This window comes from Emys orbicularis, chromosome 1 (genome assembly GCF_028017835.1).
Source record: "Emys orbicularis isolate rEmyOrb1 chromosome 1, rEmyOrb1.hap1, whole genome shotgun sequence".
Taxonomy (NCBI): domain Eukaryota; kingdom Metazoa; phylum Chordata; order Testudines; family Emydidae; genus Emys; species Emys orbicularis.
The window spans coordinates 181,536,832-181,608,920 of NC_088683.1; the positions used below are offsets into that span (position 1 = coordinate 181,536,832).

The 72,089-nt window shown below is 42.6% G+C and overlaps 1 protein-coding gene across 1 annotated transcript; it reads left to right on the top strand.

Annotated features, from left to right (window-relative positions):
* Nucleotides 1-15,320: 15,320 nt before the first annotated feature.
* Nucleotides 15,321-45,948, top strand: VGLL3 (vestigial like family member 3). The gene is made up of 4 exons (XM_065397431.1): nucleotides 15,321-15,485; nucleotides 29,315-29,570; nucleotides 37,055-37,555; nucleotides 45,905-45,948. Exons 1-4 carry the CDS (start codon nucleotides 15,321-15,323, stop codon nucleotides 45,946-45,948), a joined length of 966 nt encoding a protein of 321 aa, XP_065253503.1.
* Nucleotides 45,949-72,089: the final 26,141 nt, after the last annotated feature.

The window sequence follows — 72,089 nt, forward strand, 5'->3', positions numbered from 1 at the left end:
TCCCGACCACCACCACCCGTCTCCTCCTTTTGGGAGTGCTGGTCGTGGAATCCCCATCCCTAGGACAATGCATCTCATGCCTTCCAGTCGATGGAGTCTCCTTCTGATCCCTTCCCTTAGATGACTCTTCCAAACCATTCTCTGCTGTAGTACCTGTGCAGAGAGCCTGAAAACAGTTTATTACCTCTATCTGCATTAGGGATACATGGGTACTCCTCTTTCTTCTTCTGGAGGTCACATGCTGCCAATTTTCTTCTCCGTTCTGCACTGCCCTCTCTGATTCTTCAGCATGCTGTGCCTGCAGTACCAAATGCTGACTTCTATCCAGAAAGTCTTCATTTTCTCTGATGCAATGCAGGGTTGATACTTGAGTCTCTAGTCCTTTAACCTTCTCCTACAATATGGAGACCAGCTTGCATTTCGTACAGACGAAGTCACTTCTATCCTTTGGGAGAAAGACAAACATGGCACATCCTGTGCAGGTCACAACAGCTGATGCTCACTATCCATAATATCTTCCTTCTATCCCAAATGTAGTAAGTGTAGTTGCTCCAAATGTTAGTTCTGACTCTTTGGTGCCATCAGCATCCACTACAATGGTAGTTGCCCAGGTACAGAAATCAGATCCACAGTTAGAATTGGATGTGAAGGTACTTAGATCCCTGCATCTCTGGGGCAGAGTGATAAAAGGAATAAAATAAAAGCATCACTTCCTGTTCTCACTTCCCCATTGTGGAAGAGACAAAAGATCACAGAGCAGATTCAATTTTTCCGACCTTACACTCCCATCCCCTGGAGTACCTACAGCTTTGCCAGGGAGGTTTCTCACCCAAATTTCAGCTTTAAGGATGCCAAGGCCACTAGTTTTTCACTTTTACTTATCTCGGACAATGAATCAGACAATCTGACCATGAATCAAATCATGAGAGATAGTTTAACATTTCACTCCAGTTCCCATCACCTGAAAAGAAAAGGGTAGCAAAGCAAGTGCTATATAAATGTGCCACACAGGTGCTATATAGATGTGCCACACCATACCATTACTCCAGTTGGTATTGTGATAGGGCACCTGACACTGAATAATGACAGGATTGGCAATTCCTTTGTAGGTGAGGGCCAGTAAGGCCATCTGGCCCAAGAAAGGGGACAGTGAGCACACTTGTCCTTCCATGGATCCATCCCCTGCTCGAAGTCAGAGGAAACCTTGTACGTCAGATTCAGTGCTTCCAGATCCAACTATGTCACCTGACTATAGCGAGTGCTCCCAATGGTAATCCTAGATACACTCTCAAAGGAAGAGCTGAATTGAATACCAGGACACCGCTCTGGAGTCTGATGATCTGACGTCTCCTGATGACAATTTAGGGGTTGCTTCAGCATTCTCCCCATCAAAAGATGCCATTCAGTTCCATGAACTGGTGCTCAGAATGGCTTTATCTTTAAAGATATCATCTGTGTAAGTAGAAGCGACCTCTCATATGATGTTTAGGGTCCCCTTCTAACAGCAAGATCACACTCCCAGTTTTAGAAAGATTGTTACAACCAGACAAATCTATTTGGGCAAACCCTGCCTCTAATCAGGCCATGTCAAAGAAGGCTGTGACAAGTTCTATCAGTTATGGTACAAAGGATTTTCTTTTTTCCACACACGCTCAGTTCCCAGTTCACTGCTGGTCACTGCAGAAGATCAGAGAACAAAAGGAGACCAAGTGCATTCTACATCATGTGACAGAGAGGTCAAAAACTTGGAGACTCTGGGCAGGAAAGTTTTCTCCTCAGCCTCAGTAGGCATTAGGGTTGCTAATGACCAAACCATAATGTCTAAGTATCAGTACAATCTCTGAGGAAAAATGGCCTTATTTGCTAAGGATCTGTCTGAAGAGCAAGGAAATTGGCTAAAAGTCTTTATAGCAGAAGGACAACTATTAACTAATCACAGATTGAGATCCTCTCGTGATTCATCAGATGCTACAGCAAGGGCTTTGACTTGAATCATCACACTGAGAAGACATACATGGCTTAGATCTTCTGGTCTTCCACCTGAAACCAGAGTACGTGTGGAAAATCTTCCATTTGAAGGTGATGATTTGTTCAGTGCAAGGATGGATGAAGTACTAGAGAAGATGATCAACAGCTATGTTGCTAGGAGTTTATCAACCCTCAAGGAGAAGGTTTGAAGCTCCTGTCTTTGGATGTCATAGACAGCAATACCCTTCTTCACCCTCATCTTTGTATTTCACACAGATGCCACTATTAGCACCAACAGCTTCCTGCTCACAGCAGCAGGGGAGAAAGACATTCAAGCTCCACCCATATAGCAAGCAAAACACACCCTTTGTCTTCTGTGCCAGGCCTTAGACTCCAGGCTTGATGTGAGGCTAGAGAGCTGCAGACCAGTCTTAATTGGTCATTCTCCCATGACTGTTAATCCTTTAATTACTGAAGTACATCACCACAGACAAGTGAAATAGTACAAAGGGATTATTTCACACAATTCAACACCATCCTTTCCACTTACCCAGCACTTCCCTCCATATTCCGGGGCCCCACTCACAACAACCTATCAAGAAGAGAGACTTGCTCTTGGAAGAAGGACACATACAGGAAGTTCCAACGGAATTCCCAGGAAAGGGAATTTATTTCAATTTTTTTCTGATTCTGAAGAAGGATAGAGGTCTCCGACCCATCTTAAATCTGAGGAAGGCCAACTCCTCCATCAGGAAGTTCAAATTCTGCACGTTGAGCCTAGCATCTTTAAGACCCCCTGTATCCACCAAAGAGTAGTTCAGAGCTCTTCATTTATGGGAGGCATATTTCCACATCACTGTCAGGCCTTCACATCGCAAATACCATTGCTTCCTTGAGGGGGGAAGATCATTATCAGTAAAGAGCCTTCCCTTTGGCCTTTCTGCCACCCATTGCATATTTAGAAAGTGCCTATTTGTGGTGACACACAGCTAAGATGAATGTATATACATTTAGATGATTGGCTCCTAAAGACATCATAAGAAAGCCTGTCCAAGGACATGCACATGCTCCCTTTTTGAGAAACTGGGACTCAGAATAAATTGGAAAAAGTCACACTTACATCCTATGTAAAGAATCCCATTCATTGGGGCACTTTTGGATTCTCAAGCAGGAAGAGCCTTCATTCCAGAGGAAAGACTCCTGAGAATTTAGTCAGCTATACTCTAACTTCCAGAGAATGCCAACCAGACAATAATGATCTTCCTCAGACTAATGGGCCTCATGGCCTCAGCTAATACAGAATCCCTTATGCTTAACTCAAGATGAGAGTTCTGCAGCACTAGCCAGCAAAACATTATCTGCCAAGCTCAGACAACATCTTCTTGAAATTTGACTCTCCCTGGGGAAGTGCTTGTATCCGTCTCATGCTGGACACACATCACACTGTTCTGAAAAGGGTAGCATTCAATCCTCCAACTCCATCAGTAACTGTGATCTCCAACGCTTCCAGCATGGTATGAAGAGCCCACTTCAACAAGCCCGCAGTTCACAGACATTGGAAGCTCTTGGTGAAGACGATACATATCAACATACTAGAATTGAGGACAATTTTCTGGTTGCTCAAATCTTTTCTTCCTCATTTGCAAGGCAAGGTAGTCAAACTTATTACAGACAACATGACAAAAATGTACTATGGGAACAAGCAAAGAGGAGTTCATTCAATTCAGCTGTGCAAAGAAGCTGTGGCCCTAAGGGACTGGTGTATCTATTACAACGTTTACAGATACACCCTAACAGATCAACTCAACAGGATAGGAGAGAACTACATGAATGGTCTCTAAATACTTCTGGGATGCATGAGATCTTTGCTTGTGGTGTAATCCAGAAATAGATCTGTTTGCAACAAGGCACGATGCCAGATGGCCAAAGTTCTGCTTGACAGAAGGAGCAGACAGTCAGTCCATTTTGGATGCTTTCCTACTTAACTGATGAATAGGTCTCCTCTTCACCTTACCCCATTTCCTCTCATACAAAGAGTAATACGTAAGATAAAGCAAGATGAAGCCAAAATAACTGTGATTGCCCCAGCACGAGTGAGACAGAATGGTTTCTAGACTGCCTTCATCTTTCCAGGGCAGTATATCAATCTCTTCCTGTGACCACAGCCCTGTTGTTTCAGCAAAACAGCCAGATTTATCACCCAGACCCTCATCACTGTACCTGGCAACATAGGCCATAGGACTGAAAGATTTAGAGAGGTTCTATTCATTGACTAGATCCCCTTGGCCTGCAGTCTGGGACTGTGGTGGGCTGGCTGTGCACCCCGACTCTCTCCCCGCCTTGCCCCTGCTTGATGGGAGTGGATAAAAAAAAAAAGTAACGAGCTACAACAAGCAACAAGCTACAAGCCCTACAAGCTACAAGCCAAAAACTAACCAACAAGCAACTCACAAGCCAATTAAGCCAAAAACAAGCCCAATTTCTGCATTTTTTTACGGGTTTGGCATGTCTGCTCCTGTCACAGGTGAGCAACCTTTATTTTCTACTTCTACCAGCTGGGTTGTGACTTGAGCACTAAGTAGGGTGCTAATCAAGATTGGTGTTTAAAAAAGAAAAGAAAAAGAAGATAGTGAATCTAATGCTCATGAAAATTGTGGCATTGACAATCCTGGAGAATTAAGTGCTTTCTTTATACAGGTAAGAGTTGGAGCATGAGTTGTGGCTATGCAAGCTTCTTTACTCCACCCTATCAATCTGCTTCAGATCTCCAGGGCAGAGATGAGATGTTAATTCAGGCTCCATGCTCAGGTTGATGAGAGCAAATCTTTGCCTGTTAGGCCTTAGTTTTCATACAGATGCATGTTAAAACAAAAGCCCAAATGATCACTTGGTTCCACCATACTCTATTTATTGTAATCTGTAAAGAGCTATCAATGTCCTTTTGGGATATGAGATGATAAATGAGCAAGTTATTATCAACATAAATTGTCAGAACTCTTGACTAATTTTCTCATGACTCTTTCATGTGTACATTTTAAAATGAACATTACAACTGCCTTACAAAAACATTTATTTTAAAAGGAATTTTTGTCTTTCTTCATGTATTTTACAGTGTAAAAGGAAAAACAAGGGAAAGGATTTTTACACACACTGCTCCTAGTTTTTGGGCTTGTCAACAGATGTATTTTATTTTGACTTCTAAATAAGAGCTAATTTTAGGAGACTAACATTTGGTTGGAATGTGAATGTGTACACTTCTTTGGAGAGCATGTATGTGTAGTACAGATTTTTCATACTGGGCAATAAAATGAAAATTATTATCCACATTTACGGCCAGATTCTGGTCACACAGTAGCACCTCATGTCACAAGTAGTTCCACTGATTTCAGAGGTAGAATAAAGTATTATTTAACATGATTAAAGGGATCAAAATATGGTCCTTAATTAAGAACACCTGGCACATTCAGAGACTGCAAAAGTCACTTGAGGATCTCATGTTTGTAATTTGCAGTGCTTCATATATATACCCTCGTTTGTTTCCCCTCATTTAATTTCATGTCTGTGTATACTTTAGGTGGCAGAAGATCCTCTTGGTTTGGCCCAGATTCTGCCTCACTTTACTCAGTCTCACGAGAGAGAAAATTGAGAGGAAGGATGGTCCAGTGCTTAGGGTGATAGAGTGCCTAGTCCTAGGCTATGTTCAATTCACTGCTCTGACACTGGCTTCCCGTGTGACCCATCTGAGTCTCTCTCTATGCCTCACTGGAAAACTGTGTGAAAATTGGGAACCTCCCCGGCCCCCTGCTTTGCCTCGTCCCCTGAGGCCCCGCCCCTTGCTCCACCTCTTTCCCTCAAGGCCCTGCCCCCCATTCCTCTCCCCCCCACTGTTGCTCACTGTTCTCTCCACCACCCTCCCCCTGCCAGCAGAGCAGGGCTCTAGGGTTGGAGGTGTGACTGGGGTAGGGGAGGGAGAGCCATGCTTCAAGGGAAGAGGGGGTGACTGGGGCAGGACGGGGCAGGACGGGACAGGGAGAGCTGCACTCTGGGGGTGGAGTGACTGGGGCAGGATGGCAGAGGGAGAGACACTCTCAGGCAGGATGGGGAGCCGCCAGTACCTCTCTCCACCAGCGCCGTCCCTGAGTGTTCACTGCTCCTCCAGGCTCCAGCAGCAACTGCTGCTCTTCCCACCTTCTGGTGGCGGAGGCTGGTTACTGCAGGTAACCAGACTTTTAGTGTCCAGTCAGCAGTGCGGACCAGACACTGCCAAGTTCCCTTTTCGACCAAAAACCGAACACCTGGCAATTCTAGTTTGGATTCATATCCTCAAACAATCAGACTGCTACAAGAGGCTTTTGGTAGAGGTATAATTTGTTTAAGGAAGAAGAGGAGGGCTATATTTCCTTAAGAAGCAAAGTAAATAGAGTGTGTGTGTGTGCATAAGGAGTAGGTGTGAGTAATATGCATTCACTGGAGAATCCATTCCATAGCTGGAGATACAGGCCTGATTTTCAGTTACTCTGTTCCTGTACTTGGGACAGGGACAGAAGCATATGCTTCCCCATCCTGGAGCCTGTTCAGCCCTGGTGCTAAGTTAGAGACGCTTTAGAGCTGCTCTCATTCAAGGCCTGCTTCTTTTGACCCCTTGGTTAGCAGATAGTAGCAGATAGTAGCCATAGTGCAGTGCACTCCAATCTCATCCACTGGGGTCTGGAAGCAGTGCTGGAGCCTGGGTGCCAGTTCTACACCAGCTGGGAGGCCCTCTGTGCAGGGGTTATTTTCAGGGATCTGTTTCTGGCCTCCTGCCAGAGAGGCGTACACAGGCTTAGCATAATTGAGAGTCAAGGTGTTTGGGGTGGGATAAATTCTTATTGAAGGATCTCACTCCCTATGAGAGGCTAAACAACCTTCATGATTTAAGCCCAGGCCTGGAACCAAGACACCTCCGATTTAGTTGGGGATTGGTCCTGCTTTGAGCAGGGGGTTGGACTAGATGACTTCCAACCCTGATATTCTATGGAAGTCTCTTAACCCCTTCAGCCTGCCTTTCTCCATCTCTAAAATGGGCATAAAAGTATGTATTTCATAGTGTTGTTGGTTATTTACATAATAGTATTTTGAAGATATACATTACTCTAAGTTCTAAGTATTGTTCATCTCTTTTTACACAACTCCTATTCTGTGTGGGCTAACAGTGGAAGGGTATTGTAGATAATGTGCAGCTCCTCTTACTTATTAATAACTTACTTAATAATAGTAGGAGATAGATGCTGGTAAATACTTAAGAAGGATTGTTAGAATAATTCTTCTCCTGAAGACGATTAAACAAGTAATAATTAAACAGAAAACCGAACTCATGAGATTACAACAAACAGTATTCACAGAAACTGAAAGAAAGGTAACAATCATGACTATTGTGATGAAATCTAGAGTGGCAGTAAATGATGCTATTTATTATCCAACTACTCTACTGTATATTTTTGCTGAAAGCACAAATAACAGGACATTTGTTATGGGTAGTTAAGTGCATTTATGAAACTGCACTTTCCAGAAGCAAAACAACTTTCTTTTACCTGCAGCATGTATACCCAGAAATGGAGAGTGGTACTTGATATTCAAAATACTGCAGTGCTACCAACAGTAAATATTTTCCTTAGGCCACTAGAAACTTTCCCATCTTCCCATCTATATAAGCTGATCCATTCAGCAAAAGTTCTGTCATGTTCATTATTGACACCCCTAAAATACAATAAGCACTTCTAGCTAAATTTATACAGAAACAACTTGCAACAAGTGGAGAAAGAGAACAAAGAAAATGAATGTTTGTTTAAATGTTAACCAGGCAATTGCTTTTTTGCACAAATAATTATCTAAAGCAACCTAATGGGGAAAGGCCACATCTGCCACATTTGGCTATGATATTGTATGATTGTGGTACTGATTTAGAGATGAAGTAGGAACACAAAAATGTTGCTATTTTTCTGCACACTGGGAGATGCAAATGCTAGATGGCAGCAAGCGTCAGTGAAGCCACTAGTCATCAATTAAGGAAACGCAGGAACCACTTATATTCAAAAACAGAAAGGGCCAGAATCTGATACCTTATTTACATTGAGTAGTATCTTACTCTCTGAGCAGCTTCATAGTAATCAATGGGACTAATTGCAGGGTAAAGTGTTACTCAATATTATAAGGGCATCAGCATGTAGTCCACAGAACATTTAAGACCATATCTTCCCAGGCTTTTCAATCATGTTTTCAACACAACTGAACTATCAAATAATGTTAGCAACCAATGTAGCAGCAGTTGGATCCATGCCTCAGATGCTCCGAGTTCATAGCCATAGACAACTTTTTTATTTTTGGGGGGTGGGAAGAGGGGTGGAAAAGGGGACTAGAGTTTTGTCTATGTCCATGCACTCACTGTAGCCATGGAGTTGGAAGAGAGGTGGCATAAGTCACCTTTTTGCACCCCTGATCCCAGGCCAGTCAGGGATAGGGTGACCAGATAGCAACTGTGAAAAAACGGGACAGGGGGCGGGGGGTATATAAGAAAAAGTCCCAAAAAACAGGACTGTCCCTATAAAAATGGGACATCTGGTCACCCTAGTCAGGGACCAAAACAGCCCTTAGTGTTCCTTGGAAGAGCCTGAAGATGTTCTGAGTTAGGATAGCTGCAGATCTAATGGAACACCATACACTACTCCAACAGGCTCCCATGTGGCGGGGGAGAGCAGAAGATATAGAACCAGCTACACCAGGTTTGCGCCACTTGAGGATTCCCCTGTCAGAAGAAATTCTCAGCCTCCCCTTTAGTGCAGTTCTTCAGTTCCTTTGCATGTCACCACCATCCAAAGCAGATGCAAGAGGGCCCAAAGATTCAGCCCATTGAGATTAAAGTATGTTTAATAAACTAATATGAAAAAAACCTGCTGAAAAAATCCAGTATAGATGGGTGGGCTTTGGAGTCAGATTCCATCTAGAAATTCATGTGCACAGCTCCCATTAAAGTCACTGAAAATTATTCACATCTCAGGGAGGAATTTGGACCTTTGACACAATTCCTTCTTTTTTTCTTTGGGAGCCAAACATTTTCAGTGGTAATAGAGAATATTATAGCCAGGGTAAATATAATGCAGTTGGGCACTAAAATGAATAACAGTCCCTGCTCAGTCTGCTGAAGGTTGGCAGATGTGACAGTTTCTTGTGGCTTGAAGAAAGAGAGCTATTTACTGCAAGTAGCACTGCAGCCTTGCTTGTATCACAAAAAGCAATCACCCTATAAAGGGGATTCATATGTGGGCAAGATCATCAGATGGTATGTATCAACATAGTAGCCACAATACATCGAGCCCACAGTCTGTCTGTAGTTTGGATGTTTTGTTGTCTTTGGAATTAAGTGTAAATAATATTTCATTAGCTTCTCTGTATGTCATATGCTTCACTATTAAAGGTGCTAAATTCCTGCCAGCCTCTGTCTGCAGGTTTTTGTCATTTCTAATTTAAAAAAGAATAAATAAAATTACTTGCCTTTACATGAAGGACCTTTTAACTGAACTAAATTGTATAATACCAGAATACACAATGCACATGAAAGTAATTTCAGTTAGCACTAATCATAAATTGTTACCATCTGATGGCTGTTTGGCCTATGCAGAATTAGCTGTTTGGTCTCCGGCCGTTTTGCAATGGACTCCTGTTTACATCACAACAGGAACTAACTGGCCTCCTTATTGGTAATCTCAGCAGAGAGACAAATGATTGAATGGAGACAGAAATGAGCTACCCTCTTACACCTACTTACAGGGTTTGATCCAGTGCCCATGGAATTCAATGGAAAGGCTCCTGTTGATTTCACTGTATTGGATCATTTCCATAGTCCCTTGAGGTGAGGGTTGACAGACTGTAGTGAGCAGCATAGGGAAGCTTCCATCACCAATGCCTATGATGTATCTGTTTTGTGGATTAACAGAAGACTTTGATCATTCATCAATCCCAAGCATTAAACTCCCAAGCATTAAATTCAATGAATGTTTGCATAGGTACTTATATCCCTTCTTCCTCCTTTGTAATAGTAGCGGAGTGCCTCACAAATTTTAATGAATTCATTTTTTTTCATCAATCCTGTGAGGTAGAGAAACATTCCTAAAATGGAGAACTGAGAAATTAACCTACGGCTTGCATATTGACACAGGAAACGTTTATAGTGGAGATCGGATTTGAACCTGGATCTATCTGGGTCCCAGTGCAGTGCCTTGATCACAAAATCATCCTTCCTCACTCTATAATGGAATTCAATTGGTGTTAGGTTAGGCACCCTTGAAAATCCCACTAGGTGCTTAGTTGCATCTTTAGGCAAAGAAAAAATGGCAAAAAAAAGGGCATTTTTCAATGAAAAAATGTTTTGTTAAAAAAACTTCAACCAGCTCCAACTGTGGCTAGTTAAATATTTTCCTTTGGGCATCAACCAGAGATGTTAAACTTCACATCCCCTCCTGAAAGCTCTTATGAGAGGCAGTTGCCACAGAATGACTGCTACATTCTATTCCAGAGGTGACAGTACTTCAGTGATCGGTACATGAACTCGATGTATGTACCTGGCTGGCAAAGTGCTTTGAGTTCCTTTGGGATAAAAGGCACTATGTAAATGAAAAGTGGAGGCTTTGTGAATTAATTTGACCCTCTATTTCCCTCCTCCTCTTTTATGTAAGGACAGTTATCCTTTCCTTGTTTTCATTTTCTTCTGACACTGCATTTCTTCTGATCTGCTCTCCTCATTTAGTGAAAATGAAGAATGCTTTAAAATAACTGTTTGTTTACATTTTTGACTCAGAGTATAACACTGTTGGTGTAATCTCCAATGATTAAGTATTTATAGAATGCCAGAGGAAAGCTGAACCCAAGGAAGGGGGCGGGGGAGATGCTTGGTTGTTGTTTTTGTGGTGATGGTGATTGTTGTTATTTTTAATTTCTGTGGAATTGTTGTGGTACTGTGCTATATCTCCCCAGGAACATAGTTGCAATGAGACAAACACTATTTATTTAATTATACGCCTATGAAATATTAGTAACTGCCTTCAAACAGTTATTTAGACACCTAAATAAGTGGTCTTGTCCTTAGAAATGCTAAGCACCCACACCTCCCAATGGGAGAGACTCTTTTCAAAGCTTCTTGTGAGGGACTTTGTCAAAGACTTTTGGAAAGTCCAAACAAACTATGCCAACTGGTTCTCATTTTTCTGCTATTTTCTTGTAGCAGTCAAAGAATTCCAGTAGATGAAAGACCTGATTTTCCTTTATGGAAGCTGTGCTGATTTGTCTTATCACATAATGTCTTATAATGTTTAAATGTTGTTTCAACCAGTTTATCTGGTACTGCAGCAGGGCTTTCAGGTTTGTGTTTCCTAGGGTTGCCCTTAGTTGACTTTAATGAAGTTACACTGGGAATGAATCTGGCCTGTTGAATTTAGAAAACTAGAAGGTAAGACAAAGATCAATCAACATCACAGATGGGCTGTCATTTAAATCCTTTTCTACATTAAAGAAGTTAATACTGGTCTAAAACCAGTGCATATCCCCATGCCACAGATTTGATACACTGTATCATGGCAAAATTATTTTCATTAATGTTTTAATGCTACTGATTGACATGATTCATCATGTCAAACATCTGACTGCTAATGGTTCCATTCTGCTATTTGACATGAGGCATCATGTCACTGTTTTGCACTTCAAAGCAAATGCTAAGAACCATTTAATGGAATGGAAATGATTCTGTCAAAAACCAATGTTGAATATGCAATAACTGAATATTTGAGCATTTTGGCATCTTGCAAAATAGTACATGTGTTTTACTTTCTTCTGTAAGCCTCCTGCATGCTCGACATAGAAATCACTAAATTACTATGCTAAAATATATCTTCCTTTGGTATAGTAAATTATATAATATTTTTTATTTTGGTCCAGTTCTGCTTCGAGAACCAGAATATGTTCTTCACAAACCTAGCAATCTATAGACACTGTATAAAGACTGTGATCCTACTTAAGATTGAATGTAGATAAGTACTATTTTTATAAGCTTTTATATAAGGTCCCCATTACCAGGGCATCTGAGTGCACTTTACATAGGATAGAATGGTACTAAACAACATCTTGCCTAAAGCAGGGAATATTTCATAACCCTTTGCAGTAACCAACACAGCCTCCCTGTGAGGATCTGCAAGGGTAGATAACAGCTAGTAGCCCAAGTGATAGGAGACTTAGTGCCAGTAGATTAAGCAGTTAGTGGAATGCCTGAACAAAGATATCTTACACTTCACTGTAAAAATGTCCAGGCTGGGGTCAGGCATATATCCAGCAGCACTGAACTTCGGAAGCTGGTACTCCTTAATGAGAATCCATTGCATTTAGATCCTATGAACTTCATTGTTGGGACAGATAGCCAAGACATTCATTCTTAGTACAGTTGTCACAGAGGGGCCATGAGATTTTTTTTCCAGATAAATGGGGCCTAGATTATTTAGGGATTTGTAAATAGTAATCAGCACCTTAAATTTCACCCAGTCATGAACTGGTAGCCTAAGCAGAGTACAGAGGGTAGATATTATTCTCTCTCATCTTATCTGAAAGGTGAGGAGCTGCATTCTGCCCTAGCTGAAACTTCTGATTGGTCTTCAAGGTTAGCACCCAGTAGAACCCCTTTCATGGAATGTAGAAAGTGTGAAAACTACTGTGGGGGGGAGGGGAGCAGAGGGGAATTAAGTGTTCTATGACAAACAAATGAACTATTCTTAAGTATTTTAAACATATATATAACTCCCTCAAGCCTGTAGGTCACTGATGTCCAAAATAAAAGTCAAATCTCATTTGAGAAAATGTCTATGATACCTATGAACCAGGATCTGACCATGGTGACCCCAGTCCTGAAAACACTTTTATGCACATGCTAACTTTTGTCCATGTGAATAGTCCCATTGCAGACAAGTGATAAGAACTGAATGGGACTACTCATGCATAAAGGTAAGCACATATGTAAGTGTTTCCAGCATCTGGGACATTATCATTTGTGGGCACAGCAGAGAACAATAACTCAGTGCATCTCAGTTACTCCTTACCTTGTTCTCTGTCTGGCAGATACATCTCTGGCCTGACAACTGCTGTTCAGTTGGAGGGAGTCTCACTCATTCTGGATTCATTTTCAGGCAGTTTTAAAAGTTTCTCCTCTAGTCCCAAAGGATTTTAGAGTGTGTTATACTGAGACATTTAATAAAATCCCACCCCTGCTCCCCAACATCACTCACTACAAATTATTCCAACACTTCTGGAGGAGCCTTGGTACACATGACTATGAAACTAAAAGAAACCCTTCAAAGTTGCCCCTCTTCTGCTCCCCCCCAAAGAATAACAAGTGCAATTAGAACAAAGGTTAATGTAAAAAGAAAATGCAGTAAAGCAAATAATCTACAATGAAACCTAGACTAAGGGACACATTCATCTGGCTACCTTATGCCTCACACTACTTTGAAGTATTCTAAAGGCTTCCAGTGCAATTTAGCTTCACTTATTTAAAGATCGCTTGTCCCACTTCTACTAGGCAACCAATTTTTGATGGACCACCAAGGTAGTGAATTATGAGGTTTCTCTTCACTTTTGCAGAGAGAGAGAGAGAGAAGCAATGCTCTCGTCTGAACTGGTTGCCAGTGGGCACAGAGGGAAATGAGCTCATTGCAGGATGGGGCCCAAACTTTTCAGGGGAGTCACGGTAAAAGTACTTTGCTAAGATATTACATCCTTGGACCGCCCTTTAAGAAAACACCTTCATGCAAAAGGCAGACAGCACCCAGCACCTGACTACCAAGGTGCAGCCCCACTGCTGGCTTCCCTCTGCAGATAGTGGGCAGGACTCCTTTCAGCTAGCTCCAATCTTCCTCCAGATGCCACTGCCATCCTCTGGTGGTGTCTCTTAGGCTTCCCCGGCTGCAAAAGTACCCAGCATCTAACAGGACCACAAACTGAAGAGGGGGCCGGTCACACTCTCCGGCGACACGCCCCCTTTCTGGTCCACTCAGCTTCCAGCCCAGCTGTCCAGAAGCAAACTTGGATCCAATCCGGAGGCAGCCGGGCGGAGTTTCGGGACTTTGGTTCCTTCTCCCCCTCCTGCTCTGGGCGCTGGCCATTGGCAGAGCCTGGGGCTGCTCATTGTGTGTATGGTAATAAGCGGCTGCGGCGCTGTGCCCCACTCCGCCTCCCCGGGGCTGCGCCGCTGCTGCCATCGACGCTATGCGCCCAGCTCCGCCGCTGCCCCAGCTGCCCCGCCGCCGGGCTCCTATATAAGTGTCGGAGCGGGACCCAGGGGGCTCCTGAAGATGAGGGCTCCGCCGCCTCCGTCCTCTCTGCAGAGCTCAGCGCTTCTGGCCGGCCGCCTGCCAGGGGAGAGCACAGCCCAGCGCCCCGCAGCAGCGGCAGGGGGCCGCGCAGGGAGTAGCTGCATAGCGCTGGCGGCTCCCCTGCCCCCGCGGCCGCTGCCATGAGTTGCTCCGACGTGGTGATGCACCATTCCCAGGCGGCGTGTGGGGCGCCCCAGTATCTGCCAAGCCCGGTGGCGGTAGCCGCGTATTGCCCCCTTCCTGCGCCCAGCCAGCAGGTGAGCCGCCGGTCTCCACGGGGGCTCGGGCCGAGCGAAGGGAGGGGAGCGTTCACCCGGGCGTGGGGCGGGAAGCGCAGGCGAGGTGCGGGTGGGACTCCCTCGGGCCAGAGGAGCAGGAGCTGGGGTGCTGCGGATCTCTCTGTCGGAGCAACAGCGCTGGGGGAATGCAACCAAAGTAGGGTGGCCAGATGTCCTGATTTTACAGGGACAGTCCTGAATTTGGGGCTTTGTCTTATATAGACGCATATTACCCCCACCCCCTTCCCGATTTTTCACACTTGCTGTCCGGTCACCCTAAACCAAAGGCAGGTTGAGAGGGGCACTCTCTGCTCGGGCACTGTCAGTGCACCTCACTCCGGACGTCCTTGCATAGCCCCACCTGCCTGAAGGGGCCGAGGCAAAGCAGCGCGCCTACAGCTGTGTGTATAGATCATGCAGGGGGCTGTGTCCCTGCACGAGGTATTGGTGTATGGAGGGGTTCTCCCTGCCCCGCGTGTGCCTGTGTCCTGGCCCTGGCTGGTCAGATCGTGAGTGGCACCGCGTAGCTGCCAGGCTGGTCTCTGCAGTCCCGTGCGCCCCCACTCCCTGTGTTATTCCTCTGGAGTTAGTTTCCTTAGCGCGGGGCACCTAGCAAAGGACCAGCCCCTCAGCTGGCCAGGGAGCGCGGCTGTGTGCGCGGCTGGGCTGACTCTGGGATGGGCGCTGAGAGATGAGCGAGCCGGGTCTGCCATCCCCGCAGCGGGCAGCTCTCCAAGCCCCGGGGGGTGGGAGTGGGGGGCGCTTCCCCACATCCTGCTGTCAGTTCACTGAGGGGAAGTTGCCAACCTGCGATGACAACCAGGAGAGAGGAAGCGGCAGGGACCAGGCTCCTGGGGTGAGTTTCCCTCTGATCCCGGGGCTGGGGCTTGGGCTGAGTCCGGGGGGACGGAGGCCAGGTTGCGGACGGAGACCTTTCGAACTGAGACCTTGTGCTGATAGTGGACACATCTGGGAAATCTGGAAAGGAAAGGGAATCGCTCCGGGTTGGTGAGAGAATCTCAGCAGGCGGCCCGGGCTTTGAGGGCAGGAGTGAGTTAGCTGGCAGTTTTTCACCAGTCCCGGGGAATGCACTTGGCACTCATAGATATCAACGTGTGAAATATACTTAACAAGCAAGCAATATCTCGGGTGTAACATTTGGGGGGGGGGGGCGAAGTAGGTGCAGCGCTTAATTTGTAATGAAAGAGGTGCCTGGGCTCAAGCAAAACAATTTTTCTTTTTACTTTCATAACTGAGGGGGCAAGCCCAGAGGTGTCTGGGCTCAGCCCTGGCAAATCCTGACACAAATTAAGCACTGGGCAGGTGTGTTTCAAAGAGACCTCTCTTAGGAGCTAGTGAGGCGGTTTTTTAAGCCTGAAAAATTATGTTTCATTTTAAAGAGGGGAGGAAGCCAATCTTTACCCCCTGTTCTCGTTTCCAGGCACACCCTCGTAACCCCCATCCCACATAAAGTCTGCTGCTTTAAATAAAGTATTTTGTGTATTAATGTTAATGGCTACTTGCATTTGATAGTTGTCAAATCTACACTGTTATCACAACAACCACATATACTATATATACTCAGCCACCTTATGCAGGTACATAGCTGAAGATGTCTTAGGGATAGGACAGACTATGTCATATGAAGCATCCTGTTTTCTAAATATGTATTTTGCTTACAAAAAGGCATGTAATTGTATGCCCACCTAGTTTTACTTTGCAGAGCAACTTTCAACTGGTGTAGATGTTAAAGTCTATAAAATGTTAGTGGGGAGGGGAAGGGGAATTTTTGAACAAAACCTTGCTCTTTTGGAATATCAGCTAAAACAATTTTACACTTGAACTTGGTGATCTGAATCAGGAAATTCTTATCGGGCTGACAGCATTTTTAGACTATGCAGTGCGTGGGTGAAGTGGGACTAATATTGACTTGGCCCTAATGTAGTCATCTGAGAATACATTTTTTGGTTGTTGCTGCATTCCATAAGGTTTTATCATTATTATCCATGAAGATTGTTTTCTCCGTACATGGGAAGTGACCCCTAATATCAACTTGCCTGGGAGACACAAATATGGACAAAAACATTAAAATTCCTACTGAATGTTATTGTTTCCTTTTTATTCATTGTTGTGTGCGTGAGAGAGAGTTTTTGCATAAATGATACGAAAGCTGACTTTTCCAGGTTGCTCGTGTTGTTCACAGGCAATAGGAAAGTTTGGTGTTTTTATCCATTGCAACATGCTTTCAAATTGATTTTTCAAATCTAGGTCAGAGCTTGCAGAATGGAAGGCTCTAATTTGTCTGGGAATTTTAGTTTTTAAATTTTTTCTTGGTGTCCATAAGCATACTTGTTAACTTTAAAAATATATAGTGAAAATAAAAATGCTCCATTTGACTGGAAAACCTAAAAGCATAAAATTAGGGTTGAAAATGAAGTTTTAGGTTTTGTCTGATTTGGTTACATTGTTCTTAGGCTTTTGGTATAATGTACACAGTACTTTTTGTAAGGAAATACATTAAACAGTCATTAGCTTTAACTAAACTACAGTTTGATGTGGCTATTCCTGCTGCTTCACACTTTAGATTGTGATTGTCTTCACATGATAGAGAGAAAAATGAGCTTGCATTCTGCATTTACGGATATCAGAGGTTTTAAACATGAGTATGATGTTTGCTCATCCACTATAAGTTCCACCAAGTATAAAATGTCCCAGAAGCACCACAGTGAAAGCTTAGTTGCTAGTAAACTTATTTTATTAATAAAGAGAATTGTTGTTGGGTCAAATTATTTTACTGCTTTAACAATAAAAGGGATTGTGTTAAATATACAAGATGAGAGAACATAGAGTTGAACCAATACAATGTATGGGTTACTGCAAATAAAAAAAATGCTGTTATTACAAAAGTCACATCAATGATTTGTTTTTAATCAGTTCATCCCATTTGCACCAGCTATCCTTAAATAGTTCACACTGCTTCTGTTGGAATAAGCGGGTTCCTTATGAACTGTTGAAATTCAGGCTGTAAGACTAGAAAGTAGAGCAGTTCTATAGCTCACTGAACCGGGAATTTTGGACATTCTAACAGCTGTGAAGTTTGGAGCAGTTTATAAATTTATGTTGTAGTGCCCTGAAATCCAACACTTAAAAATAAAACACAAAAACTAAATAATAGGTTCCTTTTCCATCTGTACAATCACAATGGAATAAATTGTTGTTCAGACAGTATTCCACACTGCACAAAACAGACGGGTTTCTTCAAAATTAGATTGCCAGGGATATTCATCCAATCAAGCAATTTGATTGCCTGACACTCCTTAATGCTTTATAAATGTAACTATCAGTGGGTTTTTATTCCTCTTTTTGTGTTCACCATGTAATGCTCTTCTAAGTGCTTGGTAAAGATATGAACTATTTTAAAGAATTTCTTCTTTACCAGAATTAAGATTCTTTTTTTCAAAAAGTGCATTAATGGAACATCTTAAAAACAAATCTCTGTATCAGAGCTAATGAGCTGGAGCTCATTCTTGACATTTCCAAGAACTCGACCTTACCTTTTCCAATGTCATTACACAACTGTTGTTGTGTTTTGGTACTCAATTGGAAAAAAATAAATTTAATGATAAAGAAGACTAATCTGTAGTGGATTCCTTTTGGCCTTGGAGTTTCAGATTCTTTACAGGGATTTGGTGGTGTGTTCCTTTCGCTGAAGTTTAGGCATCTTGAAGGATTTTTTGTGTTGGATACAAACGTTTCTATGCTTGCTTTTGCTATCTGGGATGCATCTTTTAATAGACCTAGCTAGTTCCTCAGCTAGAGGACCTAATCTGTTTTACACAAGCTGAAGATTTAGCCCATAATAACTATTTGGAAAGATAACCCTCACTTATTTTTATTGGTTCTATATAGGTGTGTTGGCAAGTGTGCTTTTGGCATGCAACTAACTGTTGTCACATCAGCCCTATGAAAGGATTTTGAAGATAATTGTTTAAAAATGGGATAAGAATGCAATGACATCTTCTTTTAAAGTAATCACATGATTTAAAATTATGGAATATCAAATACTTGTTGCATGCAGAAGTGAAGTCTTGGGTAGATTTTTTTTTTTTAAATAAATGATTCATCACTCCTTTAAGAGTAACCCCTCTGCCCCTTTATTTCTATATCTGTAATTCTGCGCACCCTAAAATCAATGCAGAATTTCTGGAGCCTTGGCTTTTCACAATTCTGTAGCCAAAAAAAATCCCTTAATGGCAAACTAATTTAGCATGGGATTTTAAAAAGAGTTTAAGGGGATTAGGACCCAACACCCGTAAACATTCAGTGGGAGTTGGGTCTTAACACTCTTGGGTTTTATATTTTTATATCACCTAGATCTATAGGAATGCTGAAGTCCAGGGCATCTGTCCAAGAAAATAGATGGGATATGCATGTGTGCACGCAAGCACACACAAAGTGCCAGGTTGGACAAGTGAAAATGAGGCGCAACCCTGGATTAAGCATCCGCCTGCGTATTGAGTTTTCCTTTTTTCCTCCTGCCAAAGTACTAAAGAGTTGAAAAGTACACTGTACCTGTATATGTGTGATAGTGTTATACTAGGGATATACTGCTCCTATTGATGTGCAGTCAGGACCCATGCTTATAGAATTCCACAATATTCAAGATATTAAAATCTGTCTTCTAATTTTTATCAAAATGCTTCCTCAGGATCTGATTCAAGTCCAATGGGAGCCTTTCCATTAACTTCATTGAGCTTTTGATCAACCCATAAGGCTCATCTTTAAAAGCATCCTTCAAGTTCATATTATAGATATAGTTGGCCAAATCCTGCCATAATTTACACCCCATGCAATCCCATTAACATCAGTATATATGGGCTGGCATGCTGTATTCCTGCTATTCTTGCTAGTATGAATTTCTTGCCAAGTCTACTCAGTATAAATAATTATACTTAACAAATATATGCCCCCTCTTATTCTTATCCTCTGACTTGGTGGTTTGTTTCTCTTCCACTCGCTTTCCTGAGATTGCCAACCAGGGGGACAATAGTTGAGTGGGCCGTGACTGGTTTATATTGGAACAGGAGTGAGATCTAAATTTGTAGCCTCTCCATTTCACATGGGCCACCAACATACGGTCAGATGATACCTACTTCAGTTCATTCCATCTCAAACCAGATTTAAGATAGTGACCTAAAGAAGAGAGGCTCAGTATCCCATTACCAATCTGCTGACCCACCCAGTGTCCCTGTGGAAACTTTATTAACCCCAAGTATATATTGTTTAATTCAGGTAGCTACATCTTTCCATGGAAATAGTTTATTAAACTATATGGCCACCAGCCCAACACACTGTTTAACAAAGGGTCATTTTAACTGTGCCATCCTCAGTTCCCTTTCCTCTGCACTGTAACTGATAATCCAAAGGTTCAGGTGAAAAAATTAAACTAACTTTGCTGTGCAGAACTATTTTGCATATGCTCATCTCCTTACTTATTCATTTGTAATTATAACAATTAGCACTTTATATTTTCAAAGTACCCTGCAAATACTAACTTGTAGCCTGGAGCTGCATTAAGGAATTTAGCTAGCTAGCTAGCATCTGATTATTTAAGAATGTCCTCTTTTTCCTTTTTTGTTAAATGCTTTCTAAATTATGTAGAGGAGCCTCTTTTACACAGAGTCGTGCCACAGTTTGCTACTAAAATTCCTTTTTGGTGGCTTTTACTAGAGTGACAGGCTTTTTCTTTCGAGGGGGTTATGTGCTGTTTTCTCAGCCGTGTTGCACAAGATTTTCTATCCGTTTACACCAATAGAAAGTTTAGCCATTTCAGTTTGATTTCTTGATCAGTGTATATATTTATCCAAAACTCTGAATGCTTATCCAACCTGAACCTTCATACTTTTAAGGCTCACTTGTCCGTAATGATTTGCTATAGACTTTTTTTTTTAACTAGGCATAATAGGATCTAAAAATAAAGAACCCTATTTTTCCCCCTGTAGGATGGGCCTGCTTGTGAATAGATGTCAAAAATAATGGTGGCTTTTGGTTTATTCAGCCTACTTTGTAAGGCTGTACTTGTCCAGAGATCCAATGGCACATGAACATGATTTGACCCACTACCTTAAATGCCATGCTGGATTCCTTGTCTATGACCTAATCTTAATAGCAGGCTGCTGCAGAGACTGAATTCCCTTATTGGACACCCTTGTTCCTTGTGTGCTAAACTGAGCTTTAATTCTACCTTCTGGACCATGTAGAGACATAGGTTTCCAGAGACTATAAAGCTTCAAAACAGATAGGAAGGCTTACAAGCTAGAGGTGGTAGGGAAATGGAAAGGAGGATGTCATGACTAGTACATGAGCATATCAGAGACCTGGACATAATTGGGAAGTATGTTGTGTGGGATGGGATCTGATACATATTACTCCACATACAATGCCATATTTTTGGCTCTATCTAAAAGAGAAGACTAGCAGTATTAGACTTCACTGATGATATTGTGCAATCTGCAGCTGCTTAAATACACGGCAGAACTGATGGTATGACAAATGTGCAAGTGAAACTGGGTTAGCACAGATTGTGGTTAGCAGCAGCTGAACCAACACAAGCAAAAATATGGGTAGACAAATTCAGCCAATGGTCAAGAATCTTGTATATATTTCAAATAGCACGGATGCCAACATAAATGCTCACAAAGAGATCTCTACTCACATCCAAAGAAGCAGCTCACCAGTTAGCAGGTAGGTAGAGAAGTTTAAAGGGGAAGAGAACAATTTGATTTCTGTTAAAGGAAATATCCTCTGAGAAGGGAGATATTACGTCACCATTAAGTGATCTCATTAGAGCTTCTTATTCAATAGAATGCTGTATTTAGTGAAGAGAGGATTGACTGTAACTGGCATTTTGGTTGTCAGAGCTTTCCACTTGTGGTATAAAATTGCATATGTCTTTTAAAAAACAACAACCTGTTCAATAGTCTTTCCATAATAGTAAACAGAATCATTCATAGATCCTGAAAATTTTATTTTAACAGAGAGCTCTTATTCTTATCTTTGCAAGAGTCATCAATTGTGACTGTCAATCATTTCACATTATTCTGTGCCCAAAAGCTTACACTTGTCAATAATCAGCACTACTGACTTAAAAAGAGAGGAAAAATTCCAAAGATTCAGTGTTTTCTAAAACCAATCAAACAACTGCTTAGAATAACTTGTAATAGTTCCTCTCGTGGACTAGAGGAGGTTGGGGAGAGAGGAAGATTGAAATGGAAAATAAATCAGATTCATAGACTGTGGTAAGCAGAACATTCCTGCACAAAGAAGCAACTCTAGAGATAAGTTTTAATTTCCTGAACTCCAGTCTCTTTATGGGAACATTGAAAGACTTCCTTCCGGATACCTAAGTCAATCCAGGGGCTATATTAAACAGTGTGTGTCTAAATAATTGTGTGCATGCATATGTATTCATACATTTGCAGTGTAAATATATGTGGTATATCCATGATATATATCAACTTCTACATTGCTCTGTACATAAGGTCTGGCATTTGGTCTGGGGCAGGGGTAGTCAATTTTTTTTTGTCAAAGTCCAAATGTCGTGGTCAAGGTATAGTCAAAGTCCAGACTCCAGAGAAAATAATAATAATAAAAAAACCTCAATAGTGATAATAACAAGTAAATAAAAAGATTTCAGGGTCCGTTCAAAAGTATCTGGTGGTCTGGATTTGGCCTGCAGTCTCCCTCTTGACTACTCCTGGCCTAGGGTCTGATATAGACCCTAATATATCAATATCTGTTAGACATCTATAAAACTTTCTCTTTTGGTTTAAAACAGAAACAACAATAAAACTCTCACACTTCTGGCCTAGTTTTTAATGAGAACTGGGGTTTGTCTGCACATCTAGAGTATGTGTAATGTTATGGCACTCTCACATATATGAAGTACAAGATATATATTATATATTGTAAATTCTATAACCCCATATAGTGTATTAAGGCCTGATCCTTCAGTGCTTGCTTAGACAAAAATATAACTTCATTGGAAGTCTTGCCTGAGTAATAATTGCAAGATCGGACATTAGGAGAACATCATTTTATGAAATTTCATGTTAATACAATTTTTAAAAACATATGTTCTCATCACCCCAAACTCCTCCATTCAAAAAAAATTGCCTGACATAATTTAATACACAGCTAGCTAGCTATGTTTTCACTTCTAAAGTAAAGCTGTTCACTTTTAAAGTGAAACCATTCAGAGTTTCGCTATTCTCCTCTGCACATTTGTCTTTCCTCCCCCAGTTTGTGTGTATGTGGAAGGGGCTTGGTATAAAATGTGAGCTCCTCTAACCATATGTCTAAATAAACAATATTCCACAAAGCAATTGCTCAGTGAGACTTGCCCTCTATTAGCTTGAATTGAATTTCCAAAAGTCATTTAGGATCGTCTGAATCACAAATAAAATAAAGTGACCTATGGTTATTCTATCCATCACAGAATTTCGTGTAACATCATCAGAATTTGAATGATTACTTCATTGTTGCAGTGTTCAGTCAACTAAACTATTACCTTAATAGTACAATCCAAGACTAGGTTCTGCAGTACGTTGACTCTCTACTAAAATCGTGGACGTCAAGCTTATAGGCTTGTTAGGTTCATTTGCAGTATTTGGATTATGATGATTGTAGTGAATTGATTTAAATAACATGCATTTTCTAGTAATCACTTATAAGTAATACTTGTGTTTCTACTTCATTTCACAGTAATTAAACGCTGTCTTTTTAAATATCCCAACTGTAACTGATTCTGTAATTTGCCAGATTGCAATAGAGCTTCTGATTATATAAAATATTAAAATCAATTTAGTATACGCTTCTGTAGAAGGAAGTTCATAAACTATCTAGGAACCAAAATTTGCTATATAAATAATACATTTGTAGGAAAAGGTAAGAGCCATAACCATGAGGAGATAGTGATGGCGCTAAAATGTTGCCAAGCAAATCATAATAGACGGGTCAAGCTCCACTTTTTAAAAGAAGCTACTGAGTACTGATGCATGTGTACTTCAGTCACGTCTGTGTTGCTGAATCTTGTCTGTGTGTAGAGTTGGTTGTTTAAATGGCTGGCTGGCTGCGAGCTGTTGCTGCTGCAGCCTATTGGTTGGGGTGAGCTTGCTTTCTGTGAAAACTGTTGTAAAGTGGAACATCTGAAAAATATGTTCCATGCAAAATTGATTTTCACACACATTTATTTTGACATTTTGGTTTGATTTGAGGGAGCAAAGAGTTGGGAATAGTTGTTCACAGGCTTCTGACTTCTTCTTTTTTTTTTTTTTTGTTAAAGTTTCTATATATATTGTTTGGGGGTTTATCAATGTTTTTTTTCTTCCAAAATTATGTTTAATTATTTCTGACTTGACTGTTGTTGCTACCCCCATTCCTCCCGCCCGCTCTTTTTTTTTTTTTTTTGTACAAATTGTTATGTAAAATGAAAAATGCAACACAGGCTTAAGTGAGGGACGAAAACAGTTTTTTTCTACTATCAGTGGCATTACTTTGTGCCATGAAATTTCTCAAAAAGGGTCAGATTCTGCCACTTTTATTTATGTGTAGTAGTACGTCACTCTGTAAGTGGTCTATGAATTGATCTCAGGGGCCAAAAGAGTTATGAACTCTGTCACTGTGGAACATTAAAACAGTGATACATAGGGTTCAGGGTTTTTCTATAGAGGTCCTGGTTTACTCGGTTTCTTGGCAAACACCCAGAAGCATTCATTCTAAAGTTGAGAGTTTATTGATCAAACAACTCCCCCCCCAAAAAAATTAAAACAAACATTTATATTGAAACTGAAATTGAGTGATTACGCAAAACAAACTTAATCAAAATCTATTAAAATCTCTGCTTTTGGAGGCAAAATGCAAGCATCTCTCATTTTCATTAACAACTTTCTTTGATGAAAAGGAAGGGTTAATTTTACTCTCAGTTCTGATGTGTGAAAGGATATTCACTTCCGTTTTTAACAGTCAAAGGTGGAAGAGAGATGGATAGGGGAAATATGCTTTTTGTTGATGTTTCGGAAACACTGGGAGGCTGGTCAGTTCGGAATGGATGCTTTAGTCTTTCCTATTAGCCAGGACACCTGTAGCTTGGACTCGGGCTCACATGCCAGTCAGGGATATCATCTGGCTGGGTCCTTTCTCCTCAGATAAGACAGGGCTGGGCCGTCTCATCTTGCTGTGGTAATGCATGCAGAATAGTTGATTTCAGGATGCAGTGAAAAGCTGAGCGATTGAGAGGTAGGGTAGGAGGGAAAAAAACAGTGGGGCAGAAAGTACCACAAAAGGGAAGGGGGAGAGAACAGGATTGCATGTACTTTTGCAGTGCTGACAATTCAGTATCCTCACTGATGGACTGAGAACTGGATGTCATTATGATATGATGACTCCCAGGACTCAGAGGTGAAAAACAAAGTTCCTTGAACAAGAGCAAGGCCTGATGGTCTACTCCTTGGGAAGGAAATCCTTCCATCTGGTCTGCTCCCTCTGTCTTGGGGTGGAGGAAGGTTAGTTGAGATGAGTTGGGATGATTCTGCAGAAAAGGACCTAGGGGTTACAGTGGACGAGAAGCTGGATATGAGTCAACAGTGTGCCCTTGTTGCCAAGAAGGCTAATGGCATTTTGGCCTGTATAAGTAGGGGCATTGCCAGCAGATCAAGGGAAGTGATCATTCCCCTCTATTCGACATTGGTGAGGCCTCATCTGGAGTACTGTGTCCAGTTTTGGGCCCCACACTACAAGAAGGATGTGCAAAAAAAGGAAAGAGTCCAGCGGAGGGCAACGAAAATGATTAGGGGGCTGGAGCACATGACTTATGAGGAGAGGCTGAGGGAACTGGGATTGTTTAGTCTGCAGAAGAGAAGAATAAGGGGGGATTTGATAGCTGCTTTCAACTACCTGAAAGGGGGTTCCAAAGAGGATGGATCTAGACTGTTCTCAGTGGTAGCAGATGACAGAACAAGGAGTAATGGTCTCAAGTTGCAGTGGGGGAGGTTTAGGTTGGATATTTGGGAAAACTTTTTCACTAGGAGGGTGGTGAAGCACTGGAATGGGTTACGTAGGGAGGTGGTGGAATCTCCTTCCTTAGAGGTTTTAAAGGTCAGGCTTGACAAAGCCCTGGCTGGGATTATTTAGTTGGGAATTGGTCCTGCTTTGAGCAGGGGGTTGGACTAGATGACCTCCTGAGGTCCCTTCCAACCCTGATATTCTATGATTCTATGAGACATGTTGGGAAGCCAAGTTGGGTCAAGGTGAGCTGGGATGGGATGAGGTAGATTTTTTTTTTTCAAAGTCTCTCTTAAGAAACCCATAAAGGGGAAAAGTGGGTGGTATAATTCATCCCCTCATTTTTTGTCCATCAATTAGAGCTGATATCTGCCACAACAATATTGGTCCATTAATTTCTGGACCCGTATCATCTTGTGTATTAAGTCCAACCTCAACAGAATTCTTGAATCCTATCATTAGGCCTTTTTTTGTTTGGACTAATTTAGTTGCCCTGTCTAGTTTTCTTGCACTTGTTCATAACATTCATTATTGAAAACAACTTGGCCTATTTTAACAACAAGCAACAAATATGATTAGGGGTATGGAACAGCTTCCATATAAGGAGAGATTAAAAAAACTGCGACTTTTCAGCTTGGAAAGGGAGGATATGATAGAGGTCTGTAAAATCATGACTGGTGTGAAGAAAGTAAATAAGGAAGTGTTATTTACTCTTTCTCATAACACAAGAACTAGGGGTCACCAGATGAAATTAATAGGCAGCAGGTTTAAAACAAACAAAAGGAAGTATTTCTTCGCATAATTCACAGTCAACCTCTGGAACTCTTTGCCAGAGGATGTTGTGAAGGCTAAGACTATAAAAGAATTTAAAAAAGAACTAGATAAATTCATGGAGGATTCGTGGTCCATCAATGGCCATTAGTCAGGATGGACAGGGATGGTGTCCCTAGCCTCTGTTTGCCAGAAGCTGGGAATGGGCGACAGGGGATGGATCATTTGATTATGTGTTCTGTTCATTCCCTCTGAAGCAGTTGGCATTGGCCACTGGGCAAGATGGACCTCTGGTCTTACCCAGTATGGCCGTTCTTATGTTCTTATTTTCCATAGTTAATTCCCAAAGTTATAGGTTATTTTGATATCTTATGAACTTTCACTTACTTTTCATAGTTGAACTCACAATTAAAGTGACTTTATGGGCCCAGTTAAAACAATATAATCCATCTCCTTTATGAACCATTTCTTCCCATAATCGGAAGTTTGCTCATAAACTCACAGTTATAAACAAAACAAAATGAAACTTTAAATTTTCTTAACATTACATGAACTTAAATTGGCTTGGCACTACTTTATCAAATATGGAAAAAATCATATTGGCATAACTATTTACATTTCTGTAGTGAAATCAGAATAAATCAGACACTGATATACTGCATACCTTCAGCTAAAGGTAGGAACCTTGGTCTTACATACATTAGGATGGTATAGTTTAACATGCACTATTATGTTAAACTCATTTGTCATATTTTAAAAATCAAACACTATTGTGTTTCAGACATTTTTACCTCTAGGGTTGCCTAAAATGGAAAACCAAAACCTTAAAGCCAGGGTGTAGAACACCCAAAATGTTTTGACATCTTATTAAGTTGTTGTTTGAAGGGTGGTTTGAGATTTAATTCACAACTAATGCAGTAGCAGACCTGAACTAAGCTGGCATTTTGTTAACAAGAGGGTTACTGAAAGTGTTATTTCAGTAAAAGTCTGCATTAGCAACTTCAACAGTTTAAAACACTTTATTTTGGCCACTTTTTGCTTCTTTTAAAAATGCACTTTTTCATTAAACCTTTAAAATGATTACTAATTACAGAAACCATGAACTTTAAAACAAAACAAAAAAGAAACAAAGCATTTCTTTAAAGATATATTTTTAAAAAAATTAATAACTTTAAAACCATTGTCAATACTTTTTTCTTTCTTTTTTTTTAAAGCAAAAACATTAATGGTTTGCTTTCATGCTTATCTCAAAGAAGCCCAACACATTTAAGAATTTTAAAACAAACTTTGGTTTTAAACTTTGAATAAAATTGCTTGTTTGCCAAGGTGCCAGCTTCTGAGTATGTAAACCCTTTAAGACCCACATTGGGCACCAAAAATAGTGTATTAATTTAGATGTAATAAATGGGCCAAAACTGTTAGCATAATCCAGTCGCTGTCTTACATTAAAGAGTGTTAAACAAGTTCTGGGGTTTGGGAGACAGAGACCTCAGCCTGCTTACTACCATGGCAAACTCACCATTTTAACATTTTATTAAAGATGCAGGAAAGAAGGAAAAACAGTTAAAACATTTGAAATGTAAAATTTTAAGTAAGTCTTTTCATTTAACAACATTTTTTGTTTCTTTTTGCTTTAGATGAGTTTTAGAAGAAAAAACCCCTTGTTTGACAGTTTCTTAGATGATATCAAAGATGATAATAACTGTCCTTTCTTGGGAAAAGAGAAAAAGTTAGTTGAGATGGGCTGGAGGTGCTGTTGTAAAGTCCAATCCTATTTAATCTCAGATGGTATTTGGAGTTCAGCTGGAGCTTGTAAGGGTGGCGATGTCATCTGAATCCCTCGCCCCAGCCTGGTTTGCTTAGGACATTTCTCCGGATCAGGATGACAAAGTTCCGGGATCCCAGGAAATGATGGGGTGGCAGCCATGATGCTGATGCCCTTTCCAGCAGCCTCTGTCTGTTCTTTCCTCTTCTCCTCCTCCCCTGAGTTTTTTTTCTTTAGGGACCCAAAAAGGGAGTGTCAGGTGGACAAGACCATCCCCTTATTATTTTGTCCACCCGTTAGGCCTAGTTTTGGTTCACTGATTCTTTGGACCAACATTTTCCTGTTTATCAAAGATGATCTTAACACAGTCATTGAGTTATATCAGTAGGCCTTTTTGTTTAGACTAATTTAGTTGATCTGTCTTCCTTTCGTACCTTTTCCCATCAACAATTGTTATTATAGGTTATTGTGACATATCATGAACATTTACATACTTTTTACAGTTGAGCTTGCAATTAGGTTGTCGGCCCAATTATTACAACAGGTTCCATTGCATCCCATGGTGCTAGTATGTGTCGAGTGAGGTGGTGTTAATAGGGAATGGGGATGACAAAATCTGTTCTAAAGTGACCTATTTAAAGTGAATGTTTTAAATTATACAGTGTAAAGTTAGGGTCCATACCTACAGCCTCTGCAGCCTATTCATAGCAGTGAAGCTGAATAAAGACTTCAGGATTGACCTGTTATCATCTGTGTTATGTTTGGTTTTTTCAGAGGGGCTGAGGTAATGGAGTGGTGGCTGCTCAGTACCTGTGAGAACTGGGACTTTAATGAGTGCTTGAGCAACGGGAAACTCTGAAGTGGGGCTGGTTGAAAAATTTTGAAAACTTTCTATGAAAAACACTGACAGTTTTTTAATGAACATGTTCATTAAAATGTTCCTATTTTTTCTACCAGCTTTACTCTTAAGACATTATGCAATGTGTATATTAAATATATGTAATTTCCTTTAAGGAAACTGGGTGTTGTGTTTCCATAAACTGCCACTAGTGATGCGTCTTCTTGTTTTGTTTTGTTTTTAATCCCAGAAGAAGTTAGCTGTTTACAACAAGATGCAAGAGTCCCTGGAGGTGACCCTTCCCAGCAAACAGGAGGAGGATGAGAAAGACCAGCCCACTGAGATGGAATACCTTAACTCTCGCTGTGTCCTTTTCACTTACTTCCAGGGAGACATTGGGTCAGTAGTGGATGAACACTTCTCAAGAGCTTTGAGCCAAGCCAGCAGCTTCAACCCAGAAACTGCCCTTTCAAAAAGCAAGCCAGGGCTAAGCCCTCTGTGGAGAGGTAAGAGAAGCAATAGTTTGACTACATGCTGTCTAGCTTACGCAATCAATCCGTTTTATGACAACACATGCTGCATTATGGCTGGAATCTTGCTGATTTAGTCGCGGTGGAAGTACGCCCTTGCTCCAGAGTATGTGGAAGCAGCAAGGAATTTCTTGGGGGTGAATGGCTGGAATTGATGGGCAGGGAGCAAGAATAAAAGATATACAGGATATAGGCTTTTCAAATTCCTCCGGGCATTCAGTGGGGCAATTGAAGGCTTTGAGGAACAGGAAGGAGTTAATGTGGCTTCACAAGGAACTGCTGTGAGATCTAAGGCATAACTTTAAGCCCCAAAGTTTGAAAAATGTGGTCATAGAGGATAAAGGGCACTAGCCAGGGACTCAGGAGACCCAGGTTCAATTCCCTGCTCTGCCACAGACTTCCTATGTGACCCTGGGCAGGGTCATTGGGTTTCTCTGTGTCTCAGTTCCCCATCTGTAAATTGGAGATAATAGTACAGTGCTTCCATGCTGCTGTGTTGTGATCATAAATATGTAAGCAGGGTGTGAATGAACTCTCCCCTGATAGCTAGCTGCGAGGAGGAGAGACTTCAGGAGCAAACTGTATTTACATGAGCACACCTACTCTGCGCAGATATCCAGTGTTGTTCAAAGTGATCAACTTTGGTGGTGTTTGGTTACAAATCACTTTAGTACTGAATGCAGGGATAGTGAAATGCTGTTATCAATGTTGTTGTCTTTACTATATGAATAAATGGGAGCAGAACTGTGCTTAACCTGTCCCAAATGAGGGGGTCATCCTCAGCTGAAAGGACCTTGTTAAGCCAAGGGCTTGAATGCCAGACCCCTGTGAAAGTAAGAGGGGTGGGGACAGGTGTCCCAGCCAGGAGGTGTGGACTCTTCCTAAGGCTCCCTGGTCTGGTTTAACCTGTTTTTCCCCACTGTTCAAAGATAGAGCTAAATAGGCTCCATTAGGAGCCTTTGTTATTTTAAGTGCTTAAATGAGAGCTGATATCACTTGTGGTGGAACAGCATTTATGCCCAGCCTGCTAAAAGCTGAACATCACTAAGAGCTGACAATCACTAAGAGACTGACCTGCAGAGGTCACAGCAGAGAGGCAGGTGGCAGCAGAAGGTAACTGACAGTCAGCAGGCCGGAGCAGCAAGCAGTAGTCCTATGAAAGTGGAATGAGCGTCTGGCAGGGCAGCCAGCCAGAACAAGTGCTCACATGGTGGAGCAAGCAAGGTGCCTTCTTCCCTGAGTGGGAGGTGAACTCACACAGATGCACCTCTGAACCCTGGGTCCTCACTGACCAAGGACAATCACTGGGAGTGAGGTATGGTGAGGGAGCAGAGAGGGGCACAGAAAAGGAACTGTTGGTTGCAGAACTCAAGAACAGAAGGCACTGCCCCACGCATGCTGGGGTGGGTATCCTGCTCACCGTTTTATGATTATGAATCCTGCTTGTGGTACTTTCCCTAATTTTCTGGTGACTTCCCTCCTTTCATTAAAAGTTTCTTTTCGACACTCAGACTCTGTGCTTCCGAGTGGGAAAATATTGCCTCTCAGAGGTGATCAGGGGTGGTGTGTAATTTTTCCAGGTTACTGGGTGGGGGCTCGAGCCAGTTCTGTGTTGTGCTGTTGAAAAGGAACCCCTAGATATTGAACCCAGCCCTGGTTGCTGCCGGCTCCACCTGGCAGAAGGGTTACAAATGCAATGGAGATTGTGAGGTGTTTGTATACGATAGTAACGTGGGCTAAATAAGTACATAAAGTATGTGTCTGTCGAAGGATGAACAAACAAGCAGTGTGAGTTTTATAAAGAGCAGATCTTGCCAGACAAACTAGATTGCTTGTTTTGATAGGATTACAAAATTAGTGGATGAAGACAAATATAATTAAAGACAAAAATAATTGAAATCATGTTGTGATGTGTATTGAAATTGGCAGAAGGGCTGTAAGCCACGGATGGTGAGAAATGGCGACATATCAAGTTGGGTGAGTGAGATGCCATGGGGATCTGTGTTGGGCCTGATCGTGTTTGACATCTTAATTAATGATCTGGAAGAAGGAATTGCTGAAATGAAATTCACGGTTGATAAGAGAGGATTTTTGAACACCACTGGCAAAAGGAAAATGATGCACAAGGACAATCTTGCCAGAAAGACATCAACAAATGGGTGGGAGTTCAGCAGAGGACAGCCAAAATGATTGAGGAGCTGGAAGAAAGTAGGACTTCATCCTACACTATTAAAGTTAATGGGAGTTTTTCCATTGATTTGCATGGGAATAGGGTGAAGCCCATAGTTACAAAGAAAGATGAAGAGTTAAATACTTGTAAACAGCCATCTTGTCCTCCCAGCCAACTATAAACTTTTAAGTATGTGATCACACTACTTCCCAAAGATCAGAGCACAGAGGGGACTGTCTGCATGCAGACCTCACACATTCTGTGCTGGATGGAAAGAGCCTGTCACATCAATGGCATCATATGCCCTTCACTCCTTCTCCAGAACCTCTATGTGGTTCCAGGACTAGAGCTGGTTGGGAATTTTCCAACTTATTGTGTCGAAAAATGCCAATTCACCGAACCTTTTTGCGGTAAAGGGTCAGTTTTGACAAAACTTTAATTGGGAAGATTTCTCAAGTCCGGGATGAGAGAGGGAAACAGACAGACATATGTGCCCCAGAATAGCCAAAATCCTGGTGGTCAGGGCACTCATCTGAGATGTGAAAGACTGTGGGTTCAAGTCCGTGGTCCAAATCAGACGGAGCAGGGACTGGACTCTGGGCCTCCCACCTGACAGGTGAAAGCCCTGATTACTGGGCTCTAGGATATTCTGTGGTGTTTTGGTCTGGTTTTTCTGTGGAGGGGAAGTTCATAAAAAATTTGAAAGGTCTTAGTTTGTCCCAGTGCAGAATAGGAATTTTTTTTCAAATCTCAAAACTAATTCTTGATCAGCTGTATCTATGGAGCTTTGCAGGGGTACAGAATAGCCCAGCATAAAAATGCCTCATCCAATATTGCCTTGTGACACAGAATACCCCATGTAATCAGTGCTGTTGCAAAGATCCTTCTGCTCTGAAAGTATTCCATGGATGGGGGAGGAAAAGGAGGGTATGCATCCCTTCTGGCCCCTTTGAACCAGCCCAGCTAGAGTAAAGGTGCCCCAGTGGAATGCTGAAAAAAGTTCTTTGATTCTGCAGTTTATAGTCAGAGAAATAAGTAGCATACTTGTTTTTCAAAGAAAATTAGGATGAAATGGATTTTTGTCATGCCCAAACTAATGTCTCAGCATACTAGTTTGAAAGAAGGAAAAAAGATAGTCACTCTGATATTTCAATCTTCCAATTCATTCATTAAGGTTAATGTGCTCTAGTTAGCTAATGTATATTAGTTTGTATGGAGGAAGTTGATGCTTTGTTAGGTTGGAGATGTTAACATTATTAATAATAATCAAGGGTAGTTTGGAGTTTCATTCAATTACTTAGTCAACAAACTCCTTGAAAGGTCAGCAAAAGAAATAAGCAGTGCATTTATAATTGCCTTGTTGAAAGATACATAGAAAAAATTGGGAGTGGGTAGGAGTGTTTTGTACATTATTCTTCCTGCATTATCTCTTCTGAATCCTGAATGAGGCATAACAATTGGATCCAGGAAATATTTAAAGAGCTCCTGCTTTCAAGATGGGGGTGAGGTGCTAGTTGTGAATTGAGTTTTGCACTCAAAAGGATAAGGGTGCAAAATACAAGGCATCCTCTCCAAAGTGACAACCCTTATCCTTTTGAATGTCAAATGAATCTATAAGAAAATCATTTATTAGTTTGAACCAAAATTAATTTAGCACCAGTGTCAGACATTTTTGTCCTTAAGAAATCTGAATAACACAGGTTCTTCAAAATTCCCTGAAATCTTGGGCATAGACTACATTGGAAGAAGTTTTTAAGATTAATGGTATTTTTTCCCATTATTCTTTATAACTGAAAGTTTTTCTCAGGTAGCAGTAACTAAAGAGTAATATTGTACTCGTGAGAATTCTAAAAAGAATTGTCTCCTTTCTTAGCATGCAAGCCTGGTATGTTTTCAGTGCAATGCACTGCGTGCTGACCACCATTAAAAAGTTAACAATTTCCATTAGTTTACCACTCTGGTATCTCAGATATTGCAGTCCTCTTGGCACCTCTCTCCCCTCATATTTAGAAAAGGAAATGACTGTGGTAACTGTGGTATATCTGTTGGCAAATGGTTTGTGTTTTGTTTTGTTTTTTATGGAGGCCAATGTAAGATGATTGGTATTTTTGTTTTCTTTCATAGGGACAGTGTCAGGTTGACATCAACCAGATGGCCAAATTGACACCTCCCCTGCCCAAATGATTGCCTCACCATTAAAATGCCACCTTAGGATGTAGGTTCTTTCATAGGTATCTGACTTTGTAGTGTCTGTAAAGACTATTGGTTATGCTCACTCATTCTGAAAAGTGAGGGGAAAGAACAACTTTCAACTACAGTGGAAACACATTCCCATGTATGCTATTTTGGGATGTGGCTCAACTGAAAGGCTCATAGAATGTATAATAGACATTTTTCTTGGTAGTGTCATTTGCTTACATAGTGCTCATAAAAATGCTGGCTTGATAGTTCTCCTGTTTATCCACATAGCAGTGACAGCATGGGCAGCAGAAGTGCAAACTTCTCCACTGATACACTTCCACCCTGAGTGGTAGGGACCACCTTGTCCACCAGAGACTTCCCTGGACCATTCAGTCCCTGGGACTCTCAACTGAGTCTGACAACAGGAGCCAACTACTGCCATTGGTGGACTTGTTCAGTGGGAACTGGATTGCAACAACCAGATATTTGATCTACTCTATACCTGTTGTAGATCAATTATATTAAAACTTTTTGCCATCATGAATTCAGCCAGATTGGTAATGTAGTGGTTGAAGGTTTTTGCCCCATTGTTAGTAACCTGAATTATCCAATGGATGCCTAGCAGTTGAACATTAATTTATTTGTTTGTGTGTGTTTGTCTTGTTTATTTCTTTTATGGGGTTGTTCAGATTTGGAGCCTGTCAGCATTGATGAGAGCCACAGTATTTCCAACACACACCCAAAACCAGAGATGGATTCCTCAAAATACTGGCAATGAACTGAATAAAATAAGGGTGTATTATCTAGTAATGAGAATGAAGCACTGGGAATGAGGAATACGGTCACAGGGGAGAATATATGGGTGGGAGAAAATGTTAAACTCTGTTGCCAACTCTCCAGGCAAGTTATTCAAACTCTCTACCTCAGTATGCCCATTTGTAAAATGGAGACAATACCTATGTCTCAGGAGTGTAGTGAGGCTTACATCAGTCATATTTCTGATGCACTTTATGATCTTCTAATATCAGGTGCTTTAGAAGAAGATTACAAAAAAAATGGAATGCAGCCCTATTAAATAAAGACACATGGAGTATTTTACTAAATAGCCCTGTGACATTCAAAGCAGTTTGGCATGAAGGTAACTTTTGCTTTTGTGCATATAGTGTTTGCCAAAAAAAAAAACCAATTATAGAAGTTATTTCATACACAATAAGCTAAAGTTATTAATAGTGGCTAGATTCAAAGCCACTGAAGTCAACAGAAGGATTCTAACGGACCTTGAAACAGCCCATAAATATGTCTTAATGGTGCAGACAGACAGACAAAGCAATTTTACAGTTTTTATTTTAAGGCGGTTTTTGTTTAAAGTAAGCAGAGTGCAGTTTAATGGTTTTTGAAGCATCTATTCATTTTTAATGAAGTCTTCACCCAAGTCTCTTTGGGGATCCTTGTAAAAAATGAATAGTTCTCAATTAATATAAGTATTGTTATAAACTTTATATGGAGCACAGAGAATTCCCTGATCAGTCAAACATAAAACTTCACCAACTTTTTTTCATCCATGGGATATTTTTATGACTGTGTTCTTTCATAACATGGTGGAGTCCCATATTTTAATCTATTTCAATCTTTGGCCCCAAACCCCCTCTATTCAAAATGGAGCTATTCTTTTAAGTGATATTTAAAAACATGAGTTTTTGACAAGAAAGCCATGAGATTGGAGGTATTAGTCACTGCATCAAAAACACTAACCACTGCTTACAAAGAGGAAATTTTTAAATGTGATTTTATGATACAGTGGTATTGGAATTCTCATTAAGCATAAATTGAACCCCAATTGTGAATGTAGATAGGTCTTTTATTTCAGATTTTTCAATCCACTTCCAATTAAATGGCTTGTCCTATTAAAGTACTTTATAGCTGGAGTTCACCCAAAGGTGTGTAACAAACTAAAGTTCTTGTTGGTAACTTTACAGAGAGAGGACTCAGAATATGAAAACACAGATTTATTTTGCATGCAGCTTTTGAGGTGTATACCTTGTTTTTAGTAAAGTTGCAGGATAACAGTAATCGTACACTAGACTTAGAGCCAAATTGCAATTCTATAAGGAAGTAACATAAGATGTATTATTCATTATCTACCCCACCAGTTTAACAAGGTAATCAATTTAACAAGATCTTTTATCCTACCATTATCCATATACGGAACCAGTAGCAAATGTCTATTTCAGACATCTCTATTCACCGGCCTAGGAAAAGCTTTATACCGGGGTGGCCAACCTGTGGCTCCGGAGCCACATGTGGCTCTTCAGAAGTTTAATATGTGGCTCCTTGTATAGGCATCGACTCCGGGGCTGGAGCTACAGGTGCCAACTTTCCAATGTGCTGGGGGGTGCTCACTGCTCAACCCCTGGCTCTGCCACAGGCCCTGCCCCCACTCTACCCCTTGCCACCCCCTCCTGAGCCTGCCGTGCCCTCACTCCTCGCCCCCCCCGAGCCTCTTGCACACCATGAAACAGCTGATCAGGAGGTGCAGGGAGGGAGGGGGAGGCGCTGATCGGCGGGACTGCCAGTGGGCGGGAGGCACAGGGAGCGGTGGGGCGGGGGAGTTCATGCGGGGGCTGCTGATGTATTACTGTGGCGCTTTGGCAATGTACATTGGTAAATTCTGGCTCCTTCTCAGGCTCAGGTTGGCCACCCCTGCTTTATACTGTAGCAGTAGTGGTGGATTCTCAATCACTCAAAGTCTCTAAATGAAGACTGGATTCTGTCTAAATTATTTGCTCTAGTTCAGACAGAAATTATGAGCTTGAAGCAAGAATCATTGGGTGAGATTCCATGGCTTGTCATGTACAGGAGATCAAACTAGATGATAATAAGGGTTCCTGCTGTCCTTGAGATATATTAATCTAACCTGTTACTTAAGGAAGGATAGATCAGAAAGACCATTTGATGAGCATCGTGTGGACTACTCCACAGGTCCTGACTTGTTCCTGGGCAGTGCAAACTGGTGGCAAGCTACTTCACCCACTACTTGTGCTGTGTTTTTGTTTTTAACTGGTAGTTCTAATCTGTCAATTGCTTTCAGTATTTATACTTTTTTTTCCAGAGAGCTCAACAATTTCAAGCCAACGGAGCAGTTTCCCAGCTTCATTTTGGACCAGCTCTTATCAACCTCCACCTCCGCCATGCTTGAGTGGAGTCCATCCTGACTTCCCAGTCACTGCATCAGGCACCTTCCCAACAGCAGATCCTAGCAGCTGGCCAGGACACAGCCTTCATCAGACTGCCCCACCTCCTCCCTCTACTGCATCAGAATCCTGGCATTATCCTTTAGCATCTCAGGTTAGCCCTTCATATGCGCACATGCATGATGTGTACATGCATCACCATCACCCCCATCCACACATGCATCATCACCATCCCAGCTCTCACCTTGACCCACGGTATGGATCCCTATTGATGCCTTCAGTACGTGCAGCCAGGATTCCTGCTCCACAGTGTGACATGACAAAGACAGATCCTACTACTGTCACCAGTGCTACCTCAGCATGGGCTGGAGCCTTTCACGGAACAGTGGACATCGTGCCAAGCTTCGGGTTTGACACAGGTGAGGTGATTTGCTCATTTCTGTGGCTTGACTAACTGGAGTTATTTGCAGTGACTAAATAGATTCCCTGCACTTAAATCAGAGCCTCTAATCAAATCTTTCAAATACTTTCTGGTTGTGACTTCTTCCTACTGATGCTCTCACTGACTTTCAGTAGGAACTGAGCCCATAGCATTTGGCCCAACCCAGCCAAATGATTTACAAGAAGCATTTTGTTTTTAAAAAAAAAATCTTGCAGGAAATAATGAATGAATTCATAAAGAAGTGCCCAGGAAGTTTATGTATTCGTTGTACATGGGGTGCCTGATTACCACACCTACCTTCTGTAAAATGGAACAGTTTGCAGCCTCCATCGGGGGGGAAGAGGGGTGCTAATGTCAGGGTATCCCCCTCCCCCTGCTCCTGCCCCCCGCTTCTTTACCCCATCCACAGAGCACATGGCAGCACTCAGGATGGAGGGAGCTTGCTGGCAGCAGCTGCTGTCTCAACTTGCTGATCTACTTAAAAAGGCAAAAGGCAACTTAAAAAGGCAACTTGCTGATCTACTTAGAAGGTGTCACAAGGATTCCTCCTTGTTTTTGCTGATATAGACTAACAGGGCTACCCCTCTTAAAAAGGTAGTGTACTTATAGTGGGGTCAGTGTACTTAAAGGGGCAGTGCACGTCTCTCTCTCTCTCTCTCTCACATACAGTGTGTGTCTCTGTCTCTCTCTGCCATGCTGTCTCCCCTTCCTCCATTCATGCTGCCTTGTAGAGTGTGAGGCTACATTAACAACAATGTGTTAACTCTTGAGGTCTCAGCTGAGTGCTAGTTCATCATTTAGCAGTAAGGAATTCCCTGGGACATATCCCACCCTCCTCCAGCCTCTCACTTCACCACCTCAACCAAGCTTCACAATCATCATTGCTGTGTACAGTATTAAATTGTTTGTTTAAAACTTATACTGTGTATATATATGATGTCTTTTGTCTGGTGAAAAAAATTTCCCTGGAGCCTAACCCCCCCCATTTACATTAATTCTTATGGGGAAATTGGATTCGCTTAACATCGTTTCGCTTAAAGTAGCATTTTTCAGGAACATAACTACAACGTTAAGCGAGGAGTTACTGTACTATAGGTCACACTTGATCCACAGGCTGTAGTGTAGCTACACCTTCTTGTAGCAGAACTTCAGTTTCAGTAGCAGTCTAGCACCTCTGTTAGCATCTGTATGGGAGCATGTGTGCAGGGCACTAATGACCGATAACTATCATAGATCTCATTTATACTGTCATGCTCTTCCTTCTTTGATGGATGTTTATCTGATCTGTTATCTGTCAGCAGCAATGCAGACCATATGTTACTTTTGGAATCCCTTCCATGCAATAATGTCACTGAAGAAATATTAGGTTCCTCCAGCTCCCCTTTCCTTGAGATGTTTGTTTGGATTTCAGCTGAGGGAGGGTTTTTCATACCTCTGGTTGATTGATCTATTTGCTAGAGTATGATCCACACTCTTACTTTGTGTAATGTGTGTCGGGGGAAAAAGAACAGGTGGGGAAGACTTGTGCCAGATGAACACACTGTCGGATCTTTTTCAGTCAAAATAACATGAAACCAAAACCCAATTATAATTAAGCTAAAGTCAACTGCTAAAAATCTCTTTAACATTTCTTTCTCTCTGTCTCCTATATTAACTGTTGCAACTCAGGAGACCCCAGCCAGAACCCTCCTTTATGCAACATATAGTCAAACTGTTCTTCATCACGACTATAACAGGGTTAAAAAAAGAACTAGATAAGTTCATGGAGGATAGGTCCATCAATGGCTATTAGCCAGGATGGGCAGGGATGGTGTCCCTAACCCCTGTTTGCCAGAAGCTGGGAATGGGCAACAAAAGATGGATCACTTGATGATTACCTGTTCTGTTCATTCCCTCTGAAGCACTGGCATTGTTCACAGTCAGAAGACAGGATACTGGGCTAGATGGACCTTTGGTCTGATCCAGTAAGGCCGTTCTTATGTACTTGTTACCTCAAGAAATTAAGAAAAATAGCATAACAGGATTCTTTAAAGTACTGGACAATTTTATGGACATTAGTAACATCTGCAGCAGTGCAGATGATACAAAGGTAATTATGTTTCACATTGTAAACTGATAATCTGCCAGGATTGGGAACAAATGTTTTCCTCCTCATATGAGGTGGTTTTAGGCAAGTTACATTAATGAGGGGGTTTTACCTCCTTCGGAAGCATCAGCAAATTGCCATTGCCAATGATAGACTAGTGGGCTGATTCAGCATGATAGCAATTCCAACAGTCATGAAGTCAGGCAGTTGACTCAACGTTCTGAGGATGATATAGGGAGTTATTTAAAGAAGCATAGATCAGGAAAACCATTTTTTTTATCATGGTGTGGATTACTCCATAGGTCCGGACTTGTTTGTGTTCAATGCAAACTGGTGGGAAGCTGAGTTACCAACTACTTGGTTTTTATTTATTTATTTATTTTCATTTTAAACTTGTAGTTTTAACCTACCAATTGCTTTCACTCTTTTCTTTGAGAACAACCTTCAACGTAGGTCACAGAGCTTGGCACCTCCTTACTGGTTTAATCGGGCCAGAAACATCAGGATTCAAACTGACAGATGTTTTACTTACCTCTTACTATTCAGAATGCCATGTGCTGTAAACACAATCATGCAAACTCACTGGAATGTCCCCTGTTTGGTGTATAGCCAGTGCTTAATTTGTAATGAAAGAGGTTCCGGGGCTCAAGCAATTATTTAATTATTTTCATAACTGATGCAGAAAGCCCAGAGGTGCCGGGGCTATGAATTGCCAAGCCTACAGGTTACAGGGCTGAGCGCTGGCAAGCCCTGGCACAAATTAAGCACTGTGTATAACCCTTTATAAACGGTGAGTCGGGGGGAGGGCTGGGCAACACAGAGTAATGGCTCATGGCTCAGTCTGACATTGTATTGCAATATTTGCATCATCAGGACTCAACATAGTTGTGTACTGACACAATGAAGACATTGAAAGGCAATGGTAGGATGTTGCATCATGGTTATCTTTTCTCTCTGACTCTATTCAATATCTTGTCTCTCTCCCTCGCTCTCTTTTCTTCTCTTCTACCCCCTTTCTGGTTGTTGGAAAGGGCATGGCTTGGAACTGATTCCTCCAGCTTTGCCTGAGTTGGGTGGAATGGGGGAGTGCTCTTGTGACTGGCATTCTGCATGAGATCAAGCAGAGCAAAGGAGCTTTAATCACGTGCATGCAGTCCCCCAGAGCCTCATACAGAGCCCCAAGGCTATGTCATTCTAAGGCCTTGGGTTGACTATAACTACCTTACTTTTTATCCTGCAAGGGAAGGAGAGTGGGCTGCCCAGGAGAATAGTAATGGCATATGGAGCATTTCACTTCTAAATCAGTGGTTCACATCTAGCTCAGGCTGGCAGCAACAAAGTTTATATCAATTGGCGACTGTTCAGGGGCCTACCTGAAAATTGATTCTAAGTGGATAAGGGTAAGAATAATGACATTTGGCATTAATTGGCAAACATGCTGGCAGTATCAGCAGAGAGGTGAAGAACTCAATGGCTGTGGAGAATGAACTAACCTCTTTCAGAGAGATGGTCCATCCAGAACAGGATAGAGGCATATTGGCAGGAAAACTTGAACTCTAGCTGTCATTGCTTGTACCTCTTTGGTGAAAAGAAGGACATCTACCTCTATAGTGGTCAAGTATCACATCCCATGAGCTTTAAATTATTAATATAAAAATCATTTGCATACATTTTACAGGCATGCAAAATAATAATTCCTAATAATTACTGTGGGCCACACTTCTTTTGCTGCTGTCACATGTGATTATAAATTTTTTTTGTGCAAAATTCTTCATACTGAATTATGTTGAATGAGGGTGTTCCGATCACCAGAGGAGACCAGCCTGTAGTCTTACCAATACCAGCAACACTGCTGCAATTCTGCTGTTCTGAGTCAGATCTGTGGTCTCATGAGTAGATGATGCCAAAAAACTTCAGTGACTAACGTCATGAAGAGGGGATTCCTTTGTATATTATCAACACCCAGGGAATTTGTGATTCAGAACATTGTTAGCTCCATGAACAATGATTCAGTAAAGTACTGATCTGTTTTGCACATCTTCTTACACTTTCATGGATTCAGTTTTAGTGTGATGCGGGGGGTGGGGGGGGCATTAGGTACCTCACTCCCATTAAATGTAGTTTAATCCCCACATGTTGTGCTGAAAATTAACATGCCTATAAACTTCCACTTTAGCACTGTGGGTTTTTTCTTAAACAATTTCTTTAATCAAAATCTCTTAATACATTATAAACTGCTGGCCTTCGGTGAATAGTGCCCTACCGAAGTTTTGAGAGCCCAAGACATAGAATTTGGAGGAAACTGACTCGCAACTGTTACGGTGCGTTATGTGCAACTGGTCCTGAGTCTCTGCTCCATTGACTTCAATAAGCTTTAGATCAGGCTGTAACAGAATAGCCTGCCAGCACTTGCTGCAGATCACTGCCTATGTAAAGAGAGGCCATTGACTAGGCCATGACCCCTAGCGGGCACCTTTGAGACTTTTGCTTGGATTAAATCCCTTTGTCTACGTGCAGGTCCAGCAACTTGGCTGTGCACTTAGGCATGGTCCCAGGATAAGGGGGAATCCTCACCCTACCCCTCAGACTACAAAGCTGCTCCACAGCTGTCACAACTTTGCAGTAAGCTGTGACTGCCTTGCTTCCCAGTCCTGGGGAATGGCTTCTGGAACTTGTGGTCCAACCAACCCCACCCTCAGAATCCACTCCTCACCTCCACCCATGCACTGGGATATAGCATGCCTGTGGCAGAACAATGCTGTACAGCACGCAGGGAGTGTAGGCATCCTTCATCCTGTCCATCCACCCACCTGTACAATGGACCCATACTCATTCTGCTGCCTCCAGAACCATTGGTAGTCCCAGGGGGGATGGGAACAGGATTATTTAGCCCTTAAGAATGTGCTAGAAGCGCTGCTGCTGTACAGATGTTCTGGGAGTAGAAGAAGAGATTTCCTGCACCTACGTAACAGAGGATTTTAGAGTATTTGAGGTCTATATTTCAATATTAAAGGTGAGGATCACATGAATAAGATACAATTTAAGCAAATCAAATGTAGTCTTCCGTCTCCTTGTCCAGCTGCCTGTGCAGCCCTCCTTTTGGAAATATATAGGAGCCACTGTGGCAAATTCAATGCATGCTTAAGTGAGCACGGCCTATGGTCTTCAGGAGAGTTGACTCCATTTCCACCTGCCATAAATTTGACCCTTTGTCTTTGAATTTCGCTAGCTGGGTTAGACTTCTTCTAAATGACCTGATTTTTTAATACAAGCAGTAATTAGTCACAGTGCCAGCGTTTTGCAGATAGACACTTCTCTGCAAATGTGGAAATACTGAGTCATGCAAGAGAAGCAAAGACATTTTTATAAAAAGGAAAAATGTTTGCTCAATCAGCCTATTGTCAGATAAAGCACTGTTGTTCAGAAACTTGGCTAGACTGGGACAGCATGCTGGTAGAACTGCAGATTGTCTTCCAGTAAAAGAGGTGGGGAAATAATGAAGAAAAGGCATATAAACTGTTCCATGCCCAAGATTTATAAGTCAAACTTTAGTTTTTTGTTTGTTTTCAGTAGTTATGAATTATAGATGCATGGGCTTAATTACTTTCCCTCATCTACGTTAAAATTCCTATCTGTTTACTGCAAAGACACCTAATGGAAAGGGTGGAGCTGATCAGTGAGTTAGTCCCTTGCTATTGCATTCTGTCGACAAACCTACATCCTCTTAAACATATGTCTTTGTTTTTAAGGCTGTTAGAACCATATTAACTCCTTTCCCCACACCCTCTTTTACTGCCTCTTAATAGCCCTTATTACTTGCTGGGGCACCTTAATGACTTTCTTACCCTCTAACTGTGTCTGCCTGGCTAATGACTCCCTCTTGTTTTATAAAATATTTTTTGCAGATAGAAGGGGAAAATAACACATAATCACAACAGCTGGTTTTGAAGTAACTTTAACAAAACCCTGTATATTGTGTGTGTGTGTGTGTGTGTGTGTCACTCCCAGGGAATCAAAATTTGACTCCTAAACAGAATGAGACTGTCATCACATAACCAAGTCCCTCAGTCTTTGGGTCAGGTTTAAAGACAGATGCTTTAAATCAGGGATGCCCAAACTTTGCCTAACTGAAGGGAACAATGAGAATTTGGTAGGAGATGTAAAATGGAGCAAACAATAACCTCCCTCCTCTTTAATATGGAATTGTGGCCAGCAGGGTCCACAGGTCCCAGCATGCTGTGTTCGATCCAGATCTGGGCAGCTGGACCTGGCACCCTGGGACCAGTAGTCTCCTTATTAAAGGTTAGTGTAGGCATATGCTTCATTTGGCTCGTCTGTAAGCTGCATTTGTTCCTGGATCACACTTCTGTCATCCCTATGTTAAGTTGAAGTTCAGTGCTTGGTTGGTGATTAAAGTGGAGGACTGACAGTTGGACAGTCTGGGTTCTACTCTTGGCATAATCACAGTCACGAAACCTCTCTGTGCTTCAGTTTCCCCACCTATCAATTGCAGCCCTCACAAATATATGCAAACTCCGTTGAAATCATCTGATGGATGGTGTAATATATTGTTCTTCTCTTCCACTAGCGATAACTAGTAACTTTGTAGCTGGCTTCTGAAGTGCTATTGATCATCAGCGATTTAGCTATATACATTCATGGGGAAAAGAGGTGGTGGTCTGATCCAATACACGTTACATTTAGGTTTGGGCAAATCAGGACGAGATTTTAAATATGATGATGCTAAAAATAAGCTGTTCTCCTGCCATTTTTGCCATTGTGACTTTAAAATTCTGAAACTCATGTGGACGTTCTTGGGCACAGCTAAACCAAAAAAACTGTACAGGAGGGTACAAGCCTAGGGAACCATCTCCAGCCCCAGCCCTGAAATGTGAAGATGTTCAGATGGGAGGTTCCATTTTTGGCCCATGTTTAATTTTTACAGACTAACGGCCAAAGAAATCCCGAGCTTAGGAGAGTGCAGTGCCATTGGAGCCAAATGGGAATTTGCACCTGCTTAGGCCAGTGGTGAATTTACAACAGATGAGTTAGTGGCACTATTCATGTACTAAATAGGAAGACAATACTATTTATAGCTCAATATAGAGCAGAAATGCTGCTGAATATTTCTCATGGTGATAACTGTCATCTTATGGCTATAGTGGGAAAGATCTTTTAATATCTTGTATTTGTATTTGTATTTGTATAACCTTGTATTTATCTGTGACACTCTGAGTGCCTTTCCCAGACCTGAAGAAGAGCTCTGTGGAGCTCAAAAGCTTTTCTCTTTCACCAACAGAAGTTGGTCCAGTAAAAGATATTACCTCCCCCAACTTGTCTCTCTCACTTTGCTTAAAGTAATAGGACATCAAAGTGCTTAGCTTGTATTTTTTGCTATAACTAAACTAGCAAGTACGTTTTTTTGTATGTATTTTTTCTACACTTTGTATTGTCTGTTTCTAAGTGCTAGCTCTCTCCTGATGTAACTCTAGCAAAGAGTAAATCCCTCTGGACTAGATAAATTCCAAATTACAGCACAGATTCCACTGCTATAACATGAAAGCCCCTGCACAGCACATTTATTGGCTGGTCCTTGACGTTTATAAAGGAAAATATCAGAGACACTCATACCAAACTCAAGCTGAAAGTCATTTATTTTCCCTGTGTGAAAGCACAAGCAATTCTTGGCTAAAAATCTGATGTGATCTAGGTGAAATTGCTTGATATTTTCACCTGCTGTGGGAATTCCCCCCATCCCTGCCACCCCCTATTCAAGGTGAAAAACTGCAGATGGCTCTGAGATCCTAAAATGTTAAAATGTATCAGGCTTTCTAGAAAAGAGGTAAAGTTCTAGTAGAACCATGATCTAATTCTGTGAGAAAACTGGTTCTGCTCCATGAAGGCCCATCTATACTACAAATACAACACTGTCAGATTACACCGATTACAACTCCCAATGAAGTTAAAACATGATACAGTTTTGCTCAGTGTAAACTATCAGCATTACTGAAGTATGCAAGCATGTCTAAGGCTTTAGTGCAGTTTAGGGATACTTACTTATCCTGGGGGGACAGCAGTGTTGTAAACAGGTCCCCCCAAGACAGTTGTAGTGTAGATGGACTATTAATACAGGATTTTGATAAATATATTTACCCCAGCTCACTTTCTTGGGGTGAAGGGAACGTTTTATCAAATTTTAATTCGTTGTTTTTTTTTTTTTTTTTGCTTCCCTAAAACTAGGTCTACAGCATCAGGACAAGAGCAAGGAATCTTCTTGGTTCTGACGATCAGATGCATCTTAGCACCAGCTAGTGTCCCCACAGCTGGGATGATGATATTGAAACTGTTGACTGTTTCTGCATGGGGGCAGAGGACACACCGCTAAGGAGAAGATGAAGAGCCAGTCATTCTGGTTTTGCTATTGAGCCTTTTCTTTGGCAGGCCACTTCTGGGTCCCAGAACATAGAAGAAAAAAAACTTGTTTTTCTTTCTTTCCTCATCTGAGCCTGCTGCAGCTGTGCAACCTAACTCCGTTTTGCTCCTTTAACAGTGTTTTGTTTTGTTCATTCTGGTGGGGGTTTTTATGCACAGCCTTGATTGTAGGGAAAAGACTGTGCCTTGACTACAGTGCTCATCCTTGCAGGAATAGAGTTTTTGTAGCTCTTTGTGTGTCTATTTTTGTAGAAATACAGAAAGTTTGGGTAAGAATTGGTGGACTATTTTAGGATGCCATATTTTTTTTAAAAAAATTGTTAAATTGTTAAGTTCTGTTTAAAGAACTTGCTCTCAGAGAAGCACTGGCAAAAAATGTATAAAATGCTTATTTTTAGATGTTTGTATTTGTGTGTTTGTTTTGTTACCTCAATTGTCTTTTTTTAAAGAGCAAACCCTTTGCTAGTCCAATCCTTCATTGTTTCCGTTTTGCAAGATTTTGCATTTTTTTGTCCTTTATTCTAGCTTAAACAGCTATAGTTTACTCTTAACATTTCTACTAAATATTTTTCCTGCCTAATTGTAGAAATGGTGTCTATATTTTCTTTTTCTTGCTTCTGAAAATGGCTTTGTGCTGTGCTGACTATGAGAAGAAATGTGTGAAACCTTTAGCATGGGGCAAAGTCTGCCTTTATTATAGGATCTATATTCTCAACCCATTCATTCTTTCAAAATGGACCAAATATTTATATGGATTTAAAGGAGAAAATGAGCCTGGGCCTGACCCAGTGTCCATCGAAGTGAATGGAAAGCCTCTCATTGACATCCATGGACTCTGGATCAGGCCCTCTTTCTGTGATAACCATCCACAAATTGGTATTTTCATTTCTAATAATTTTGGGAGGCAGGAGTTTTAGTTTAAGCCATTTGAAGAGTGATTTTTTTTCACGTGAACATTCAAGGATAAAATACAGGTTTTGCAAAAAGCTACAACTCGTGGAAACAAAGTGTTTTCATAAGGCCAGATCTTGCAATTTGCTGAATAGCTTATATGAGTTGCTTGAGTGCCTTCAGCTCCTATTGAATTCAACTTGGGCTGAAGTTTTCAAAAGTTGGCCTCCGATCTCTGGTCCCTCATTGTTTGGTTGCCCAACCTGAGACATGTTAAGTACTGAATCTGATCGCCTGCAGCTCCTATGGACTTCATGGGCAGTTGTGAATTTTTAGCCTTGGGCTATCCATTTAAGAATCCACTCTGAGATAACTTTTTGATAATTTTAGCCACAGAAGTTTGCAAGAGGATTGCTGGATTGGGCCTGATCCAGAAGCCCCCCCACACACACACACACACATGAGGAGTCCTTTGGAACCCAGTGTGAGTATGGACTAATTCCATGAATAAGGGCTGTAGCATTGCATATTAAAAAAAAAAAACAATCCTGCAATTAGCTTGGTGTAGGTGGAGCTATGCACAGAGCTCCCTTGACTTCAGTGGGGTTTTTATAGGGTCAGGAGTCTGCCTGTGTAGTGCTAACTGCAGGATGAGGGCTGAAGTTGGTAATGTAGTAATTGTTTGGAAATGTTGCCTCTTTGCTCCATTCAGTTTTTACCATATATATTTAAGCTTTCTCTCATTTTTCAAAATATTCCTATCATGTATTCTATTTTTGCTACCACCCTTCCCAGCCAAAACATTCAAAAGATGAACAAAAATAATCTATGTGTGATCAGTACTGAGATAGAGGCTGACTTGTCTTTAGGGCAGTGAACATCTTAAATGTGGGGTTTACAAGTGCAGAGGACCCACAACTCCAAGTGAAGTGAATGGGAGCTGTATGTGCTCAACCTCCTGAAGTTCAGTTCTATATCTTGATGAGATAACCTTCCTCTACGCTCCTAGGACCTGATGCTGTGAGGTGCTGAGCATTTTCCACTCCCATGGAAGCTAGCTGGAAATGGAGGCACTCAGAATCTCAGAATTAAGCCCTAATGCTAAAGCACATGTTTTGCTGATTTGGGGCATTAGGCCCCGTTTTTTAATGGTAGTTAGGCATTGCAATGCCTAAAGATCTGAGCCCCAATTACAACATCCTTAACTCCTTCCTCCTATCTCCCTTAATCATTAACATTTTTTTCCTGATACTGAACTTCACTCCCACTATATTCTCATAGCAGTGCTGCTCTCCTGGGGGAGCTGGTTTCTTTGTTGCTCAATGGGTTAGTTAGCAACGGGAAAACCTCAAGGATAGGAAGCTAGCATAAGCTTCTAAAAGTTTGGCTACTTATAGGAAAATTGTAGTTCAAGGAATACTGCAAGACTCCTTTGTGACAGTGCCAGAAAGTCCTGGGTTTGGCTTTGCTGGAAATGGTGAAAAACAGTTTTTCGTAGATTTGGCTAGGCCTGCAAGGGAAAGGTTCTAACCAAACCCTTTGAACTAAAAACAAACCAAAAAAAAAGTTCCTTTTTGAATTTTGGTCGGTTCTTATTGTATCTGAATTGGCTCACCTGTTTCTAGTAATAGTGGCCAATTGATTGCTCTCTGCTTTGCAACAACAGAGCATGGAAGGACCTGCTCCTGTTCCCATTGAACTCCCAATGACTAAAAAGACAGTATGGCAAGGTCCAAAGTTTCTGCTCAAATCTCAATTAGTGTTGTTTTTATGGGTTAGCGGGTAAACGAGATGTGAATGAGTGAAGATCCTATCATCTCCTGCTTCCACCATAAGGGCTGTTCCCACTGACTAAACCTGAGAATATGTCTAAAGTACTTCTGCTGCTCTGCAGGGTCAGGTAGACAGAGTGCCAATAAAAACGCGCTACTGGTGTAACAGTTAATGCATCCGATCAATTGACTTAAAGGTTTATTACATTTTTCTCCCTGTTAAATTTGATTTCACTAGCAACTAAACTGACCTTTGCTAAGAAATTAGCTGAAAAAAAAAATGAAACCAAAGCTGTAGTAATGTGGTTGCTCGTATATTCTAAAACTTGAAGGACAGGAACAAATCTTCCACATGACAAACCTTTACAGTTGAAGTCAGCAGATTTACTCCACCAAAAAAAAAAAAAAAGGGCTTATGAGAAGCAGATGTTGGGTTGATATCCATTCCTGAAGGAACAGATCCCGTACTCGCAACATTTCAGTTTGAGAGTACTGATGGCAGTGAAAATAAAAGGGAAAGGTTCTGAATGACTGCTTTCGGGGCATAAGAGAAAAGGTCTGTAAAAACAGGGCTCAATCAGTCCACAAGTCTTAATACACTGCAAAAGGAATCATCTCATTGCATATATGCTAAATTCTACTGCCCTCCCGGGAAAATGGAAGATTTATTTTGTGAGGGCCTCTACTAACATAATATACTTTATTACTATTTCTGTGAGGAGATGCCGAAATGATTTTTGTGTCCATATAAACAATCAAATTTTTATTATAAAGTACTTAACTCTTTTTGTAGAGGTTTCTACCTACTGAGTTATCTGGGGTTTGATCCTATCCCCTGCGAAGTAAACTGGACCACTCTCACAGATTATAAGTAGGAACAGGACCTGTCAACCAGATTGAACCATTCCTGAGACTCCGTTTTGTCCATTAGTTTTGAAGCAGAACTCCCCAATAGTTTTAATAAGGGCGTTTCCAGCTTAAAAACTGATGGTACAATATGGCCCTTAGTTACACAGCAGACACATTGTTGGAGATTTTGAATACATTTCTCCTGGTAGGAGACCTACTTTTGTTCTGATTCTTCAGATTTTTCAGTACTAGAAACATAATTCTGCAAGGTAATCAGAAAGAGAGAGAGGGTTTTATAGCATGGAAATCTTCTTGGATGTTTTCTCCCCCCGCTTTTTAAAAAAAAAAACATAGTTTCTTCCTCAAAACATGCTTTATAAAGAACACTATCTTTTCCCATATTTTTTGGAGTTGTTATACAAGATTTTTTCTCCCCTTCCCCTCCCCTCACTTCCTCTCGAAATTAATTGGAATTGTATGGTAAATCCCATCTGACTCTGAATATTTAGGCATTTGCATTTCATTATGTTCTCCATGACCTCAGGGTTGTGTGAATTTTTTTTGTCTGTACAAAAGGCTTTCAAATGCTCTTGATAAACCCTGGTTGGCTGTACCTACAAATGTGACCAGGCAGTCAGCAGGTGTATATAAACAGAGGTGCAATGTGTTTTCATGTGGTGGACAAGTGATAACTGCTGACGATGGATCATTGTGCTCACTTCAGGCACAATTCTTTCTTCTTAGCCATAGAGCATTCATTTACATTTCTGTTAAACAGATACTTTTTGTAAAGATTTTAGATTTTTTTTTAAAATATTCCAGCCTCTTGAGATTTCTAAAGTGTGTTTGAACTATTAATATTAGAGGCTTTAAAGGAAAAAAAGTTCACTTGACATATATGTCTTTTAAACTGAACTCCCAGGTCCAGCAAGAAGGGATTTTTTTTGTTTTTTATTTGTTTTTTCAGGAAACATTGCCTTTTAGTATTAGTCCCGTGGGCGCAGTCTTGCAGTTGTGACTCAGGCAAAGCTCTCATTGAAGTCAATGGGCCTTTTGCCTGAGCAAGATCAAACCCTTTAATAGTGACAGGAGTGCCCAAGGTAGTTTTCTTACAAAGCTTGATCCTGATGTGCTCGGAGCAGAGAAGAGTACCTCTTGCATGTCATGCGGACGCTTGGGCAGCCCCTGCATAGTACTGTACCCAATCCCCTTTCTACACGGGCAAACACGACCCAACAGGGGGACTAGATATTCCTGAAATTCAGTGTTGCTGACCCCTTAATCCACACGCTGAGGTTCTTGGCCTCCCCTGACTAGAAAAAGTGGTTCTTCTGTTAAGAGCGCTGAACCGAACAGTCTGCAGTAGCTCTTCTGGGGGCTGCATCTTGTAAGGTGCTTAGAGCTTCCTGTGAAGTGCTGAGCATCCTCAGTTCCCATTGCAGTTAGTTGGAGAGGAGGGGTGCTTAGAATGTCATAGCAGACATTCAGCATTGTGCAGGCTCTGCCACCTAATGTTCACCACTGTGCAAGATCGAGCCCTAGAAAGGGAATAGCTAAATAAAGGCCCTTGTTTTATTTTTTTGATCAGGGATCCTAGAAACCCATTTGCTGTTGAAAAATTCAGAGTTTGTGTTTTTACACAGATCTTTAGTTTTTATATTTTGTGAAAAAAAAATAAAAACATATACAGTGGAACCTTAATTGTCCGATCTAACTTAATTGTCCGAGCTGATAACCAAAAATTCAGATAATGAGGAGAATGGGTGGGGCTCAGGTCGTCAGCCCTGGGTGGTGGAGCTTGGGTTGTCATCTTAAAAATTGCAAATATATCAATAAAACATTGTGTTCACCTGATATCTGTCTATATTGTGGGTAGGAAAACTAATGTTCAGTATTTCATTTTAATTACAGGAAAATGAAGATTTTTATGATTTTTTTTTTATTGGAGAATTTTGGTTTATATTTATCATGGAAAACTAGGATCCCTGCTCATGAAAGACCTGATCCAGCTTTCACTGATGTCAATGGAAAGACTTCAATGACAGCTGTGTCAGCAGGATCAGCTTCTAATGCCTGATCTCCATCCCACAGTGTTGGTGGGCACAAAATATTGACTTGGTGTCTGATCCATAATCTGCTGAAGTCAGTGGGAGGCTTTTCATTGATTTCAGTGAGCTTTGGATCAGGCCATTAGTATTTATGCAACAGCAATTTTTATAGTAACTGAAGTTTACATGCTTTATTAGCAGAGTTGCAAAGCGTTGCTGAGCTGAATGAATCCTCTTTCCCTTCCAAGATTTGTAGCTGTTGTTGAAAACCATCAATCAAATCAGGTGCCTCTCCCCTCCCATCCACTTTCAATCCTTACTGCCCTCAAAACTCCATTTAACTCTTTTGTGTCCCACATCAAAATTGATGGGAGACATGATGTAAAGAAAAGTGTTGGGTTTTTTCATTGTTTAATAAATAACTTAATGTGAAGTTTTCATTGTTATATTTTTATGTAGCATTTTTGGTTTTGTCTGTATTTCTTGACCATTAGCTAATGCTTTCATGTTTTATTCTTATGCAACTAAAGAATTCATAAATCTCTTTGTAAATTACAGCATCCTGTGGTTTTTATTTTTTCCCCCCACAAGGTTGATTTTTAGAGCAAAGGAATTTACAACATGCTTTTCATCAGAAAACAAAGCAAGTGTTGGGAATTGTAAATGAGACTCTTCCCTGAAGGTACTTGCTCTTTATTCCATACATTATCATCTGACTCAACTGGGATTATTTGTTTTAAATTGTTTATGTTTTGTTGACTTCATTGGGACACATGGAGCCTTCAACAATTTTCTTTTTTCCTTTCCAGGGTGTAACACTGTAATTAGAGGTGCATTTCAAAAAGGTTGTTTTACTGTATAGTCTTTTAATACATGCTAGAGGTTATATTATAGATCACTGGTCCCCAACCTTTTTCATCTGGCAGGTGCCAGACGACGAGCCATGGAGGACTGTGGTGGCGGACGAGCATTCGCCGAAATGCCGCCGACAAGCGGCAACATCAATAGGCATCGCCGCCGAAATGCCGCCGACAAGCAGTGTCATCCAGAGGTGTCACCGCTGAAATGCCGCCGACAAGCAGTGTCATCCAGAGGCGGCGCCGCCAAAATGCCGCTGAAAATCGGTGGCATTTCGGCGGCGACGCCTCTGGATGACGCTGCTTGTCGGCGGCATTTCGGCGGATGCTCGTCCGCCGGCCAGTACGCGGGCGCACTTAGACACCCCGGCGGGCACCATGGCGCCCATGGGCACCAGGTTGGGGACGGCTGTTATAGATGAAGGTGGTAGCACCATCTGTTTTTAAGGTTGCTTGATCTTCCAGTTGGATGATCCTGTTTTCAATTGCTTATAAACCTATAATCGTTCACTCTGAAATTTCCCATGTTAGGTGTCTGCATCAGACTGCATTTTTCTAGAAAGTTTCAGTAAAAATGTTTCAGCCATTTCTGAGAATGGGATTAGCAAAAAATGTTGTTTTGCCTATGTTAAAAAATTACGTACAACCATTTTGATGAGAAACTTTTGTGCTTCTGTGTTTTGGAATGGAGACTTGACATTTGGCGGGGTGGAGAGGGGATGTCCTGGTGGCATGGATGTGTGTTTTGCTGTTCTTTTGAAAACAAAACAGAACTGCACTGTAGTCAAGTTTTGAGCCTCTGAAAAAACGCAGTTTGCAGTAGAGATGTATTAGAGTTTGGCAGCAACATAAACTAAAGCAGGATTTTCAACCTGTGGTCTGTGGAACCCTGGGGATCTGCAGACTATGTCTAAGATTTCCAAAAGGGTCTGCATCTCCATTTGAATTTTTTTAAGTTTCCGCAAATGAAAAAAAGGTTGAAACCCACTGAACTAAAGATTCTGTCTGCCCTGAGCATGCTACCGCCCAAGGCTATAAGAACTGGGAAAGAATTTCCCTGAACTGTCTCCTGCGTTCTCAGTGTTTCTTCTGCTGGTGTCCAGGCAGTAAGGAGGAGGAGGAGGAGGGAGTAGCCTGCCTGAAATGTAGGGAGCACAAGAGCTGGGCAGGCGATACAGGATAAGGAGCCTAGGAGAGAAGAATGAGAGTGGGAGCCAAGATACTGAGACTAGCTGAATAAGACGCCTGGAAATGGCAGTAGGCAAACTGAGAGGAGGCGGGCTGGGGACTGGGAGCCAATGTGCAAGGGAGCATGGAAGGACTAGGAATGGTGAAATATAATATATAGGTATAGCTTGACTAATCCATGAAAAGGGGCAGAAGGCATATGATCACACCGATCATATATTTGTTGATGGTTAACACCAAAAAGTGAGAGAACTTGTTCGGTGGATTTATTATAAGCTAGGAGTAATCAGGGTCAAGAAAAATTCAGAATGAATAACAGGAAAATACTTCTCCAAAGATCTGTTACACTGCATAGTAGTCCCAAATGGACACTCCATTGCTCTGAGACAGCCATGGAATATCAAAGGGATCAAACTGATCTCCTACTTCTTCTCCCTCTGATTTCTATTATTCTCTCCATAATAAGGCTTCAGTTATGTTTTCCCAGGCCTCAGCCTGGGATAACTTTCAAGGACCCATACCCCAGGTATCTCACCTTGCCATAGATGTGCCATTGTAACTATCAAGAAAGGACAGTACGGGAAATAAACTTCAGGAAATGTGATGTTGAGAGATCCCGTTCGTCAGCAGGCGGGATCAAATCCGGGACCTGTGGAGCTAAACGCATGAGCCTCTACTGCATGAGCTAAGAGCCCCGTGGCTCTTAGGTAAGGCTGTAGCAGACTCACTAATCTGTAAGTGGTCTAGGTGCCACTAGAGGAGCACAGAGCACACACCAAGCAGGCATGGGTTACAGAAACAGCAGTGTATAGGTTGATTTTAATCATACTGGGTCAGATCCTCAGCTGATATCAGTCAGTATAGTTCCACTGAGCTCAGTGTTACTTTACACCACTTGAGAAGCTTGGTGTAATCTCCAAATGTTTATTTTAAACGTGTACCAGTTTAAGGCTGAATTCTGGTGCTTAAGGACATAGGGAGGTGCTTCTCCCCATACAAAGTGCAAGCCAGATTACTTCCATCGTGCATATGTAATCCACATGCCTCCTGGGTGTGGTACTCTGTCCTCTCTAGTGGCACAAAGACCACTTAGAGAGAGATTAATGAGTCTGCTCTACAGCCTTAGCTAAGAGCCACGTGGCTTTTAGCTCATGCAGTAGAGGCTCATGCATTTATCTCCAGAGGTCCCAGATTTGATCCCACTCGCTGACAACCGGGGATCTGTTGATGTTACACACAGCATTTGGGCTGGCAACACATGCCACACATTCCAAAGAAAATGTTCTGCACAGGGGAGCAGCAACCAAGGCAAGGTGCCATTGCACCGTCCTGCAGTTCTCAGTGGCTGGCACATTCCCTGTAACAGAAGATGTCCTGAGCTGCACCTCTGGTCTTTATTGGCCCTTATGTTTGAGATTGGGATCATCTTCTTTGTGAAGCCTCTGAATTCAAAAGGTTGGGTTGTCTGTATGTGTCTAAAACAGACAGGGTGGAGACCAAGCCATCTGGTGAGAATTCTTCACAGCTGAAGTGTGTGTTCTATAGGGACACCAACTACCACTGAAATTATTTTTATTTTTTAGTTTTTTGGAACCTGCAATCATCCAGTAAATTCCTACATTTTGAAACATCATTTTTGGCCTCATCAAAAGCAATCGATAACTATTGTAAAAACCCTAATTCAGAGGGTCTTTGCTTTGACAATAGCTGTACATCTGCAATTGGTTTAGTACTCAGGGGAGAAAGACATTGAGCAATAAAGTTTTGATGCCAGACATAGCATGTAACAGAGGTATCTCTGGCTTTGAAAATGATTTGTCTTGTGAATGGCCATGGTAGAATCAAAGTTCAGAGAGCAGGGTTTTGTTTTTTTCCATGCCCACTTAGTTTAGACAGAATGAAGAACACCAGCTCTAGTTTCCCACCGCCAACCAGGCAGCAGAGAGCATTGCATTGGAAGCCAAATGTAGCAACAAAGGTTTCTGTATCTAGCCAAATACTTAAAAGCCTTTAAGCATGACATGCAGGTCTTTTCAAGTGGCTGGAAATAAAAGAGAAACATTCAGTCTTATGCTACCCAGCTCCTTCCATTGGAAGCTCCCTAATCTCTTTCAAATGGGCAGGTCCTGAATGTATTGATTTTCTTGTTGTTCCTGTAAAAAACACATTTGAAGAATTGCATATGGATTCTCCACCCCCAAAGTATCCCTAAGCTTCCAGGCCAAATAACTCTTCCATGTCTGGCTGGCTCAGTGAGGACAAAGTGCCGTGTTATCAGCTTACAGACGTTTTGACAGCAACCTTGCACCACCCCCAGGAAGAAACCTGTCTCTGTCTGGAGACACAAAGAGTCATGATGCTGCGTTTGTTTTCTCTGCACCCCAACCTTGTGCTGGGGGAAGTTACTGTACAATTTTCTGTTAAGCAGCTTACTCCCTGCCTACCTCTTCATGGTCTGGTCGGTTACTCTAGTAGGTTGGGGGGTATGGAGCAGGGTTCCTCCAGCCCCTGCCCCTTTCTTCCCCTCCCCTGCCCTTGGCCACTTGCTCATGCTCCTCCAGTTCTCCTTCCCATGGACAGGATTACAACCTGAGCTGTGCCAAGCAGAGGAGTAAGCATGCATCTTGCTTTCCCCGAATGGGCGAGTAAAGGCTGTGGAAACAGAGGCCTAGTTAAAGGGTCTAAGCACTAGATTGGGACACAGGAGTCTCTGAGTGCTAGTATTAAAATACTTTAGCCTAACTGAAGTTAGCAGGTTCAGTAGAGAGGTATTAGGTGAAATTTATAGCCTGTGCTATACAGGAGGTCAGACTGGATGATCCAGTGGGCCCATCCAGCCTTATGTTCTCTGATATGATGAAATGAATCCTGCTGACCATCAATCCACCTGTCCACCTTTTCTGAAATGGGGATCATAAAATCTACCCTAACCCTGTGGGAGCTGGGCAGGGAGGGGCGGATTAGTTTGAGTATGAAGTTCTTTTAAGATGGGAAGCAAATCCCAAGCCCTTCGCTCTCCTGGATCTTAAGACGGCTGCCCATCTCTGCTCCATTTGGGTGGCGCATCAGCTGGGAAAGGCTATTCAATTTCTGGCGGGGTTGTTTTGGAAAATTTGATTCCACCCCACCCACACATACACCCCATTTCTTGTATTAGCATTTTGCTATAGGAAAACAAAAATACCTCCCTTAAATGCAGAGACTGTCCTTATTTGTGAAATCCAGGCCTCATCTGTTTTAAGGCTGGTTGGCTGAAGGTTGGCACTGTAATAGGGGGCCTGATCCATCTCCTCTAGAAGCCAGTGGGAGTTTTGTTATTGATTTCAGTGGGAGCAATGGGAGTATATTAAAAACAGTTGGAGCAAAAGTCGCCCAGTGACTATATTTCCACTGGGTCTCTTTTGCCAGACATTTCAGTGATGGATTTTAAAATAAACACAGGGATGTTTGGAAATATTTTGTATCTGTAAATATGTAAAATATGCAAAACAACGCTAACAGCTGTGGGGTGTACTCTCTGGCCACGTGAGGAGGATTTGTGTAATGGTGGGTTTTTTCCATTGCCTCTTTTTTTTTTTTTTTTTTTTTTGAGCCTCTGTGTTTTTTCCAAGAGAATCACTTTGCTGCCATTCCCAATGGAAAAGGCGGGAGGCAGCCGGATGGGCTCGTCCAATGGTGTGTGACGCTCTACAGATTGCCTTAGCTTCAGTGAAGAGCCTTGTAAGTTGTAGTGAAACTTCCTTTCCACGTAACACGCAGACACTTTGAATTCCATGTTCAATACAAACTTTTCCCCGGAAGTAGCAGGAGTGTGGTTTTAATTGAATCTGGCCTTTCAAGAGCAGTAACAGAAGGCAGAACATCACATGTTTTCTGTAGCAGTTTTCAGTTTCCTACTAACAAGTGACACCAAAGCATTAACCACTGGTATGCAATTAATTTCCTAAAGTGAATTCACTGTTAATGAAAGGGGATGGATTGATGCCCTTGCAGCCTGCAGCTCTTTATTTATCCACACTCAATAGTCCCATTGATGACAATGAATGATATGGGAGTTTTGCCATTGATTTCCATAAGATCAGGATTTCACCCAGTAACCACTGGGCTAAGGAGAGCAGACCAAGCACAGGCTGTCAGCCACCCTTCCGCACATTATTTTTTAGTGGGCCTATTCGCTCCATCTGGTACTGCTCAGAAGCAGTAAGGGCATTAGAAGCCCTAAGTAAGTGGCAATGTGCACCAGCCAGGAGGTGGCCCTGGGAGACAAAATGACTCACTCAGAGAGTTGACTCTTGCTCTGGTGGGGGAAGTAAATTACTGCTGTCCTGAAAAAATGGACTGGTGCAGCTGTCCCCCACCCCAGTCAGTTCCATGGGCCACTACATGGGGCTAGGGAGGGTAGAGGCATGGTTCTTCTTGCTCCCAGTCCCTTTCCACCTCCTTCTCTACCCACTTCCTGGTGGGCTGGGGAGAAGGGCGTTTCCCCACTTCCAGAGCAGCTCTACATCTCCATTTCATGGAGTAGGTAAAATTACCCCACTTCCACCATCTACACGTCAGGAAAAGTCTTGGCCATGCTATAGGAGATGTATGGGCATTTTGCCTCCCAAGAACCAGCACAGTGAGTGCAGGGCAGATCCCTGAATTGATGATAGCTGAGTTTAATTGGCTGCTGTCTTAGACTGAGGGGCTTGCATCACATTGTTTGTATGGCACTGCAGGATGCTGATGTAAGTCTGTTGAAGGTTGTTATCTCCTTGGGTCCTTCCTGAAAAGAAAAGAAAACCATGTTCGTCTCATGAAGCTGCTGCAATCAGCAAAATCTGAAATAAGTAAATAAATAAATATGAGATTCCCATGTCTAGGGCTTATGGCAGCCTGAAGTCCTTACACGTGACCTAATGTACATAGCTGCACCATGGGAATACGGTACTCTGTGACCCTTAGGCCCAGATCCTCAGGAATTTAGACACCTAACTCACATTGAAATTAGGCATCTAAATACCTTTGAGGATCTAGGCCTTAATATCTAAGTATGGTGTTAAACCATATTCTCAAAATTAAAAAGAAAAAGCAGGTACAACACCCCCCACCCTCTCCTCCCCCATGTCACAAATACCCCACCCACAACCAGGCTGGATATCTCAGAAGGGTGTTTCACACCACTGCCAAGTCTATGGAAGAATTTATGCCTGTTATGCCCCCACACAGCTTGGTGAACTTTTTACTTTACCTGTGCCAGGGAAATAGTTTCTTTTTGTATGTGAATTTAGTGCTTACAAAAGATGCTAGCCTATTTGAGGGCCCTTTAGAGACAGAGGGCCCTCAAGAGGGCATGAAAGGTGTATTGGACAGATATGGCACAGGCAGGAGGGCCCAGGCCTCAATGATATTTAGGCATTGGTATTAGGATCAATGGAAGTTAGGTGCCTAAATACCTTTGAGGATGAGTCCTAGGTGACCAAGCTTCTCTACACTGCTCTGCAAGTGCTTTCACCCTGAGCTCGAGGGACAAGATCTAGAGGTGAGAGGGTACTTCCATCTTCACTCCTATTTGACCTTTGGCCTCTCATCACAGACCGGCAGCAAAGGTGCCATTTACCTTAGGTCCAGATCAGGGCCACCCAGAGGATTCAGGGGGCCTGGGGCAAAGCAATTTCGTGGGGCCCCTTCCATAAAAAAAAGTTGCAATACTATAGTAACGTATTTGGAAATGTAAAAAATAACTAGTGCAATACATTCAAAAATTAATTTGTAATAATTTGAAAATACACTAAATACATTATTTAAAAACAAATGCTTTAATGGTATGTATACATTTGCAATTACATAATGGGCTGTTGCTGGGTGATGGTGATGGTTGGTGCCAATGGGCTGTCGCTGCCTGGGGGTGGTGCTGCTGTTGCCCAGGGCTGGGTGGGGAGCTGGGCTCTGGGTTGGGGGGTGCCCGGCTCACAGGGGCTGGACTCAGGGCTGTGGGGAGATGGGGTCAGGGGAGTGTCCGGCTCAGAGGGGCTGGGCTCGGAGCTGGGGGTCAGGGCTGTGGGGGGATAGGGTCAGAGGGTGTCCGGCTCACAGGGGCTGGGCTCAGAGCTAGGGTTCAGGGCTGTGAGGATGTTGGGGTCGGGGGGTGTCCGGCTCAGAGGGGCTGGGCTCAGAGATGGGGGTCTGGGCTGTGGGGGGGATGGGGTCGGGGGGGTGCCTGGCTCAGGGGGGATGGGGTCGGGGGGGTGCCTGGCTCAGAGGGGCTGGGCTCGGAGCTGGGGGTCAGGGAGTCGGGGGAAGGGGTCAGGGGGGTGTCCGGCTCAGAGGGGCTAGGCTCGGAGTTGGGGGTCAGGGCTGTGGGGGATGGGGTCAGGGGGGTGCCCAGCCCCTGCCCCTTACCATGCCGCTTACCCCCTCTCCCGGAGCCTCAGTGCACTGCATCCAGCGCTGCAGCGGCATGGTGTTTCCAGCGGGGCCTGAGCTCCCGTCGATCGGCCGCAGCTCGCAGCCCCACCCCCTTACCAGCTGAGATTCCAGGGGATGGGGGAAGACGGAGGCGGGGGGAGCCCTGACCCCCAGCTCCCAGCCCAGCCCCTCTGAGCCGGACCCCCCCGACCCCATCCCCCCCACAGCCCTGACCCCCAGCTCCGAGCCCAGCCCCTCTGAGCCGGGCACCCCCCAACCCCATACCCCACAGCCCTGACCCCCAGCTCCAAGCCCAGCCCCTCTGAGCCGGGCACCCCCACCCCATCCCCCCACAGCCCTGACCCCCAGCTCCAAGCCCAGCCCCTGTGAGCCGGGCACCCCCCAACCCAGAGCCCAGCTCACCACCCAGTCCCGGGGAATAGCAGCACCACCCCCAGGCAGCGACAGCCCATGGCACCAACCATCACCATCACCCAGCAACAGCCCATTATGTAATTGCAAATGTATACATACCATTAAAGCATTTAATGTTTTTAAATAATGTATTTAGTGTATTTTCAAATTATTACAAATTAATTTTTGAATGTATTTCACTAGTTATTTTTTGCATTTCGAAATACATGTTACTATAGTATTGCAACTTTTTTTTATGGAAGGGGCCCCATGAAATTGCTTTGCCCCAGGCCCCCTGAATCCTCTGGGCAGCCCTGATAAGCCCTAAGTGTCCCCTTGCAAACTAGCATTTGTAACATAAATGACTGATGATAAACAGGAAACAGCACTAGGTTTGTGAAGGATGAAGCTATAAATATGTCTAAAATGTGGGAAAGTTGAAAGGAATACTGTAGTTGTACCATATAGCTAATAACTAAACCCTTCCTTATGGCTGATAAATTACTCCATTCTTACGGTTTGGGCTGTATTTCAGTGACTGTTAGCAAAGGAGAAAGGAGAAGAAGGTTAGTAGCCATAATCCATGACATTCCTACAGCAGTTCAAGCCAAACAGTTCTGATTACTTTGTAGATAGCTGACTGACAGTTTGAAGATGGTTGAAAGGCAATATTGGCAGCCCAGCCCAATGCAGTGTCAAAACCTCCAGTTCCCCCATGCTCAACTTAATCCATAATTACAAGTCCTCTTCTGCAAATCACAAACCTGTCATTTTCTTTATATGAAATCAGCAATCACTATAATTTCCTCTCAGCTGGAATATCTTTTTTCACACACACCCCCTTTTGATGGGTCAGATTTAAACCATCTGCAGGCAGATGGAAAGGAAAAGTAGAATTATTGTTTTCACTGAAAACTTTTGCAGCTGTCAGGGTGTGTTTGAGACAGGCCTGATGGCTGAAAACAAAGACAGGACACACTGTCCCGGCTGGGTGTAACAGGAGCAGAACTCCTTATAGCCAGCTCTTACTTGGAAAATTTGGGGCTACATGAGGTGAACAAAATTATTACTGAGTAATTTTCAGAGGCTTTCCAATGGGGATTCTTCACAGATCTGTTCTGCTTTTGCTGGGCCTACATGAGACCCCTGTCAGTGTGGGAGCCTTTCTAAGTGCCTGAGGTGAAAAAGAAGTGCATTGTTTTGTAACTTTCACACCACATGGTGGGCAGGGGCCACCAATCATTGATTCCATTTTACACTCTCATGCACCCCAGTACTGCACTCCCAAGCCACCAAAAAATAACCCACAAAACAAGACATGTAGGTAGGTTATCAATTAAAACTTGTAATGACCATGAACAGGTTAGGTCAGCAACAGTCTAAACAAAACATGAGAACAGTCTGAACAGAAGATATGTAGCAGCAGATCATGAGTAGCTGCACACACTCAATGCTATGCACATGCGTGTGTGCACATACACACACAGAGCCTTAAATAGGAAGCGGAACACTGAGTTTAGGGAGCAGGACCCATGAAACAAAACAGGAACAGGGCGCAGGAAGCAAGAAGGCAAATTCCTTTCCTTCACCCCAAAAGTTTAGCAGTATCTGGCTGGAGGCAGCAGGTGATCCTGAGGCCTTAGGATATACCTCTCATTCACAAATTCCTCAACTGGCCAGATGACATCATCATATGCAGAAAAATTGTCCTCTTCTCTATCTGTTCCTCTTCCAGTAGGCAGTATATTGCATTGGCTAACAACACGTTCTCTCTGTGGTAAATACAGTCACCACGTTCCGTATCTTGCAGCCTACAAAATCATGTCACAAGTATCAAAAACACTTCCAGACCTTCCCCTAAAATACACTGCTTGTTCAGGTTAGAATGCCTGGAATCTTGTATGGCTACGTTTGTTGAAATGTGCATATTTCCTAGTCACATCAGTCAGCTTCGAGGATAGCAAAGGGGTGGGATGAACTTTTTCCGTCAGTATAGATAACTTGCTCTATCAGTTGGTTGAAGAGTCCATGGAACAGGGTTTCTCCAATACTTTCTTGCAATGTACTCTCAATATCATATAAAGCATGACAATGCAATAGGGAAAGGTGTATCTGTTGTTCCTCCAGTGTGAGAGCTACACACTTCTTCAGAGCCCCATGCAGTCTCTCCACTATCCCATGTCCTTGGGAATGGTTCACAACAGATTTATAAAATACTGTGCCAATATTTGTCAGAAAGCCTTCAACTCTCTTGATACAAAAGGTGTTCCAATACCTGAAACAAGGCTATGATAGGCCAAACATAGCAAATAAAATGGTTAGGCAAGAAATGAGCTCCTTTGAGGGGCTTTGTGAAATTATGAATGCAAAGAGGGTAATAGTCTATAACCGTCAACAGTGTGTAACCATGCAGTGCATTTGAGGGCCCAATAATATCTACTGCAATTTTCTGCCTGGTCTGTCTACGACTGCCTGTTTCAAAAGGGGCCAGCGGAACAGCAGTTCTAGACGTTGTGCAGACAGAACGTGCCTTCACATGACACTCAATGTTTGAGCACAGCTCTGGCCACCAAGCATAGCTACACAGAAGTTAATTCTGCTTCATAACTCCAAAATGTCATTCATGACCCACATGAAGTGTGCTTGTCTCAATGCTGCTGGAACAATCACCTGGGCTTCTCTGCATAAGATACGTCAAGTAGCAGCTATCTTCAGTGTGAGCTCAGAACTAATTTTGTGAAATGTAGACAAAATTTTCTTAAGGACTGTGGCCATCCAACCCGCTTATACAAGACATAGTACTTGGCACAGTTCAGCATCTTACGGTGTGGTGTCAACTACCATATCTTTCAGTGAAAAGCATATTGCGGATGCTGCCATTTCTGCACATAAGGGTGCCAACCCAGAATTTCTCGAAAGAGTATCAGCAAGTAAATCTGCCTGTGATATATACCAAGTCAAAGTCATACTGCTACCACTGCCTAATCCACAGTTGCAACCTCACACACTGTAGCCTTATGATAGAGAGGCCTAGAATAGGCAAATGATTAGACTCTAAGGCGATACGTCTTCCCACTATGTATCTCTGGAAGCTTACAATAGCAAAAATCATCTTCAAGAACTCTAGAGCAACTTGGGAGAACTTTGCTTCCATTGGGGTGAGTATACAGGATGCAAATATAACCAGGTGTCCCTCTTGGAGTACAACTGAGTCCAGACCCTGATTGCATGCATCCGTTTGAATCACTATAAGTATTAATGGATCAAAATAAGGATTATTCTGCCTCCGTCAATTACAACTATCTCTCTCCCTGATCATGCCACCACTTCATGTGCTCTCAACAGTCCTTTCTGCAGAAACCTATTTGGTTGGAGGGGCAGATCTACCACCTGGAGCCTGTATTGGCTGTTTCCGGTAGTTTTTGTTGTCAGTGCCTGGGTGGGTGTATGTTACTTCTGCCTGCAGCATTCTGGATGGCTTCGAGAAACACAGAGCCAGCATCCCAACTGGTCTTGGGGGTCTTCTCCTCCTCTATTATCCTCAGTTTCTCGGGTCAGACTGATACTCAGGTATAGTCATAACATATGACCTGAGGCATATTAGTCTAGCTATTGGTAGCAGGTTGTCAGCCCCTTTCCGTTTGGAAACAGAAATCTCTAATGTTCTCTTTCAATTGCAATGTGGGCATTCTTGTAATGACATCTCTTCTTTTTCCTGGTATGTAGCACTTCTCTTTTTTATTTTTTATTTTAATATTTTTAACAGCTTCAGGGTCAAGTTTCTGCTGCTCATGATGCTTCTTAGAGTTGGCACTAAAGTTTTTGTCCTTCTGCTCATGAGTCTCTGAACTGATAATCCCAAGAAAACATTACAAACTGTGTTGTGTAAGTGGTCAGAAAGATCCTTTTAGTCTGCCAGCACCATTGTTATCAAGTTTATTGCTATTCATTTTGTGTTTTTCTTGCTAATCCATTTGACTCTTCATAGTGAGAGCATGGTGTGCTTGAACTCATCTATCAAAGAAAATGGGCAGACTCTGGCACTCATGAATAGCTCAGTGGTTTGAGCATTGGTCTACTAAGCCCAGGGTTGTGAGTTCAATCCCTGAGGGGGCCATTTAGGGATCTGGGGCTAAAATAAAATAGCTGGGGATTGGCCCTGCTTTGAGAAGGGGGTTGGACGAGATGATCTCCTGAGGTCCCTTCCAACCCTGATATTCTATGAATTGTGCACTATTATCTGTTATGAAGTCATCTGGACCCCTGCAATGAACAGTTTGTGCATTACAATGTGTTATATTGTTACTGAATGTGTTGTGCAACACTTCAACTTAAAAACAATTTGAGAAATAGCCCACTAATAAAAAGTATTATTTTTCATTTAAGTCAAAAGAGCTGCACTGAGCTTGAACCAGGGGAAATCAGGAATCCCATTGCTGTGCGGTTTTCTGCATTCTGTTTCAAGCTTGCATTTTGGAGTTAAACAAGAAAAATAATGACAAAAAGGCAGAGAAGGTTGAACCAAACAGAAAGACGCTGATAACAGCTGCTTTGAGGAGACTGAAACTTAAATCATTACAGGCTAGAGCTCAAATCCTGTTCACGTTAGCCACATGAGGCCTCAGTGGATTTACCTACATAAATAAGAATAGCAGGATTTAGCCCTGAATCTGGTAGGCCTAAGTCTCCACTGCCTGACTCCTTTGAGCAGACATTTACTAATGTACAAAATAAGTGTAAAATTTTAGCAAATAAGAAGCTGCCATCCTTCTGCTTGATATGCAGTGGGGAACCAGTCCCACTATACACAATTTTAGCGCGAGAATTTAGCAGGCCTGATTCTCTATTGCCTTGCACTGTGTGTAGTGATTTACCCCTGCACAAAGAGGGTATAACATGCTACTATTCTGATTCAGTTTGGTTCATATACAGACATTCAACTATGTGTAAATGTGCAAGGCAGTGGAGAACCAGGCCCAGCATCCTCCTGGTGCTCAGGACCAACTAAGGTTAGGCTTCCTGAACTGACAAACCTAGCTCATAAGTATAACCAGTTTTATTATTGTGTGTCAAAGTTTCATCACCTCCTACAGTGAGCAGTATTAATGGAAAGAGAGGGAATTAGATCAGGCTGACCTAGCGCTGCTCCTTTGACAGCTGTGTGTATGTAGGAGTATTGTTTTCTGCATTGCTTTCTTTGGAGTGCTGAAAAAAATAAACATCTGCTTATGATATGTACTCCCGTTAGTGTCTAGAATAATGTTTATAAATTAAAGAGATGTAGGTTATAAATGTGTAGAAGCTAATACTGTTCTGCCAACTCAAGGCTATTAATATTCCTGTATCTATATTCTAATTTTACTATCTCTAGGCTTAACAGAACAGAACAGATTCCTTTTCATACAGGGTATCCAAGTTTACATTCTGCATTCACCTGGATTCTGTAGGTAGTTGGAGTTTACAGAAATCTCAGTCACAAAGGGGGAGCTGGGGGATGGGGGAACCACCCACAACAGCCATGTCCAGCTCTGGTTGATTGAAAGGTGTGGTTAGCCCAATCAGGGGCTTTTGAGAAGTAAGGGTGGAAACCCAGCCTTGAACTAGAATGGAACACAACTGATGTGGACATGCAGAAGAAGCATGCCAAAAAAATATTCATAAGTATATCAGGATCAAAAACAAGAGCCCAAGAAATGAAACTAAGAAAGCAATGGTCACTAATGTAATTCAGGAGATGCTACTTTATGTAACTGGGAATTAATCTGTTGATAACAATACTTTGCACTTCTCTATTACCTTGTACACAAGGATCTCAAAATGGCCATCAGAGGTCACAGATTAAGAAGGGAAAGAAAGACAGAAAACCTGAGGCTCTCAGGTTAACTAAGCAGTTAATGAAGAAAGCATTCTGGGTTACGAATGCAACCTCTAGGTCAGAGGTGGGCAAACTACAGCCCGTGGGCCACATCCGGCCCGCGGGACCGTCCTGCCCGGCCCCCGAGCTCCTGGCCCCAGAGGCTAGCCCCCGGCCCCTCCCCTGCTGTTCCCCCGCAGCCTCAGCTCGCTCGCTCCGCTGCCGGCGCAATGCTCTGGGCAGCGGGGCTGTGAGCTCCTAGGGCAGCGCAGCTGCAGAGCCCGGCCTGACCCCGGTCTCTGTGCTGCGCGGTGGTGGCGGCGGCGTGGCCCGGCTCCAGTTGGCCAGCATGGCTGTAGCGCCGCCAGCCACTGGTGCTCCAGGCAGTGCGGTAAGGGGGCAGGGAGTGGGGTGGTTGGATAGATGGCAGGGGAGTTCGGGGTGGTGGTTGGGGGTGGGGGTGTGGATAGGGGTTGGGGCGGGGGGAATAGGGGGTTGAATGGGGGCAGGGTTCTGGGGGGGCAGTCAGGAAGGAGGGGGGTTGGATGGGGCGACGGAGGGCAGTCAGGGGCAGGGGCGCTGGGGGCAGTCAGGGGACAGGGAGAAGGGTGGTTGGATGGGGCAGGGGTCCCGGGGGGGCCATCAGGAATGAGACCAGGGGTTGGATGGGGGGCGGGGGGGGGCAGTCAGGGGCGGGGGTCCGGGAGCGGTCAGGGGACAGGGAGGGGGGGGTGTGTGGATGGGGCGGAGGTCCCGGGGGGGGGCATCAGGGAACGGGGGGGGGGGGCGGGGGGTTGGATGGGGCAGGAGTCCTGGGGGAGGCAGATAGCAGGTGGGGGCCGGACCACGACCCTCTCCCCTAACTGGCCCTGCATACAATTTCCGAAACCCGATGCGGACCTCAGGCCAAAAAGTTTGCCCGCCCTTGCTCTAGGTGCTATAACTACTCCACCCCTTTTGTTCCTCAGGAAGAGCACACAGTTATATATTACTTCTCCAGTTAGTGGTACAGACTCAGTGATGATTCATCATTTGTCACAATCTAGCTGCCTCTACACTGGATGTTAGGCTGGCATAGATAACCAGGGTTTTTCACACCCCTGAGCACTGTAGCTATGTTGACCTAAATTTTAAGTGCAGACCAGGCCCAAACAACATTAGCTTCCTCAGTGATTAACTCTTCCATTGACATAGCTGTGTCTACACTGTGCTTTTTTTCGCACCTTGATGGACCTAACTGTGCCAGCATAACATTTAAGTGTAGCCCACACCTGGGACAGAGAATCAGAAGGTTTATGCTCTATTCCTAGTTTGCTGTATGATCTTGTAAACATTAATTAGGGATTGAGCAAAAACCCACCAACATCAGTGAAAAGATCCCAACCATTTCAATGGGCTCTAATTTCTCTGTGCCTCAGGGCCCCATCATGTAAAATGGGATTACTATTATTTACTTTCATCATAGATGTTTTTCAGTGCTTAATTCATTAATATTTATAAAACTTGTTGAGCTCCTTGAGTTGGAGGTGCCATAGAAGTACAAAGTATTATCATTATCAACCTATTACATCTGTGTTTTGGAGTATAACTGATGTTACTCACATCTTTGGGTTCCTCAGCAGTCAAGCTTGCAATTTCTATAGTCACATTTTCATTTTTTCCCTGGAAATCTGCAGATCTGTCAATGTTTGAAACAAAACTGCTCTGTAGGCACAGATATGTTGGTATTATGTCCATTGTTTAAAAAAAAATTATAACAGGAAACATGATCTATTCACTTCTGGGGATTCAGATGGCAGGACAAAATTGCCGACTGCAGTTTTAGACTCTTTGACCCTACTGAAGCAATAGGCGTTTTGACATTGACGTCTGTGGGGATCAGGATTTCACCCTTTGTCTTACTGGTGTACTTCTTCATGGCTCTTTAGAATACCTGGTGAAGCTGCTTGCGGAATGCATCCATATGGGATTGATAAGCATGCACTTTCTGATGTTGTAAGGTAGTCCAATTGCTTTTAAATTACTTATCACAAAACTCATGACCTAGCCTATAATTAAGATTTTGGGCTCATTGTAAGAGAAATTCTGCTGCCAAAGAAAGCTACGATACCATCAGCAGATGAAGCACAAGCTTCTGAGAACCTGAATAATAAAGGACTACTTGGTGCTTGTAGAATGAAGGGTACATTGTCTTAAAGAATAAATAATAATGTAGTAAATCAAGGTATCAAACATATTAGTTTGTTAGTAAAAAGGCCATTATTATTACTATTATCATTATTATTACTTATTTGTATTATTGTAGCATCCAAAGTTGAGGATCTGGGCCCCATTGTGCTAGGCACTACAGGCACACAAATAAACATGGTTGCATAGTCACATGATCAAATACCTCCTACCCAACTGGAGTGAAGCCAAGATGCTCTGAAAATACTCACCTCTTATGCAGCTAGGAAGCAGAGGGGAACCCTAGGAGCAGCAGGTGAATGCACGCTACAGTCATCTTTGCAAAGGGCTGTCTGTGGTGTCAACCCACTGGGAGCAATGGGTGATAGTGGCCATGCTGAAGAAGACAATTCTTTGTAAGTTTCCCTGACAAAGAATATTCTGTGTGTCAGCCTCTGGTGAAAGAGATACTTTTATTTATAAAGAACCATGTCAAAAAAGGATCATTAATCCTAAAAATGTATTTTAAAAAAACCTACCCATTGCACTAGGGCTACTCAAGATTCACCTCTGCCAATTGTTGTGTAGTTAGGTAATGCATGAACTGTTGACCTAGCTCTGTCTATAGGCTATAGTCCTAACAATTAGACCCAACTGTTCTTAACAACTTAGTTTAATTACAACCTAATTTCTTCTACAGTAGCCTGTGCACAAGATTTCAATGAGGTATCATCATATGGAAAGATTGAAGTGTTTTTGTTGTTCCTTTATTTGCATGATTTTAACTCAAACTCAACTCAACCTTAATTACAGGCCATCTGACTGGCCCTCCATAGTTAATAATAGAGGCAATAACAGTTGTAATGACACTGACCAATTAATATGAAAAATAACTGTTAGAGGGACTTGGAAAACCAAGTTTCATGGCTGTAAAGGTTTTAGCTGTGCTTTCTGAAGAGTTAGCAAAAATGTAAAATATAAAACTACTTTACAAAATATGTACAGGCTTGTACATGTGTCAACAAGCTTTGCAGAGACATGTATATGGAATTTAACTTGTGTGATGCTCCAGCACACCAGATAGTTCCTCTCTCTTTAATATAGCTGTTAAATATTGAGCTAATTTTCCCCTCTTATGCAAACAAAGTATTATTTCCAGTAGGGTGAAATCCTCCAGATGTCTGTGGATTGGCTATGAACAGTAGGTCAACTGATCTCTACAAAAAAGAGTCAAACTAGGAAATCAGAAAAACAAGCAGAGGGGGTGTAACTTACATCTAAATCAACACTGCAGAGAAGACAGGACTGGCCTCACATTTTACCTACACTTGCTTTGACAGTGCATTTTCCCACATACCAATTGCTTAACATCAACTTCTGTGACAGAATACATTGACCATGTTGTGGTGTTTAGATGTTGCTTGTGATTATTAGAACTGGGAGCACTGGCTGTTGGGAGTCTGAAAGGACAGGAAACAGGAAGGAGGGGGGAAGAGTTGAGAAGGCTGAGTGAGAGTTACAGAGGGTGCAGCAGCAGCTTGGTAAAGAGATTTCCACTGTAAAAATAAAGTCGTATTGAAGTTTGTTAGTACCTTGCCTGATACAACACATGTCACAAGCATGCTGAATATACAAGTAGATGCATGTGGCCTGGATCCCAGGTATGACTGTAGAGCGTGATATGAACCAAAACCTTGGCTTAGAATATGAACTTTTTGGGAGAGGAGAAATTGAGAATCTGAACTCTTCTGCCTCTAACAGTCTAAACTAGTGGTTCTCAACCTATTTACCATTGTGGGCTGCATATGCAGCTCTCTATGTGTTATGACCCTGAGGACGTAACATGGGCCACACCTGTGTGCTGATTGGGCCATAAGTAGCCTGCAGGCCACAAGTTGAGAACCACTGGTCTAAATCAAAATCTCAAATAAGCCCCATTAACGCTTAGTGTTTGAAATATAGATCTAGAGCTGGATTTCTCAGCCCATGGTCCTGTCATGGAAAGTCAAAGGAAAGAGTTTGCCAACCATAGAATCAGTCACACACAGTGAATCCCACCCCGACTAGTAGAGTAATCCTGCAGTTCACTCTTGTGTAATTCCAAAGGGACAGCTCAGCGGCGGATTAATAATTTTGCCACCCCTAGGCCGGGAAATAATTGCCGCCCTGGCCCCGCCCCGACTCTGCCCTTTTCCCGCCCCCATTCCAACCCCCTCCCCAAAGTCCCCGCCCCAACTCCGCCCCTCCCTTCCCTTATTGGATCCCTTCCCCAAAGCCCCGCCCCCGCCTCTTCCCCCAGCGCGCGGCGTTCCCCCTCCTCCCCCCTCCCTCCCTCCCTGCCCCACGAAACAGCTGTTTCGCGGTGCAAGCGCTGGGAGGGGAGAGAAACAGGACGCGGTGGCGCGCTTGCAGAGGAGGCGGAGGTGAGCTGGAGCAGGGGGGGCGGGGCGCGGAGGGGAGCTTCCGCCCCTGCAAATTTGCCGCCCTAGGCCTAGGCCTTGTCGGCCTAGGCAATAATACGGCACTGGGACAGCTGGGGTATAATGAGCTGAGTACAGGGCTAAGAGACCTGGATTCCCTTCCTGATTCTGCTGTGAACTTTGCAGTCTATGGATGAAAGATGCTAAATAAGGATTAAGTGTTATTAGTACTGCTGTCAAGAGGTCCTGTCCTGACACATTTGATCAGGAATTGACTTCAATGGAAGTTTTGAGTTTAGGCTCCAGAGACCAGATTTTTAAAGGTATTTAGGTGCTTAACTCCCATTGAAATAGTCCCACTGAAATCAATGGGAGTTAGGCATCTAAATACCTTTAAAAATCTGGCTCTACATTCCCAAAGAAACAAACAAGTCTCCTGGTCAGAATAATTTTGTACCTGTAAATAAAGAGCAAAGGAAAAAAGCCAGGATAGTTTTCTTCTTACTGAAAGTTAAGGGTATTATGAAAATGTATTTCTTTACTATTTTTTCTTATATTTTTCACACCAAGTAGAACAAAGGATTATTGTCAGCCAGGCAGCAGAATATGCATTGCTTTGTCTGCAGCAGAGACACTATGGTCATGGTGGGAAAACAAGTAAACTCCCTGGCAGCCCAGCTGCAAAGAAGCCAACGCTTAGTAGGTGAGACACTCTACCAAACTCCCTACGGGCAAACTTAAGACTTAGCCACAGACCATTAACAAAGTTTTACCTAGTTATTGTAATATATTGAATTGTTCAAAATTCCCAGCCATTGAAAGGCAGATTGCAACCAGGCGTGACCACATTGAGGCGAGTTTGTGAGCAGATTTATCATTCTTTCTGGATGATATAGTGGTTACTGTAAAATCTTTGGCAGCTAGGAAATCACCAGAATGTCTCCCTCATTGTATGGGGAGGGGGGGAGCATGCTGCCTCCAGCATGTCCAGCCAGCAATTCTGGAAAGCAAATGGGAAAGATGAGGGGTGGGTAGCCAGGGCTATGCCTATTTCCCACTCTATTCTGCTACCTTTTGGCCAATTCTCCATCAAGGAAGCTACTTGGTAGGAGCCCTTCACTCTCTTGGGTACAAGGGCTACAGG

Coding starts and splice junctions, on each gene's coding strand:
- VGLL3 (XM_065397431.1), top strand. CDS start 15,321: ATGAGCGAGCCGGGTCTGCCATCCCCGCAGCGGGCAGCTCTCCAAGCC. Junction 15,486..29,314: donor GCAGGGACCAGGCTCCTGGG/GTGAGTTTCCCT, acceptor TTTTAATCCCAG/AAGAAGTTAGCTGTTTACAA. Junction 37,556..45,904: donor AAGCTTCGGGTTTGACACAG/GTGAGGTGATTT, acceptor CCCTAAAACTAG/GTCTACAGCATCAGGACAAG.